The following is a 72,089-nucleotide window of genomic DNA, read 5'->3' as shown; positions in this document are numbered from 1 at the left end:
AATTGAGCAGCTGGGGTCCTAGATTGGCCAGTGTCTGGCCATTGACAGAAGCAGTGTCATGAAAATAAAAACACAAAAAGGTAAACAGATTAGCATTAGCTAACAATGTTAACAACGGTCAATATACATTAGTCTACTGTTTGCTTAAATGAGCTTGTTTAAATTAGTGAGTTGTATCTTAAAGTGTCCACTTAGGTCACAAGGTTACTAGATTTGTTGTTCACCACTTGTTTGGAAAAGTAGTCCGTGGAGGTATCCAGAAAGTTGCAAAATTGTGACAAATGTAAAAGTCTGTGACTGGTTGGACCCCAAAGCAGAAACAGAACATAGAAGGAGCAACTCCAGTCTTTATTGAGTTGGTACAGTATGTGGCAAAAAGTACAAAATAAGAAAGCTTATAAACATTAAGCTCTACCAATGAGTAGAGTAAGTTGTATTAAACACTCCAAAAAATAAAGATTAATAATGGAAAATACAAACTAAGAAATAATAATAAACAAAGCACCACTGACAAGAAGCGAGAATTGTAAAAAAACAAAGTATAGTGATCGACACAAATTGTCCTCACACCAATTTGTTCCTCCCATGACTTGGAAAATGAGCAAAGATCTGCTGTCCTCTTTTCTTGTAAGCAAAGTTTCAAAGTATGCTTCTGAAAGTAATGCTGTGTTGTCAATGAGCAAGGTGCACTCAACAATTTGCAGGTACAACACAGTTGCACAAAATACCCCACCAGTAATAAACTGCCCATTTTTGGCAGTGTAAATCAAAACTGATAATCAGAAGATTTTTTTCCACCTCAGATTTCCCACATTTTTGAAGTATACCAAATTCATTGTTCAATGATTAGATATTGTTATGTGACGTTCAGATCAAGTGTGAACTGATTTAGTGACTATAGAAAACAGATAGCAAAATGATATTATAACAGGCAAAATAAGCTTGTTTTTACTGAATAAAATAAAATAAAATCATCTGAGGTATCATATGACTGACGCAGCCCATCTTGGCCCACCCAAATGCGACAAGATGCATATTGGAAATGTGTAGGGACATGCAGAAGGAAAAGGGAAGCATGACTGAGGGGGAGAGACAAAGATACGGAGAGAAACGACCAGTGTCCAGGGAGTGGCCCTATTATTTTTAGGGTCACCTCGTTTGTCTTTTTTAGGAGCCACCCAATGTCTATGCTGTCCCCACAAGTTATACATCTTAAAAAATACACACACTGACACATCCACGCCACCTGAAATTCAAACAAACCACAGTTAAAATGATGTTTGATGTACTGTATGTGTGCAGTACATATTGCTCTAAAGATTGGACATAGCAAGAGTTAAATATGAACTATTTTCTATTCTGTTGTTGAATCATAAACTACATGGACAAATGTGATTACACACCTCTCAACTAGTCAGGGTTTTCAACTTGTTTGCTGTATGAACACATGCGTCGCCAAAGTGACCCGCATGCGCAGAAGAAGAGACGACGTCACACCTGACCTGTTTGCGGAAGTAAATGTGGTCCAGCATGTCAGGGCATTTATACAGTGAAGCGATTCGGTAGGAGGTAGAAATAAATACAGTATTTAGAGGAAATTATGAGGAGAGACTTTAATATCTCATTTTGTAGAGACATCACTAACGGTGACGTCACGTCACAACCGTGCGTAAAAAATTAATCGATCTGAACCGTGGCTGAATTACTGCGATCGCCATAAATGTCCACTTTATGCTTCATGTTTCAAGTCGGATTAAATTAAAGTAAAAACTAAAGTCAATACTGTTACTCAAAACAACTTTGCAGATTCGATCCCCCTGGTGCCAGCACTTTCGCTCTGCCTGTGCGGAGTGCATGTTGGGCTCCGGATGACATCAATGTCGGATATGCGACAGACCACGTCGCATTGTAAAAAATCGGATATGTATCTGATTTAGGACCACATATGAAAGAAACCCAGGTCGGATTTGAAAAAATCGGAATGGAGCCGTTCAGATTGTCATAAAAAAAAGTCTGATACAGGTCGCATATGGGCAAAAAAATCCGATCTGGGTCGCATTTGCCTGCGGTGTGAACCTAGCCTTAGATTCCCCTAAATGCCTCACCATTTCTGTTCCAGACCACAAACCAAGGTTGGATGACTTTGATGTGCGTGAGAGACCTGACCTTAACCCCATCAAACACCCTTGGGATGAACATAAAGCAGATTGCGAGCACAAATTTGGGTTGCTATGTGTTGTAGGAACAGAACTCGGCCGAGGATTCCCTGTAGTTGCAAGGTGTGGGGTAATAAAATTGGGGGCAGATCATCTAGCCATCCATTTTCTGCACTCTGCAACTTCTCTCATGGGAAGTTGGAGCTGATCCCAATTGTCTTTGGGTGAAAGGTGGTATGCATCCTGGTCTGGTCGCCAGTCAATCACAAGGAAGAGGGCAGAGCAATCATTTTTTCATCTATTTCCATTTACTGAAAGTGTGGTGATGAGATGTCCAAAAACCTGTTCATCATTCAATCTCTTCCTGATTTGGTGCAAAAGGATGATAGCACTAACTGCTGTGAACGCAGCACAAACGCCAGGTGGGAGGGAACACAAGGTGTGTTCCAAGTTACTCATTAACAGCGCTTCAGGCAAGTAGCAGTAAGGCACGCCTCCTTCAACCTTTGCACTACGTTTCTTTGTTTTACAAATAGACACATGCAGTGAATGTGAAACCTGAGAGCCAGCACACAGCAAGTAAACTATATAAAGGCAGTAGCGGAGTAACTGGTGATCAGGTATTGGAAGCCTCTGAATTGTGTCTGTTGCTTTGATTGATCATTGTTGTTTTCTGATATTCATTAGTTAGATATACCATCAATTGATATCAGCTTGGTTTCTGTGTTTTAATATCTTATGTGTTTCTTGTTACTTGCATATATTCATGCTCTGCTCTCTGCACTTTGACTAAAGTATAAAGCGCATTATCAGTCATGTATTTTGTGCAACTAAATCAAATACGCAGTTAACCGACAATAGCTGACTGACATGTTGACATTAGCCCTTTATTGTTTATACACCAAACAGTACTGAATCATACACTCCTTATTTACTATAACACACAATTAAAAGTAACTAGACAAGTACTAAAACTGAGATAAATCCTACAGCGGAAGTCAACCCAAACATATTTTTTTCAAGAATATGTTCCCAGAAGGCCCACTAGTTGAAACATTCTGATTGATTTTGTGTTTGTGGAATATAAGTTAAGCAGCATTTTGTCTTCTGTCGACTGAAAATGACATCACAACTGCTCACAACCAATCACGGCTGACTTGTTTTCTGAATCTGAGCCGTGATTGGTCGTTGTGAAGTGTTGTGATGTCATTTTCAGTCGACAGAAGACAAAATGGCCGCCCCCGGAGATGGCTAAAAACGAGTGGATTAACACCTATTCCACAAACGCAATATTTATCAGAATGCCCTGTTTCAACTAGTGGGCGTGCATAGAACATATTCTTGAAAAAAAAATGTTTGCGTTGACTTCCTCTTTTAACTATTTTTGTATTTGGTTATAATGTCGGGTATACGGGGTGGTGTTTTCAATGATCCCTCTGGCAGGTAAGAGTTAATGTGTCATTCGACTTCCGCCAACTTTCTTTAATGAAACTGTTAGTGTAAAAGATGTCAGTTAGCAAGGAGGATTTAAAAAATCACTATCGGCTCGATTTTAAATCCAACCACATGTGCGTTTTCAACTCGTATACTGTATTGTTCAGGGACATGTGTCAGCCTAATCCAGCTGCTTTGGTGGAGAAGGCGGCATAGAAATGGGCACCAGTCAATCAAAGGGAGTTTATTATTAATAAGAAAAATCATCACACCAGCAAACAAGAGTAGCTGTTGAGTTGGACTTGACTGTGTGGTATTGTCCTTGAAAAACAATGGCATTGTCAAACTCCTCTTCAGATTTCAAACAGGATGAAAATGCAACTTGGCAATGGGATAAGAGATAGTGGGAGTCTTGTATGTTGCGCTGTGAGGTTTTGGAGTGAAGGTCAACTGTGGCTGGATTAGCTGTGATTGTGCAGATGCAGAATATGAAGAGAAAGAAAGAGTTTGAGTCCATTTTGAGTTACAGTACATGACGCTTGAAGCATTGTGGGTGATAAGAAGTTATCAAATGCACTTATATATATATATATATATATATATATATATATATATATATATACACACACACACACACACACACACACACACACACACACACACACACACACACACACGGACATTTGGGCACTTCCTTGACAGTGTCTAAACTTTACACTCTAATCTCTGTATTGTTCTTGGATATCCTTAGGGGTACGTAATTGTGTAATATATTTGATGGTGTTTAGACAATAACAAGATACCTGTAACATTACAAATTGATTAATTCTTGTCATCCTGGTTTACCGTGAAGTTGGAAGCTGTAAACCCCCCCAAAAAATCTGTTCACGGCAGCACAGTGTTGATGTTTTGCAAGTATTTTGTGTCAGCAAGGCCTAAGGAGGAGGGTTCCACAGCATACGACGCTTCCTGTTTGCGACACACTTTTCCTGTTATGGTTCTTTTCCCCAGGAGCTCCTGACAGCAATCAATTAGGATTGTGAGATTCAAGAGATACATTAAATATCTCCATTTCATGATGACACAATTACAAGTGAGATATTTAGGGCACTTGTTTGCTGTCTTTGCATAGCAATAAAATATGCATTTACTTGCACAAATAATGCACTAGGATAAAAAAAAAAGTTATCTTTACAGAATGCAATTGTAAACAATGATGAGGATAATAATGGCTTATGTCCGTGCATGCGTATGTGTCTTTTCTCTCTCAGTCTTACTGAACATGAGGATCTTCTCAGATGTGGGGAATTTTTCACTACTACACTGAAGAGTCTTCTGTCATTCAACCTTGCCCTCTAGTGGGGTTATGTGGCTACAACACCCTTCCCAGTCAAAAGAGAACCCATACAATGTCATCAGATGCAGCATCCTAGTGAAGAGAGTTTGACCTGGTGAAAAACTGCAATCCCAGCAACAGATACAGAATTGGTAGTGTCAGCTGGACTACATTAATGTACCTGCAATTGGAACATGAAGATACATGGGGTACACTCATATGACCCATGATTAAAAGTTGGACGTCTTGCTCAAAAAGCTGAAAACAGAGTCACACAGGAAAGGAAACTTCCCAATAGAACCAAGAAACACAAACGAGCAATGGAAGCATTGGCAAATATAAGCACACTAGCCACAGATTCACCAGTTCAAAATGGTAAGGGAAATCAGCTAAATTTATAATGCTATTTTAATTTATGCTCATTCTAAAACCAAACTAGGCCAAAGCGTAGATGGTCAAACATCAAATGAGCAAGAAATATTTTTATACAGTTGATGTAGAAGATGTGATTCTGCTTTGTCAGGCACAAGGAAGACCACCTCTCACAGGTGGGAGTTCCTGGTAGCCGTTCTGGCCACTGCCATCTCCATGTCCATTCTAATGGCTCTCTTGGCTAAGTGTCAAGTGGTTCGGCGCTACCTGTCCAGCTATCGGCACACTCGGTTGAGAGAGACAGAGTCTCTTAGCCAGTGTGAGCAGTCAGGTTGGTCCTCTACACACTTCAGATTCAGTCTTGTTGGTGTTTTGGTGGTCAAGGAATGAAGCTACATTACAAGGAAACAAACAAAAGGCAGTTTGTCATAAAACCTGTTCATGTCATCTTTTCTTGTGACTATTGAGGTACTGTAATTGCTTTGTATATATTATATATAACATTATAGAATTATATAATATCGTCGCTGTCCTGTGAAAAACACTTATGGCCACAGTTTTTCGACCGACAACACGCCGTCCAATGGAACGTAACAGCCGAAATGGCACGTTCCAATGCGGTCACACTCGGCTGTGCAGTCAGCCTCGATCCTCGCTGGAACTTTTTGTTTGCTGAACATTGACACTTGTTCGATGAGGTCTTACCTCACTCTCACACCTCTTCACTCACGCCGAAGGTGGCGGCTGCAAGCGGTGTCGGACAACGCACGCGACTGCTTGGTAGGCAACCCCGCGACATGAAGACATAGACTCATGATCACCTAAACACGCTGCGTAGACAGTAAGGAGCTAATGTTGTTGTGCTAATGCCTTTTTTTTTAACGGCCTGAAGCTAGTTGTTGCTATTAGCTGTACTGTTATCCTACTGTTAGCTGGGGAGGGGAGGGAAGGGGGGGTGATAAAGATCCATCTTTGCCTGATTGCTTGCCCACTGCCAGACCCCATCTGCCTCACGAGAGTTGACACGAGTTTAGTGTCGCTAAATGTCCGAAATATAAACCAGTCAGGGTTAGTGTGCGCATTCATGCTCTTGTCCGCTTCAGCCTGTGTTAGTGTAGAAGCGATCACCACGGTGATCATGATGAGATCATGTTTTATGTCAATAAATCCAAACTATTGTGCAGAACACTTTTATACTTTCACATGTTGACGTGGACAAGAGTAGTAATGTGCATTTGCATTTTGGTGGCGATTGGTCGCCGTTTTAGACAGCAGAACTGATAAAGCGAGCAATATTACCACGCTTGGCTCCCTCCCGTGACGTAGACAGCTGAGACCGAAAATATAACATAAGCCACACCCCAAAAAGGGGCGGGGTAATTTGTCATAAACCTAATCACAAAAAAAGCCCTTAAATCACTACAGAGTCTTTTGAGGTGGGCATTTTAGTACTGATGTCATTTTTACATGCAAACCTATCATATAAGTGCCAATGTTAAGGTCATCCCTTTAAATATTTTTAATATCACCATAGGTGAAGTAATCTCTAATTATATTAGATAGGGTGCGCCTCCCCTACAGGAGTCTGCCATGTCTTGCTGCCATCTTTCTGTTACGGGTACCCGAAGGAGACAAACTTAGTGGACATAGATCCTCCACATAATGACTACAGAATTCGTAACAAATTCAATGCACTTACTTTGTCACTTGAGGGAATACTATAAGTCGTTTGTGATAAAAATGTTGGTTGTTTAACGTGCAATTTTTTAAAAAATCCAAAATTGGGCATACTGTACGTGTTTTTCACAGGACTGCGAAGATATAATATATCCATCCATTATCAATACCGCTTATCCTCACAAGGGTCGTGGGGCGCGCTGGAGCCTATCCCAGCTGTCTTCGGACAGTAGGCGGGGGATACCCTGAATTGGTTGCCAGCCAATCGCAGGTCACACAAACGTCCACACTCACAGTCACATCTAGGGGCAATTTAGAGAGTCCAATCAACTTACCATGCATGTTTTTGGAATGTGGGAGGAAACCGGAGTACCCAGAGAAAACCAGATATAATATAATGTCATATAATATAATATAATATAATATGATATAATATAATATAATATAATATAATATAATATAATATAATATAATATAATATAATATAATATAATATAAGGTCCACTGATAGTGTAGTGGTACACACGCCTGAGTTGTGTGCGGGCAGCGTGGGATCGATTCCCGCTCAGTGACAGTGTCTATGTGTGCCCTGCGACTGGCTGGCGACCAGTTCGGGGTGTAGTCTGCCTTCGCCCATTGACGGCTGGGATAGGCTCCAGCAATTCCCTGCGACCCTGTATAGGATAAGCGGTTTGGAAGATGACATGACATGACATAATATAATATAATATAATATAATATCATATAATATAATACAATCCATCCATTATCGATACCGCTTATCCTCACAAGGGTCGCGGGGAAATATAATATAATATGATACAATGTAATATAATATAATTCATATCATATTGCTATCCTGTGAAAAACACGTATGTCCAATTATTTTTCTTTTTTTAATTTTCACGTTAATGCGATATAGGTAACGCAGAAACTCCATTGGTTGTCCATCTCTATATGTGTCCTGCAACTGACCGGAGACCAGGCCAGGGCGTAGTTCGCCTGTCACCTGAAGTCAGCTGGATTAGGCCCAGGTCCCTGCAATCAGAATAAGTGTTATGATATGTGGTATAATGGTTAAAATATATGGATAATAAACATAGCACAAAACAGTAATGAAATATGGTTGGTATATTATTTATTTTTTGCAACAATGCTTCTTGGCAGTGCATCTTATATTGTTGAAAAGCCCATTTGTTTCCCTTTTAAATGGTGCCACATTTGCATATCGTCGCTGTCCTGTGAAAAACACTTATCTCCAATTTTGGAAACTTTTTTAATTTCCACTTTAATGCGATGTCTGTAACACGGAAACATGATTCATGTAAAAATAAGAAAATGAAAAAATTGGACATAAGTGTTTTTCACATGACAGCGACGATATGCATTTGTGGGATGAGCAGCAGGACATTGAATAAAATTTGCCAAATCTTTTTTTTTTTTTCTTTTTTTGTCAAGGTTCATTCAAGATCGTAAACGGTCCCAAAGACATTTGTCAACAGTTTTAATGGTCGCAAAGCATTGAAGAGAGACAGGAGGCAAAACACAACCACAGTCAGAACTCAGCTTTTGCAAAAGGAGAAACTGTCACTCTCAGTGCACCAAGGTCTTCCAGTGTTCTGCTTCTCATCTGTTCCTATTATTACAGTATGTTGATGTGTGGGGGGAGTCTGCTGTGCTACGGGCATGGCAGTACTTTTCCATTTTGCTCTTGTTTCTAAACACTAATAAGCAAGGGTGTCACAGTCTTTAAACACTTAAAGCAGTATGTTTTTATATGATAACATACTGTATATACAAATTATTCCATCAATATGAGCCTGTCTTCTTTGTCTGTAAGAACTAAAAACATGTTCATGGTGCTGTCCAGGTCTGGAGGTGGGGTTTGACGTGAATGGGGAATGTGAAATGAACCCTCACCATCCTGTGAGTGCTGAAGATGATGATGGCTTCATTGAAGACAACTACATCCCGACAAGTGAAAGAGTGAGAGCTGAAAGAGCAGCAGAGAACATGGATGATATGGAGGACACAGAAGAAGAGATGGATGAAATTGAATTCACCATTACTTAGAAGTAGAGTGGTGTTAGGCCTCATTTGCTGCATAAACACCTGAACCCTCAAGCGAACCCCCATATCCACTACTGCTTTTTTTATTTTTATTTTTACTGTGTGTTGCATATTTTAATGACCAACTGGGTAGTTAATAATTGAAGCGTTCAGAAATTATCCAGCACTTTATTGTGGTTTCATTTTAAGGACACAATGATAATAAGTCTCATTCAGGTGTGCAGACCTTTAAAATCGTTTTAGGGATATTAAATACAAACCAAGAAGAACATGCCCCATTTATTTGAGGTTTTCGGAGAAGGAAGATATTCAACCGCTTAAAATCAAAGTCATAAAATTTGAAGAAAATTGTAATAATGAGCTGGACGCAATCAATTTCTTTGCATCGTTTCACAGTTGCTTGATTGATTTTGGAGCACAGGTCATGTACAAGGGTAGATTTTTTGCTTAACTAAAAATGCAGTAAATAAAGTGTCAATTGTATTAATACTGTATGAGTATCAGTTTGAAGAAAGAAGTGAAGCATAAAAACAGTGCTCGCTCAAGCAAGTGATCATTATCGTCTTCAGCATTCAGACAGTCTCTTTTGTTTCCCCTAAGGAAAAATATTGCAAAAGCATTTAATTCTATTCTGTTACAATTGTGACTTTATGGTAACATTCTTGCATTGTCTTTTTTTCCTTTTCAAAAGAAGCATGCAACACATCTTTTTTTTTTTAACAAACAAAAGTCTTATTATTCTGTCATGATGACCATTAACCTTGGTTTTGAGACAAACAATAGTTACACAATCGGTTTTCTCATCAAGTGTTCCGGATCTTCTGTGACCATCCAGCTGATGGGGACTGACAAGCCAGTGCCTTGTGATGCTGGCACCCAAGCCTCAGGAAACACACAGAATGTCAAGTTAACGATCAGCAGATATTAGGAAGAGTGCATTTGAAATCAAAATAAAAGAATATTGATCACTGTACGTACATTAAAATGTATTAGTTATACAGTAGATACGTTGTTTTATTTTTAACCAGTCATGATATCTTGTTGGTTCATTGTTAAATGAGTGGCAGAGATCAGATGTCCACTATATTGTTAGAAAAATAATATTCCTTTTTTCCCCTCAATATTGCAATGTCTCGAAGGTGCCCCATGGCTTGAATTCTGAAGAAACTTCCACAAATTCAAATTGCTTGAGCTACTCGCTGGGCTGTAAGTAGCTTGGCATTCATACAATATATTGGTGATCTGTATGTTGTTGCATTTTTTTTTTGTCAGTTTCATGAGAGATGTTAAAACCTTTCAAGACTACATATTTTCATCAAAGTAATAATCAGCTGTTGCGGTCAAAACCTTAATTTGTTAAATGGGGCAATGCAGTTCTTGACACGCAATATTTCACCAAAATCACCATACAGTGAGTGTAAACTCAACCAATTAATCAAGATCTTATTGGTACTTACACAAAGAGGGACAGCGACAACATGGGGTAACGTGAACATTGATGGTAACGGCAACACATTCGGAGAAGCAAGCTATTCCCTATGCATGGCCATATTTAAGAGAATTATTTGATGTCATTGGCTCCTTAATTATTCCTGACCATTGTGCTTGTTCAAATACACATACAAGGTGTATTTCTTTACATGTTTATTATTTGTGTATTTATTTTCATTTGTTTATTAGCTTCATTATTACATATTTTTGGGTTGCTCAGGACAAGTTGTTTTGATAGCACAAACAAACAAACAAACAAACAAACAAACAAAGACCAGGCAAGCAAACAAACAAACAAACAACTAAACATACAAACAAACCAACAGTTATAAATCACTAGGGACTTCTACAGCGGTACCTCTACTTACGAACATTTCTTCATATGAAATTTTCAAGTTACGAAACGAAACAGGAAAATATTGCCTCTTGTTACGAAAGATATTTCAGGATACTAAAGGTAAAAATAAAATATGGGCTGCTAATCGCAGCTCCAGAGTTTCCTGAACGCAACGTACTCATAGCTGCTCTGCCATTGGCTATTACCTAGCATCTTCCTAGCATCCCATTGGCTAAGAAGGACCTCTACCGTATGTGTCTATGTGTGTAGATAGACAGGTAGATAGATATATATGTGATAGATATATCACAGCAGCGTCACATGCAGCATCCTCATCATTCGGCCCTCGGGCCATGAGGTGTTCCGATAGTTTTACGTGAATTAGAAACGAGGAAAAAAAAAAGGAGAAAATCGTTTTTTTGTCCATACAAACAAAGCAAGAGATAATAGAAAATTATGAAAAAGGGATGCGTTTGGTTGATCTCGCCAGAGAATATGAGAACGTAATGTTATCGAGAGTCGCCACGTTATTAAATCAGTTCTTTACAAAATGCCAGGCAAAAACCACTTCTGAGAGAGAACATGAACATGATCTATTTTATGCACACTCTCATTCATTGTGCAATAATCTAATTGTAACATGTATTTGTTACATAAAACATTTATGTCTGAATATTGGGGCGCTTGAAACGGATTAGGGCATTTACATGGAAAACGCGTCTCTACTTACAAAATTTTCTACTTAAGAAATTTCTTACAGAACCAATTAATTTCGTAAGTAGAGGTTTGTTTGGTTTCCTTCTTTCTTTCTTTCTTTCTTTCTTTCTTTCTTTCTTTCTTTCTTTCTTTCTTTCTTTCTTTCTATTTTTCTTTCTTTCTTTCTTTCTTTTTTGACTATTTCAAATTGATCAATCACTGAGGTAACATTCAAGTGAAAAATAACATAACATATGAACATTTTATATCAGCAGTACTGTCTGTGTCGTCAAAATTAGGTCACGACTGATTACTTTCTTCAAAACGAGAAGTCCGTGTTTGCAGCGCAGCTCCCTTGAATTTACATACCGGAAACAGTATTTATTTTCTTTTAACAAAGGTTAGCTTGACGTTCCGGTCAGGAAGCGCAGCAAGTTAAAGCGAAAGGAAACGCGACCAAGAGAGGCATAGGCTGGAGGAGAGAGAGGAGGAAGAAAGATGATGGGAGCTAAAATTGTTGCACATAAGTGACCCACTTCTGGCTGTAGACACGCTTATAAGAAGCACGGTTCCAGTATCCGAGGATTTTACACCCAACGAAGATGTCGGCGTCGGCGTTATTTATCCTAGACCTGAAAGGAAAGGTAAGTTCTGAAGATTATCTAAACACCTGCTTCCAGCAGCGTTAACCACAAAAACTAGTTGTTAAGTTATGCAAATGTATCCATCCATCTATTATCTGAACCTCTTATCCTCACGAGGGTCGCGGGCGTGCTGGAGCCTCTGATTTGCAAAATTATGTCAACTTTCTGGTTCCATGTAAGACACACGTGTCAATAAGAAAATAACTTGTCGAACTGGTTCTACGAAACCTAGACGACCTGTTCCTGTGCAGTCATGTGCCTGGCTTGCATTATAATACCCTATGTCCCTTGTAAAAGTATACAAAACAAATATTGCGTGATCACTCTCAGTGACCAATTGTTTATGAACACACAATTAGGGTTGCCAACTCCCTGAATAATAATTAAAGGACACCTCATCGGCAGGCACCAAAAGTGTATTTTGGGACCACTAGACCAATTGAATCACCAAAAGTATAGGATAAATTGGTCCATTAGAGCACATGAACAAAACTTTGCGCTGCTGAGCCAATAGGGCTTGACTGGCTAAGCCTTTTTCTTTGTGAATGTGGTTATTGTGTACAAAAACAGAATATTGTGATGTGTTTTTTTTAATACAAGCTCTTTTTTTTTTTTTTTTTACAATATCGTGAGCTTTTATACAGCATTGTGAGCTTTGAATATATCGCCAACTTCCCCACAATATCGTGATAATTATCATATCGCGAGGTTCAAATTGTGATATTATTTTATCGTGACATTTGGATATCGTGACATCCCTACTATCTATCTATCTATCTATCTATCTATCTATCTATCTATTAGAGATGTCACAATATCGGCGATATTGCAATATTAAATTTGCCATGATATCATTGTTGTCATGTCAGAGTGCGCGCAGTAGACGCTGTGGGCACACGCACCGTGGTATCGATACCATGACATATTAGTATTGTATTCGGATACATCGTGTAAATATCGATACTTTAGAAAGTAGGGGTGTAACGGTAAACGTGGGTGTATTAAAACATTTCGGTATGGCGTGTTCGGTTCGGTCCACCTTGCGTACCGTTTCTGATCAGTTTTTATTATTAGCCCGAGCTTACGCACGGACTGTTGCACGCGGTAGAGGAGGGTGGCGGCACTAAAGGGGAGCAAACGCATACGCAAACAAGCCAGAGCTTGAAGGCCCCCCCGTACACTGCGGTCTCCATTCTGACTTTCCTGTAAAAAAAATCGCTGATGGGGAAAGGTACGTGGATAAGTCCCAAAGTTGTGTGCCGACATTGCTACATGAGATCGGCGGCTATGCTGCAGGTAAGCACATCTAACATATTAACACTTAAAACGACATCATCCGACTTTGAATGTTTCTTAGACGAGGAAGCAAGCAGTCTTTTTCGCCAAAAACAAAGTACAACAGCTCTCCTTCGTTCTCCGCTGCTCCTCTCATTAGCCGTACGATGCATTGAAGAACCTCGGAAACATCCCAACTCAGCAAAACACAACACAGATAACCCAATTCGTTACAATATGCTGTTGAAAACATTCAAAGATTTCAATGACTTTAAAGTTACTGTATTTCATTATACAAAGAGTTTTAACATAGTTAGCAATAATTGTAACTGTTATTGTATGTATTTTTTTCATCACAAAAAGTGTATATATGTACTGTAATGACAACTTGTCTTTAACTTGAATACTGTGTGATGTGTCATAGTCATAGGCTGTTGATGCTGAGTGTTTAAAGATTTCAGTGTCTTAATAGTTTACAAAATTAAGAGATCTTTATTGTTAGTGTATTTTTTATTCTGGTGTAACTTCTTAGAATATAACCCGAATGGTTCACTTTTATTTAGTTTTAAAAATGTTCCGTTTACTTGTCATCTTTTCAAAATAAACATCCATCCATCCATTACCTGTACTGCTTATCCTCACAAGGGTCGCGGGCGTGCTGGAGCCTATCCCAGCTGTCTTTGGGCAGTAGGCGGGGGACACCCCGAATTGGTTGCCAGCCAATCGCACGGCACACAGAGGCAAACAAACATCCGCACTCACAATCACACTTAGGGGCAATTTAGAGAGTCCAATCAACTTACCATGCATGTTTTTGGAATGTGGGAGGAAACCGGAGTACCCGGAGAAAATCCACGCAGGCACGGGGTGAACATGCAAACTCCACACAGAGAGGCCGGAGCCCGGATTGAACCCACAAACTTTGAACTGTGAGGCGGACGTGCTAACCAGTCGATCACCGTGCCGCCAAAATAAACATATTAAAAAAAAAAATAAAATCTTGTCCATATTGTACCGAAAATATACCGAACCAAAGTTGAAGCTGAAGTTCTTCACTCATACCAATGAGGGATGTTCCGACCAGGTTTTATGTCACCCATACCGATCATGCATGAGTGAGAACGGCCGATACCGATTCCGATCACATGGAATATCTGCATGTTTTTCCATTTATTTATGGTGATTGCTATTATGCAATATTATCTGAAAAAAAAAAAAACCCAGCCATATTATTGCGGAAATTTTGACAAAAATCTATATATATTTTCAAAAGCATGAAGAAATACAAAACCGTTGCTGGCACAATACATCAATTACTCAGTCACAAAGATAACTGAAAAACTTTAATTTACCAGCTTTTAGTAACACAGTTTTTAACAGAATAAATATCAGCAGTCTCAAAAGACTTAATTATGCAAAAAGTCAAATAAATAACATGCCACCTAACATTGCATGGTTCAGAATATAACAAAGTAGAAAAAATAGTCACATGCAGGCTTCACTTGAATAAAGATTCAATGAGTTCCTAAATTGAAACGACTCAGGAACTTTATTGTCTTGAGCATAGACAAACTATCTTGTGCATTTGTCAACGAGAAAAAAGTCACTGTTAGTCTTTTTGTGAATTATAAAATGATTATAGTGGGTCTGTTGCCCACAAGTGACTAACAATGCAATAATGGCACTTATACTGCGCTGTGTCTGCCTTGATTTTATTCAATCCAGTGAGCCTCGTAAACTCACCATAGTCTCCCAATCGCTTCTTCTTTAAAAATTGGATTAAGTTGGTTGTGTTAAAACTTTTGGCCATGCTCCCCGCGCAAGGTACCTTTTCATGGCATAAACAGTATTACAAGACGCAAACTCCACACACACAGCAGACAATGCTATGTTCACACCAACTGCGGTGGTCGGAATATTCGATCGAAGCCTTTTATTGCCGATCAAAACATCCGATCACCCGAAGCTCGTGCTTGGCTGCTGCTAGACGAAAAGTTGATTTGCGCGACGACGTCCCTCCGTCCAAAAGCATCACTCGCGCCGCCCTGCACACAACCGCGCCCGCCATCACGTAATTTTTCACCAAAATCGGTCAATCATGATCGGTGACCGATCGATCGGAGCATCCCTTATACCAATGTATGTTTAATCAAATTAAGTAACAAAGTTATATATTGTACATAACTTATAAATACATATTATTCCAACATAACAGTATGAGTTATTGCCACTGATCATGTTCTTTTCTGCAAACCTCAAATGGGTGTTACTTCTTCATATTAATGCCAGTGTGTATGTTTTTAAACACATCCGACTAAGCTGAAATGCTTTTTAAATCAGTGCTGGGCATCGTCTAACAGTCACAGAGTTCCCATCTGCATAGTTAAACGACCCACATGGTCCCAGTCCGTCCCCCGTTGGCTACAGCCAACCGGCGTCGAGAACGTAATCTTCACGTCACACGCAGGCGTCGCATGAGCAAACACGCTGCCAAACAAAGAAAAAGATCAAACAAAAACAACTAACACACACACACACACACACACGCACACACGCACACACAGCATGGTGAAACAATATGGGGCACATGTCGTTGCATCTGAGGGACTGAAAGGGAGACAGCACTGTTTTATTTTTTATTTTTTCCTTACCCGGCTGCGTGTCAGATGTGCATCACCTGCTTGAGACGTGGTACAGGTTAAGTCTGTTCTCGACTCCGTTTGGCTGACTCGGACCGACTGGGACAACGTGGGTCATTTAATTATGCAGACGGGAACTCTTTGACGCTTAGGCGATGCCCAGCTCTGTTTTAACTAGCAGCCTTTTGTTCGGAGAACATAGCATGTTGGTCTCCGATTACATAGTAAATTATGTTGGATACTTTTTTTAACTAATGCCCTTCAGTTAAATGAAATGACAGAGGTGTGTCACTAGGACACAGTTTTTCTATATGCACTCCTTACAGCTATATGTTAGGAGACCATAACAAAATTAAACATAACTATTGAAGTTAAAACAAAGCGTACTTGTAATTCCAGTTGACAATTCCTCTGCATGTAAAAACAGGATAGATGCAATTTCACAATAGATCACATTTTTATTGAAAACAAAACTTGTTTCTAATACAATTTTTTCAAGTTCAAGAAACATCTGGAAAAAAAAAAATCTATATATCTATATATATATATATATATATATATATATATATATAAATACTGGCTAAAATACAAAAATATAACGCAAAATGTTAGCTGCGAATACACACAGCAGAAAATAAATACATATAAATACAAAAAAAACCCCAAAATATTATATAACAGAAACAATATTATAAACATTGTAATATAATACAGTAATAACATTATTAAATTCAATCAACAATGTAATCACTGTCTCAACATCAGATCATCAAGCTTTTCTCAGAAATATACCGGTATTCATAAACCCTTACACTTCTACTGCATCTTCCGGCTAAACTGCAGCTTTAAAATAAACTGTCAGTATAAAGAGAACTTAAGGAAAACACTCACTTTGTCATCATCAGTTTAGCCCAGTGGCTTTTCTCAGAAATACAGGGTGACCCCCCCCAAAAAAACGGGCCACAAATTTCAAAAGACATCATTTTTCTTTTTCTTTTTCCTTTTTTTTTTTTTTTTTTATGGAATCAAATGCGATTTGAGGTATAACTGGTTTATAGTGTTTAGAACATCACATTAAAGCATTATACTCATTGGACTTTTCCTTTTTTTTTTTTTACTGGTCATCCAAGTAGACCAAATTTCTGCAGTTTGAGCATCACCACCATTTTGTGAGCACCAAAATGTTGGTGGACAATGGTCCTAAGTACTCCACGACACACAACATTAGTGTCGTGAAATTTTGACTTTGATACTATACTTGCAAAAATACCGGTACTGAAACAATACCAAGGCAAAAACCATAAACATCAGTAAAAAGCAGTGAAATAACAATATTCTAACCAATTAACCAAAATAACCAATTCTTATTGTTTGCATTCCTTCAAAAATCTGCCATGAAAATAAAATATGTTTTGTGTCGTATTTAAACACTTTATAAAAACTGAACACGAGTCATTTAAAAAAATCTACGCACAGACACAACTGATATTTTTATATATACAGTATCCAGTACCGTACCAAAGTTAAAGTATTAGGCCGCCAAAGGATTTATTGTTTATTATTTGAGCCTTCAGGCAGTACAAACTCTCATTGAATATTTCACATTTGACATCCCAACCACTAATACTGTCACAATTGCAGAATGGAAGATGAAGCCCAGTGATTTAATGTTTTTTTTTTTACACGAGTGACTACTTAAAGTCAATTCAACTTTATTTATAAAGCGCATTCGCAACAGCTGCAGCTGTAACAAAGCATTTTACAGAACACATGATATAAAAGATTAACCTAGATGGACCACTCATCATATTTTTTATTTTCTCACCCGCATCGTTTTTCTTGTTTGTCAGCTTTTACAGATCGTTAGAAAGCCCACATTGTTTAAATATTTGTAGTAATTAACATTGAATGGATTAATGGAGTTTAATTTTCTGTCCGAGGTGGACATGTCCTACTGTGTAAAAGGTATTTGAATGCACCCGTCACACACACGGTGGGATAAAATAATGAGCGGCGCTGTCCCTTTTACCTACTACCAAAAACAGGCATTTGTTTGCGTGCAATTCACTGTAACATGACAGAAATACTCAGTTTTATATCGAAATATAGCTTCTCTTGTTAGCTAGCCAGAGTCTAACAGCTAATATCGCCCAACCCTAGTGTGAGGGCTCGCTTGAACGCAGTGATGGAACGGATTACATTTGTCAATCGAGGTACCGAGTGCCTGCATACCACGTGCATGCACTTTGATGCAAATGACTGAAAAAAGTTGAGTCGCGTTGGCCTACCAAGTACGTAATGGCAAGCCATTCTGCCTGGGCATCATTTGAACCTTTCAAGGCTTCAAATCTACAGCGGTGCTTGAGTTCCCTCCATTTTAACATCAACCAGGAATGCACTTCTCAAACACAGGTTGCACGCTTAAAGGTTCAGGCAGAAAAGTACACATTTTTGTTTCCAAAATTTATGAAGCACTCGTGTCAAATTGCTCAGAACATTTCACGGGCTACAAAGGTAAACAATGAATGGGAGTTTATCAAAACATACAAACGAGTGTTAGCGAGTGAGGGAACACGAGGGAGCAGTTTATGTATGCTGTGGCTCTTTGCAGTAACACAGTGAAAATTGTGGCTCTTTGCCTTTGAGTGGTTGGCCACCCATGCAATAGAAGCTTAAGAGTTTTGTACAGTCCTACATTTATCCATTTCTATATTCCTTATTGTGGTTCAGGGTCACAGGGACGCTGGAGTCCATTCCAGATGACTTTGAACAAAAGGCAAGTTTCCACAATGGGACAATTGGCAGTAAATGGCGGGGGTGCATAGTCCCTCATTTTAGCTGTATATGCTGTCACGTATAAATGAAAGAAGACACAATTCATTGTGTCGAGTCGACGCAAGACTAGGTTCATTTATTTGAGGGCAGTAAAATGTATTGAAAACAAGTCAGTATTCACTTGAATAAACTAGCAGTAAAAACTAAGGGCCAAGCCTCATCGTCGAGATATTTTAAACATCAAAGGTTTTTGCTTTCTGTCTTTGCCCGAGGGCAAGTTGTTAAAGTCACTATCATCACCTTCTGTTCTCCTGACACACGTCTTTTCATGACCACATCTCTTTCCCCTTCCTGCCCCTCACTGCCGGAGTGCCTGGTCTGCAGGCCTCATGGTGCTGTTACCTGCTGTGAAAACTGAAATGTCAGGCTATTGGAATCAGCACAGCCTCATTTGTTCCCACTGTCTTCTGATTGCATTTTTAATGAGTGAGTCTGTTCAAAAAACAGCTTGGGGTTGTAATGAGCAGTCGGATCGTCTCTTTACCATGAGCAGCACTTCGGGACTTCTTAAGTCAAACTTTCTAGTCGTGGCAAGTACATACGTTGTGCGAATGTAAAAATGGTTCACATTTGTGGTTTGGTCCAGGCCAAAGTTAGAAAAATAAATAGTGGTACTCATATTTCATCATCATAACGGGACAAAAAGGTTCTTAATGTAAAGCCACAAATTGATTGGACCATGATTGAACACTTGAATTATTATAAAAATGATGTCAAGGGAGTTACGTAAAAAGTGAATGTCATTTTTGTTTCATAGTTGGAGATGCAACAATACATTTCTAAATTGTATTTTCATAACTGTCTGCCAACAATAGTTGTTTGCCATGTGTGCCCTGTTATTGGCTGGCGACCAGTACAAGATGAACTCTTACCCAAAATCATCTGGGATAGGCTCCAGCTCACCTACCACCCTAGTAAGGATAAGTGGTACAGAAAATGGATGCATGACTGAATAGATGTCTGCCAACAAACCCAAATGTAAAAACAGAGATGGCGGCTCTGGCATATGCTGTTGTATAAATGTGTGTGTAAAAGCATTTTAATGCTGGTCTCTGATTTTGGTCTCTTTAATTTACTAGACTCATTATTTATTGTGTTACTTAATCAGAATTAGAATGAACTGATACATGCTTAATAGTACTTTTACATGTGAATTTTTTAATTTTTAAAATTTGTTTGTGTTATTAGGATAAATTCAGTTTGGGTGAAAGTTGTACACCTGAGTATGCTTGACATTGCGGAAACAGAAATGGACTCGCTGGGCACAGTGCATGACATTGTCAAGCCGGTCAAGGCAAATTTATTTATATAGCCCTTAATCACAGAAAAGTCTCAAAGGGCTTCACATGCCCACGGTTGATTAATGACATTGGCAGGTAAACTGCAAACGCTCCCCTTGTGGATGATGTGGTCAACTGTGAATGTGACATAGGCAATTGGAAACCTCCTTGCCCCGATCGTACATCTCCAGTCTTCTCGGCCACGCCCCTGTGAACTCCTGCAGGAAATCTTATGGTATCCTCCCAAGCTCAGTCGTCACTCGTCAGGGCCATTTTGATGTCCCCAAATGGGAGGTTGGACGTTCTTGCACACTGAACGAAGCTGCAGGATACTTTTATAGACATGTTGGTTGATCGTCTGAGCCACCTTGAAGGGGAAAACCCGTACTTTGTAGTTTGGTTTTGAAATGTATCTTTTTTGACACCATTCCCGGAGCTTTGCTAATACAACTCTGTTGGTGTGTACACATGCTATATTCTCTAAAAGTAAATTCCTAGGCAACGTCAACATTACAGTTTCTTTTAGTCTGAGGAATTGTCTTTTCCTCATTCTTTCTTGCCAGTGATCCCTGCACTTGTACTACTGTGTTGTAGAATTCTGTCACAGAAGCTGAGCAGTGACCTATTCATTCGTTCCTTTTTTCCTGGCTCAGATGGCAATACTTCCCTGGTATTTCCTTTGAATTTATTTCCTTTTGTCTCTGTTGCATCATGCAACACAGCCTCCTGCATTACAAATATGGGAAAGTGTGTGATCCCTCAAGCGCTGGAGCTTTGATCGCTCCGTGGTTGTTGCTTTGTATGTCCACAGTATTGAGGTATTGAATCATTGTATTTGTATCCATTTGTAGTGATTATGGTCTAAAATCAAACCTAACCAAATTCTCACAGCTCATTAATATTTAAGGTTGGTTGAATACAATTAATGTCACTCAAACGTAACTTAACAAATAGTTAAGTTTGTGTTTATTGTAAAGTTAGTTAAATGTTCTGCTCCTGTACCTCTGCATTTTCATTTGGTTCATGTTACATATAATACACACAGGGGCCCTGTGTACCAGCACAGAGCATTCTCGATGGGCCCTTATGACAGTCACTTTACCACAGTGTCGGGCTGCGGGCCGAGGCAATGCCCCAGTGACGCTGTCGCGTAACACAAATATTAAATGGTCCCTGAAGTGCACACGAATGTGACTGGCTCATATTACGGGCCAGTGATATGTTCTGTTGTTCTATGTGAGATACAGTAGTTGATATAGAGAAGTTTAATAAAGCAGTACAGTCACTACACTCGCAGTCACTTTAAAGTGAGAATTCTGACTTTATTCTCAGAATTCCAACTTTATTCTCAGAATTCTGACTTTAAAGTGATAATTCTGACTTTATTCTCAGAATTCTGACTTTAAAGTGGGAATTCTGAAAAGTGAGAATTCTGACTTTATTCTCACTTTATTCTGAGAGTAAAGTCAGAATTCTCACTTCAAAGTCAGAATTCTGAGAATAAAGTCAGAATTATCACTTTAAAGTCAGAATTCTGAGATAAAAACGAGAATCTTGTCAACCTATTTGTTTCCCCCACTGGCCATAATCCTCTTCCGTAACAATCCTTATGGGTGTACACGGTTTTAGTGAAGCACCTTGAATTTGGAGTGCGTGGTTACCTCAACCGGAAGCTGTCAATATTTCATGACACCATTGTGCTTCTCTGACATTTTCCTCTGCCTCTATATTCCTCTCTGTTATGCATTCAGGTCTTGATCTGCCGAAACTACATGGGAAACATGGATATGAATGAGATTGACCACTTCATGCCATTCCTAATTAAGCGGGAAGAAGAGGCTGAGATGACTCCACTAATCACCCATGGCTCGTCACACTTTCTTTGGATCAAACATAACAACCTTTACTGTATCCAAGTAGAATTTAGATTTCATTTGTGTGCTCTGTTAAAAGATGTTTGTGCATGTGTCAAAATGTTAAAAGAATGGGGAGATACTGTTAGGAAATGCTCACAGCCAACATCTAGGCCTCATTTTAGTTTCACCACATATTGCAGCGGCGGCAAAAAATTTGCATCACAACACCATTATGTGTTATGCACTGTTATACTCATTTTTTTTTAACAGTCAAACCATTCAGTTACATATTAATATATGATGGAATTTTGGTGATTCCCAAACAGGCAACTGAGCCATTAATACTGTACTTCCCTGTGGACATGTTCTCATTTGCTTCCAAAAGCAATCCTTTAAAGATTCACTTTAATTGCTTTCATCTCCAAATCCATTCATCCATCCATGTCATCGCATATTCCGCATTTATTGCTACAAGAACAACTATTTCTTAACAGTCCTTTTTTCAGTGGTGGCCATGACCAAAAAGAATGCCAATGCTGCTCTGCTCTATTCCTTCCTTTATAAAATTGTCCAGGTTCGTATCTTTGCTTTATACGCAATTTGTGATTGACCATTGCAGTCACACTGATTCGGTTGTTGTTGTTTTTTTTTTTTTAGTGCTACTGTATGTCATTGTGTTTGACCTCCTATTGGATAACAATACATAGCTAGGTGTTCTCATGAAAACAATCAATTATTAAAACAGAGTGGGCTTTCTTTGAATGCATTTAGATATGTATTCCATGACCACTTAGGAGAAAAATCTCGCAATACTTTTCATAAATGTTTAAAGAAATCTTCCCTGAGTACGTCAGCTAGATCAAAAATACTTTTTCAACTAAATGTATGGTATTTCAAATCTGTGTTCATTGATTTAGCACATATTGTATAGCTTTTTTTTTTTTCTAATTTCGTCCAAGTTTTTTTTATAGTTCTCTAAGAATACTATGTTTTCTACAAGTAAGAAGCTCTTAATGAAGTATAAATTACACCATTATTACTACTCACGATTAACAACCTTCCTATATTGTCCCTCTTCCTTATCTATCAGCCGTAAACTAGATGCATTCATTTATAGTCTGTAACTATTTGGTTATGATTTTATGTATATAAAAAGATCATGAGAATGTGAGGTTTTTAGCATCAAGGATAAATCATCAATTTGGAATGGAAATCATGAGATCATGATTATGACAGAGATGATTCTGCAAGTAACATTTTGCCATTATTTACTCTATTGTAATTACTATTTGCATTTTAAGTTTTATGAATGATATAACCTGGATGCTTAAAAAACAAGCAATTTTTAGCTATGAAGAACTAAAAGTAGCAAACAAATTTGAGGCAAGTTTAGTTTTTTAACCCTATTCAGATATCCGTCAGTGTAATGTATAGTATATGACTGGTTAGCAAAGACATGAGATACACATATCTCAGGTTTTTATCATTATATGTTTGATAGAATGTAATAATATGATACACTTGCTTTTACCATTCTTTGTATGGAAACTGTCTTATTACATCTCTCTCTGCAGGTGTTTCAGGAGTACTTTAAGGAGCTGGAGGAGGAGAGTATTCGTGACAACTTTGTAACCGTGTACGAGCTGATGGACGAAGTCATGGATTTTGGATTCCCACAAACAACTGACAGCAAGATTCTCCAAGAGTAAGAAATCACATTTTTATAATAGTACCCTTTTACAGAACAAAAGGAGTGAAAATATGCATTCTGAAGGTAAATGTGAGAAAATCTTATGTCTGCTCTATTGCTTTTTCTTGTTGAGACTTGATGGTTGTTTATTCATGTGTGATCGACTTCTTAGTTAAATGACCATCTTTGTTAAGGGTTTCACCTGTTCTTTGTTAACCACACTCTACTTTTTTGTGTAAGCCAGTAATATCAATTCATTGGGTTGCATTCTCCTGAGCTCTGTCTCATCTGTGTGATTCTATTGAGCTCCCCTAATTCTATTCAGTCTTTTGGTGCTCATTGTCTTGTGAATGCTGTTTTCCCAGGCGTGTCGTTTTTGCCTTTGTTGCGACGTCCTGTGCATGTTTTATTAGAAATCTCGGGGAGGGGAAAGGACTCATTTGGATCCTGCCTTTGTTTGAGCTGCTTGTCTACATTTGAGTACATCACACATGCGGTAGGCTAAATAGTTGGTTCCCTTCAGTTGCCTTCAAACCAACGTCGGAGGTCGTTAAGCGTCGTTGCGTCTTTAAGCGCTATCTGATTGGTGTAGTGGCCACCGTCGTAGTGACGTAACCCGCCTGTAAGCGTCTTGGGGGCGTTTACGTATGTTGAATCAGCGTCGCCAGTCGTGACATTTGGTCACTCTGATTGGCTGTTAGCTTGCAAATCAGCGCGCGGAGAACCAACGTGAAGTGACAAAGGCGGAAAAACAGTGAGCACGCCTCCGCTGCCTTAATCGTTTTACAAGTACAAGAGCGAGTTGACAATGTAAGTATTTCACAATACCGTGTCAAGAACATGATGGTTTACTTCATGTGGGAGTTCATCGTGAGTGAAGAATAGAGCCGAATGCATTGTTTACGTTGTTATAATCAGCCCCCGGCCAACATCTTTCAGGTTGGAGTTTTCTAACCATGAGAAATGGTGACTACCGCCGCCGATGGTATGGAAGTGTATTCGATCTTGTGCATGCGCAGAAGGTATTTTAATGGTCATCGTCGCTGTCTGTCGTTGCGGTGTGTTTTGCCAGCGTGACGCGCCGACAGCCGGCCGGACGCCACAGGGGCTAAGCGTCTGTCACTGTTGGTGAACGTCGTTTTGGTGTATCAGGGCCGAAAGAAAGAAAATCCCACAATGACCACTTAATTAACTTGACACTGATAAAGGTAATAGTAAATGCATACAAAGCTTCTGTGTTGATTTATTACGAAAAGATCAAATAAAACTGTAATTCTTGGGCAAGTGATATCAGCTCTATGATTGGCCAGGCAGGAAGGCACAAATGGCATTCAATTAAAAGATCAGGGATCACTTTACTTACATCCAGCACACGAATGTCAGTGACTGCTTTGCTCAGGAGCTGAACTATTTCTACACCCTATTGGAAACAACAGATACATGGACTGAAGTGGCCCGCTGGCCCCTGCAGACAACAGGCTCATTATTTCACCTTATGAATTGAGACACCATCTCCCAGTCCGCTAACGCCACTCTGTCTCAGAAAAGAAGGACTGAAATTGTACCTTTTAACGGTCCAATGGCTTGTTACAGTGGCAGTACCATCAAGAGTAGACCTATTGTACCCTTTAAACAGGCTACATATTGGGCCGTTACAATTTGTAACGTTTGTTGGCTCATATTTGTACCTTAGGGTACATAGGTGTACCCTTTACAGGCAACTCTGTACCTGCAAGGGTACTGTCTATAGACCAGAAATGGGCAACATTAAAAAAATGATTCCCTTACCACACCTGATCAGTTTTAAGTTGTAATTCCATCATACATATCAATTAGTGGCACTTGCACCCGTTTGTCTCCGTGAGAGAAGAAAATCAAGCTGATGATGCCAACATGCAGACAAAGGACTGCCATGTATATACACCAAAATGTGCACAATCACACGTACTACTACTAACTAGATCGTGAGCACTATATCTTAGCATTAATGCGACTATCAGTGATTTTCCTGCTTCACACACAATTCACAGTCACAGTTTCCTTTCTAAGAATGTACAAGTTCAATTTAATGTAACAGTTAATTAAGACACACATTCAACAAAGTATGCGTAGCATAAAAACACTTAAAAATGATTAATGGCCTTATGACAGAAGAAGTTCAGTAGTGCGTGTCACAATGCATCCTGGGAACCAAAGAGTTGCTGAAAAATACAAAGGTACACAAACAGATTTTTGTTTGTTCTTCCCAAGAACCATTGTCAGTTGCAAAAAGCTTCCCAGTCTAGATTACTACTCTTCAGAGCTGGGCACTTGACCATTTTTTGCCGTTCCGGCCGCGACCCTCCACCCTTGACCTCGGTACCCTTCCGGCCGCGACCCTCCAGCCATATTCATAAACATTGTCGGTCCCCGCCCCATTCCGCCCCCAGACCCCAAAAAAAAAGCGTCCGTGATTGACGTCGCTGCAAGAGAAACACTAACGGCAGAGGCTTTTTAAGGATCATTAGCTGGCTAATTTACTATTCGAACCCGCTGTGGACACTCTTCAAATGCGCCAGTAGTATTTACCCAACTTCGTGCTTCCTTGCATTGTGATCCCCGTGGTTGGATTTGTCGTATAGTATAATTATTTTGTTCCAATAATTATAGAGAAGAGTCGTAGAAGAAGTCCCAGAAGTCGTAGTCAAGTTACTTATTTATTTTGCACACTTCCCCTCCTTCCCGGCCTTCAAAATAAAAGCATACCAGCAAACCACTATACACTGCAGGTTTGCTATGGCGTATTTCCGGAAGTAGTGAACGCAAGAAAAAGTGCATTAACCCCACCTTGATGTGCTAGTGTCTGAATATACTCGTGGACACAAATTGTTTTGAAAAGAGTCGAGGGGCGTCGCTTCAAAACGACAGCGACAACAATGCATATCGTGCCTGCTACAACCATAAAGGGATGACTAGACGATGCATTTAATTTTATTGCGAAAACGATCTGGAAGGTGGCGGCTAAGGGGGAACGTGGGTGAGTAGCTTGTTTACTTTGAGTGATGGGACTTTGCAGCAGCAGCAACGAGCTGCAACATGTGAGACAGCAACGTGTGCTCAAGCGTGTTTGTATTTCCTTATCGTCACATCACGTAACCCGCGCCCCCCACCTGCAACTGGGGCATACCATTACAAGATTGGGCAGGGGGGCAATACCATAATCCCTATAACAGCAGTTGTCGCTCGCGCAGACGCGGGAGTAGAAAGAAGCCTAAAAAGAAGCCTTTCACCGAGTAGGCTGAGATGATTTTTGGCCGCCTCGCGAGCACGTCACACGCATGAGGGCCGATTAGTGGGCCGGACTAAAATCAACTTAGTCCAGCCATTTTTTTTCATTTGTCACCCCCCACCCCTCCGCCGCAAAAATGGGCATCCGGCCGGGCCAGAAGGTCCGACCGGTCCGGCCCAGGGACGGGCTGCCCAGCTCTGCTACTCTTACTGTTAATCTTTTAAACTGTATTTCATACAATAGTGGGCTTTTTCAAAAGGCATTAACATAGGTCTCGCATGTGTTTGTACGGTGCGGTTTATTTATGAATTTCTACTGACAAGCTTGCATGCCGACAATAGATTTACTCATAGTCTTGTCGCATCTGACCAATGAAATTACCGAACACGTTACAGTGGACCAATGAAACTGTCCGAGTCTGTCCTCAAACTGAATATTCAACAGCCATTTGCGGTTGGAGTCTGCACACATGAAGGAAAAGCAGGCTGCGGAATGTGGAATCGTGTGCATGGCTGTGCAGGACCAAATATAGAGAGTACATAGTATATACAGTAGAACGAAGATAAGCATCTTGAGTTGAGTTTAATGAGCATAGGGAACAAGTGCCATAAATACAGCCATCTCATTTGGCAATGAACTTCCACCATCAGTGGCAACGGACGATAGGACAACAAGTCCAGCCGTTGAGCGATATACGCTCACGGACTTATACAGAAGTCCCTAGTGTCTTAGCAGACATTTTTAGCATAGAAACTTGCTTTAAAACTGCCACCATGATGCCTAAGCAAGGTCAAATCAAAACCCCCAGTTTTGCCTTGATGGGCAAGAATTGCTTTCGTCATGGTTCTATAAAAAGTGGCGCCATCCAAATGTGTAACTTAGCTATGATATTTGGAGGAAAATTAACAGTAAATAATGTGTTAGAGCTTCAGAGGATCTGTTGATTGTTTTCATTGTGTGACACACTGTGTAACTAATGACTTATATGCTACAACAAATGGCGCTTTATCCAGGGACTGAAATGAACTGAGCCACAGGCAGTGACTGTGCCATTCAAGCATGCTGTGCTTTCACTGTTAACAGGGTTGTTTCTGTTTTCCCTTCCTCAGAGAGGCAATGTAGCGCCACTAAAGAATTTGTGTTTTCGCCACAGCTAACCCACGGTACCAGCAACGTGTTTCACTGTCAATTCACAATGGACTTTTCACCCTCAATCATCGCTCAGGCAATTTCTAGCAGTCTCTTCAGGCTTGGAGTTGTGGAGTATTCTACAATATTGTTGCATCACAAGATACTTGAATAATATTTTCAACGTCCTGTAGGCCGAATGACAAATTCAGCCTTGACCTATGGAGTACTCCAATTTTAATCTGAACTGAGTTGATTCACTCAGAGATGGAAAATCTTTGATTATCTCGCTTCAGAACAGCTGATAGCATCAGTTCAATCAACTGAATAATTTCACCTTGCGTAAAGTGCATGCATAGACACAGAAAAAAAATACTTTAAAACGTTTTCCCCCTTGGATGTGCAGGTGTATCATGAAAATACAGTATATACTGTGGAAAAAGTGACGCCGCTGCTGCAGGAATAGACAGCAAAGTTGCTACAAACTATGCAACTATGCAAACTATTGCATTGATTTAACATTTACCCACACTTTTATTCTAACATTTAGAGTGGATTAAGGTGAAAAGGCAGTCTATCTATTGGATAACTTCTTCTCAATTAGGTCCAATCCGACATCGAGAAGCTTACTTCCATGTGTATCTCTAGCTAGGCACAGGGCACACCCAGGCAGCCTGTACGGAAGCCAGGACATCGTTTATAATTGGTTTATAATGATTCAACCAATTATTTAATAAAAATGTTTTAATAATATTTATTTATTAATTACCGTAATGAGATAAATGAATAAGAATAAATACAAATTCATGTAAAGTACAGTACCAAAGAATCTTTTATTTCAATTCTTTCCCGTTGTTAAATTGTATTTATAATGAAATAATAAATAATCAACCAATGATTTAAGTTTAATAATTTAATAAATGCTAAACGTACTATATATACGGCCTACACCTCGTAACCATAAGTGAGAGTGGGACCGTAGATCGACCGGTAAATCGAAAGCTCTTCTGACGTGATTGAGTTGTCACACTTCCTTGCTCTGACGATGGCTATAGTGGCAGCCAAAACTGCCAGCAAGGTAAGAGAAATAATTCTTTTTACTGGCAAAAAAACTTTTGTTCAGAAAAAAGAAACTTTAAAACCAATCCAGCCAGACTCAGAATTTTGACAGAATATCATTTTGGGGAAATCTTGCACGTTGCTAGTATAATGGGTTTTACAGTATAGTAGGTAACCTAAATTTTTACAAGGCTCCTCCTCCTCCAAAGCTTCAACTTGAAGTACTTTAGTGTACTATTTTTCATGGGGGACGGGGTGACAGATGTTCCTACAGGTGGGCTAGAATGACTGCATTCAGGCATGTATAATACTATAAAACATGATTTTTTATTTAATAATTGCTATGCAATGTGTTGTTCTTTTGATCTAAAATTAGTCATTCACTAACTATATGCATCCTCCCTGAATCAATTGTATTTTTTTTAATTCTCAAATAAAAAAGAAAAACGGACAATTCGCAAGAGACACTTTCACTTGTAAACTAAAACTCAATAGTTCAAATTATATTCCTTATCACATAGCAAATAGTATGTTTGCATTGCCAATCATTTAATGCTACAAATTTCGCTACACTTTCGCAATTTCGCAAAATAGAAAGCCCAATTCATGCCAAATTTTCTTGATGCTGTATGTTCTTAATTTCTTTTGAAGGTAATCCAAAATTACCCAATAATACATACAGAAGTGAGGTTAAAAATGACAATCATTTTTGATGTATTACACACACTCACCTGATTGCTGAACAATAAAAGGAAAAATACATTCAACCATGTTGTCTTTTCTCAGTTTTGCACCTCCTTGCAAGCCTGAAAGAAAAAAAAAAAGTGAAACATATTTAAAATATATATTTTTCTGTTTTGTACCACCAGGGTTGGATGATTGAGATTAGGGTAAAAAAGAGCAAAATTTGATTTTTTTTTTTTGCTTACTTACTGATCATATTCAAACAAAAAAAAAAACAAGGGAAAAAGTGGGTGGAATAAAATTTATTTTTTTTGTTTGGCGTCTCCATCTTTACCAACTAAACAATGTGAATTGGGGGGGGCTTGGTGCCTGGCGAACGATAGGATAAATATTGCTGTTTGAAACAGTATTGCACCTCCGTGTCCACCTACTGAACAACAGTATGCACAGTAGGGTAATAAATGTAACAATTTGCATTTTTCCGTCAGTTTTGCACCTCTATATTTGCCTGTGAAAACTAGCATTTAAAAGATGGCTAAAAGTAAATATGACCTGAGAATCTTCATGGACACCTCAAACTCATGCACATTCCGGTGCTCTGCATAGATAATAACTATATTTTGCAAATGAAAGGCAGCTAATTGTCAGTTAGTGAGTTGTTATTGAGTTGTTAGTGTCAAACAAGCAGCCAGTTGCCTTAGCATAGGTAGGGTTGAGGGGTATATAGATATTCCAAACATATTCAGCAAATCCCCTCATGCTCAAGCTAACTAATGAGCGCGAGATGGCGAGGATGTGCCGGTGACTTTAGTGTTCTGGAGAGTGCACGGCAAATGATTGACACCTTGTTGGTCACGCCTTGATGTTCTTTCTCCCGGCATACTGTATGTGGGGCCTCAAAATGGTGTTTTTCACATTAAAGGGGAAGTCAACCCAAACATATTTTTTTCAATAATATGTTCTATGCAGGCCCACATTCTGCCCACAGTCTGATAAATATTGTGTTTGTGGGGTAAGAGTTAATCCACCCGTTTTTAGCTATCTCTGGGGGCGGATATTTTGTCACTTATGTCGACTGAAAATGGCATCCAAATTGCACAGGGCTAAGGTAACGACCAATCATTGCTCACCTGTTTTCTGAAGCTGAGCTATGATTTGTCATCATCTGAGCCCTGAGCATCTGTGATGTCATATTCCGTCGACAGAAGTGATAAAATGGCCACCCCCGGAGATGGCTAAAAACAGGTAGTTTGCTGCTTAACTCATATTCCACAAACGCAATATTAATCAGGATGCTGTGTTTGAACTGGTTACCCTGCATAGAACATATTCTTGAAAAAAATATGTTTGTTTTTGATTTCACCTTAAAGAACACCAGGAGTCACTGTTTTTCCATAGTTGGTAAGTGTCCGAGCGTCAATAGCTGGGTGTGTGAGTATGAGTTTCCGACTGTAATTCCTAATTTGTTTGCGATTGTCCAGTTTAGTTGTATTTGGCTGCATCGCTCCGTGTACGGCGGGTCTTTCTAGAACATGAGTTTCCATCAGCTCAGGTTTAACTTACTCAGAGTTAACCTCAGGTCTCAGTTGTGCAAACATACCAGCACAAACAACCAGTGTCTGCAGTGTACTCTATACCTGTAGTTCCTGACCTTTTCAGAAAAAAACCCACATAATTTCTCTTACATCATAACGTCATCATATCTGGTGACAGTAAATACATGAAGCTATGTGTAGGATGTGCATACAAACGTTGATCTGTATGTGTATGTTTGTGCGTGTTTATGACATCAATTGTTATGTTAATCTGTCAGTATACTGCTAAATCCCATTGCAGATCTCTTCATTAGCATTTCAAAGCAACGTTTGGGAACAAAAGCAAGAAAACCTCAACCCCAAACTGGCTTGTTCACTGTATGCCTTTGATCTCTCAGAATTTCTTGACTTTGGTTGGTGGCAATACACAAGAAAAACGCCTATGTAGGCAAAGCTTACAGTAACACGTTTTTTGAACAACTACTTCCGGTCGATGATGCTGTTACAGATGGTGAGGGAGAGCTAGAGGTGGTAGTAGAGGAGACGGAATTGGAAAGGGACACATCAATGTGTGAGTTGGTGTTGTTAAATCTTAATAGAATAGCAGATTTAGAGGCATTTCATCTGAATTATGCAGTGATGGGCTATCACGGCCAGCAAGGCATTCTGTGCCATCACTATCAAAAGTGTTGACCTGATTTACATCCTAAATTCTAATAATAATTTCATATGGTAAATTGTATTCATTTATTCCGAACACTCTATAGCAGAGGTGTCCAAACTTTTTGCAAAGAGGGCCAGATTTGCTGAGGTGAAAATGTGTGAGGGGCAGACCATTCAGCTTCAAGTCGCTTTAATTTTTCAAAGCGTTTATTACCAGTCACCCTGTCGTAGTTTGCATGTTTGGTCTGGTAGTGACGCTGGATATTGAATTCATTGAAAAAGCAACAGTCTGTCAGCGAACTAGACAGTTGTTTTGTATTTCTGTGAAAAAATATGACAATTTCCACACGTCCTGGAAGCAACGGCCTTCTCGGTCAACTTTCTTTTTCTTCACTATCCATCCATCCGTTGTCTATGCCGCTTTATCCTGGCAAGGGTCGCGGGGGTTCTGGAGCCTATCCCAGCTGTTTTCTCGCAGTAGGCGGGGTACACCCTGAACTGGTTGCCAGCCAGTCGCAGTGCACACAGAGACAAACAAACATTCGCACTCACAATCACACCTAGGGGCAATTTAGAGTGTTCAATAAACCTACCATGCATGTTTTTTGAAATGTGGGAGGAAACTGGAGTACCTGGAGAAAACCCACGCAGGCACGGGGAGAGCATGCAAACTTCCACACAGGGAGACCGGAGCCAGGATCGAGCCCACGACATCTGAACTGTGAGGCGGACGTGCTAACCAGTCGACCACCATCAATATTTAATTATTTGGCGCTGCCCCTTTTTCTTCACTACACTCTATATTTAAAAATTTGGCTGGAAAGGGCCACACAAAAGGTCATGCAGCATGGTGTTCACCGAACACGACTTCGAGATGGGGTGTTCGGAGAGGCAGAGTGCTCTCTGAGTCTATTTCCGAAAGCACCCAAGAGGGCAACCACAGGTCTGCTGCCATCTGGTGATCAAAAATAAAATAGCTTTTTTTACATGTGTATTTTGTACTGTGGTCGACACTACTTATTATTAATTTTATGCCATTTGAACGCTGGCCGCATTTGGCCCCCGGGCTGGACTTTGGACTTTGGCCTGCCTGCTCTATAGTCATTATTTTGTACCATTCTTTTGCACTGCTTCCAGTACATGGATGTCAATGTTGGATTTTTAGTTATTTATTTATTTTTTTCATCAGATTTCAGCCTTTCTGTGCCCATGTCAATCTAATCTGCTTTGGGCTTTAGGAATAAATTGCATCCTACTCGAACACATTGTTAAATTATACAATTAAATTAACTTAATTTAAAAATGCATCAGGGTTCCTGGTTGCCCCAAATAATGTTTTTGAAACAAGTTCTTTATTTTTTGGTCTCTTTTGGACATTTTTTAATCTCACTTGATTTTTATTTAAAGAGGAAGTCACCCGTGTCATTTTCAGTTGACAGCAAATGACAAAATGGCCGCCCCCTGAGGTCACTAAAACGTGTGGACTTTGCTGCTAAACTCATGGTACACAAATGCAATATTAATCAGCCGTGTCAGAGACGAAATCAACCCAAACATATTTTTTTCAAGAATATGTTCCCAGCAGGCCCACTAGTTGAAACACAGCATTCTGATTAATATTGCATTTGTGGAATATATGAGTTAAGCCGCAAAATTCACCCATTTTTAGCCATCCCACTTTAATTTAATTACCTTAATTACACCCATTAGTAATTTGCATACAATGCAAATTAGTTTGAGTCAAAATAATACTAACATAAAATTATAGCTGGCTTCTTGATAGACTAGTGCATGTAATGAAAATAGATGTTAGTAGAATAAATATATAATAGAATTGCTGTTTTATTCACTTCATATTAACTTGTTAACATATTCACTTGTTTGTTATGTGGAAAGAAATGGCATTGGTCTTCAAGAAGAGATTACAGTGTTGTGACACTTCAGATTGCTGTGCTAGTTCACTGACTGATTATAAACCAGAATCATAGTCTTTTTTTGTTTCTTTTAGGTACATTACCCAGCAGGGTCACAAACTCGAGATTGGGGCTGTTCGACCTCCTGCCACTGTCACAAATGCTGTGTCTTGGAGGTCCGAGGGCATCAAGTACAGGAAGAATGAGGTTTTTATGGATGTCATTGAGTCAGTAAATCTTTTGGTAAGGACACTTTTTTTTTCATTAAATGTTATGAAAAGGTCCTTTTGGATGAAAAAAAACCTGTCAAATTACTGTCTAGCTTGCTTTTTTTAATGGAAGAATTGAAATGTGAGAATTGTCAGGAAACCATCAGCAGTAGCACAACAGCAATTTTACCACAAAATGAAATTGGTTATACTTCAGAAATTAGAAAACTAACAGTTTAACTTTCTTAATTGTCAAACAATAAGCAGAAATTAAACAGGCAAAAAGAATTAGTAGTAACTAGGGATGTAAGGATTCATCTAAAATTGATTTAACCTCGATTTAAACCATACTTGAAATATGCATAGATGTAAAAAAAAATAAAAGAATCGATTCGCAACACCATGATTAACCATAGCCGTCATATCATAGTCATATTCATATCACTAATGTAAACAAACTACCTACGCACATTGCGTAAATTAGTTGACAGTAGAGCTGCTAAAATTAGATTACTAACACAACGACCTTGATGATTAAGATCACCTGCAGTTAATTTTAATAGCTGACACTGTTATTTTGTCAGCTAAAACCAATAAAAGTGTTAGCACAGTGCATTTCCCTAACTTTACTCATGATTAATTTTCCTTCTACATGAAAAAAAAAGATTAATGCCAAGAAAAATTAAATATGTTTACAAGTGTTTCTTTTCGTATTTATAGGTAGTTGCATAGTATTGGTGCATAGTGTGTAGCTTTTGGTTCCATTTTAAAATGCACAAAACATTTCCAGCGAAAAAAATGAAGACCACACTTTCACCTTCAATTTCAATTATTCTATTATTTATAAACATGTCAGGAATGCTGGAACAAGCAGCAAAGTTTAATGCAAGTTAAATGAACTTTTATCTTAATTGCCTTTATAATTTTTTTGTACATACGTACCTTAAAGTTTTTCTAGCTGTAAGCGACGAATGGTCATACAAGAGCTGCTTGCATTTGTGGATGGTTACAGCACCATACTAGCACACAGAAACAAGTATGGTAGCGATAAAAAAATCTAATCGTAAATTGAATCAGGGCTTGAGTGAATCGTTACATCCCTAGTAGTAACCCATTAAAACACTCTTTAAAAAACACATTTTGATGATGAAAGAAGTTTCTTTTTTAACATTAACAGTCACACAAGTATAAAATTACATTGACCACAAAACATTTTACCAATTGACAGCTATACCGCAGCTAACTAGTCTAGGCATGGTAATGAGCTGCTGAACATCATCACTCACTGCTTCTTGTCAAATGGCGCAAAGAGACCTGGGCCTGGAATGCGCAAAACCAGTCACTGTCGAGCCAAATGCAAGTCCAATGTAAAACCTGCAAACTAAGGATTATACAATGGGCTGAGAGCCCTATACAGTCATGGTCAATAACATTGGCACCCCTGTGCTTCTGTCAAATAATGCAGCACTTATTCCACAAAATTGGAGCAATAACAAATGTTTATTTATTTTGTTTACATTGGAAGGACACAAAAAAAGCTGAGTCAAAAAGCCAAATATGATCATTCCACACAAAACTCCAAATATGGAGTGGACACACTTATTGTACCTCATCCAAATTCATCAAAGAAATTATTTTATTGTAAGGATGCCGTGTTCCTTTAATTTGTAATTAAATTCACCTGTGGTAAGTAACAACTGGATATTTAGAAATGACACTTGCAGCCAATTTAAACGTGACTCAACCTTTGTGTTGTGTGTCTGTGTCTACCACACTGTGCGCGTAGAAAAGAAAGAAGAGCAATTTTTGTTGAAATTGAAAACTAACCTTGTGGATAGCATGGCCAGTCTCAAAACTACAATTCCATCTGTAGTCTGAATGTTCCTTAGTGTACTGTGCGCAACACCACAAAGAGGTCAGCAGCCCAATGCACTACAAACAAACTCCCTGGATGTGGACGAAGGGAAACATTTGATGAAGAATTGCAATGAAGGATTTTGTTCAAATGGTGTGGATGAAAAACCTCAATCCACCTCCAAACAAATTCAAGATCACCTGCAGACACATGGTACAACTGTGTAATCTTGCACTCTCTGTCACAATTTGAATGAAAGGTGGTGTGCGACCCTGTAGGACCCCACAGCTGACACAGACATAAAAAAGTCAGGCTGAAGTTTTCCAGCACTTACCTGGAGAAGCCAAAATCCCTCTGGGAGAATGTCCTGCAACCCGAAGGGACCAGAGCCGAGCTTTTTGATAAAGCACATCACTGTACTGTTTACCAAAAATAAAATGAGGCCTTCAAAGAAAACCCCACCGTCAAACATTGTGGAGATACGCTGATGATTTGGGGTTGCTTTGCTACTTCTGCTACTGGTTGCCTTGACTGTGTACCTGGCATTGTGAAATCTGAAGTCTACCAAAGAATTTTGTTACGCAATGAAGGGCAGGGCCCAGTGTCAGAAGGCTGGGTCTCTGTCAAAGGTGAGCAATGAGTTCAGATCTTAATCAAAAGAAAAAAAAGAATAATAAAAAAAACAGCAGTTGGTAGGAGACACCCTTCAAACTGAGAGATCTGGAGCAGTTGGTAAAAGACGTCTGGGCCAAAATTCCAGCAGAGAGATATAAAAAACGTCTTGATGGAAGCAATTGATTGCTGTTATTTTTCCCAAGGATTTGCTAACAAATATTAAGTTGAGGTGCCAATAATTTTGTCCAGTCCATTATGGCAGTTCCGTTTGGCATGATCGGATTTGTCTTTTTTTCCTCTGCTTTGTTTGTATTGTTCCAGTGTGAATAAAAAAATAAACATGAATACTGAAGCATTTGTAACTGCTATAATTTCCTGTGAGAGGTGGTGCATTATCGAACAGACGTACTGTACTGTCAATGTTTTTGGCCATAACTTGTATATCAAACAGCAATGGATCAAAAACGTGCGTAAAAACCTGACCAGCTAAAACCATGATAGCGCTAAGTACAGTGCTTAAGTGCAGAAGCAACACTTATGCTCATTTGAACACATGGCCAATGACCATTTCGAACTGTTAGGGCACTGAAACATTCGGTTAATGCTAAAAAAAAAAAGTACTTGGATGGTCTGCTTACTTCACGGTTACATAACAATGTTACAAAAAGCCCTGGAAAGGAAAAAAGAAACAGAAAAACACACATTGCTTCAGACTTTTTTACACAATCCAGGTTAGCCAAGATGCACTGGCAGCTCACTCGTGCGATATCCTGACATGATGTGTAAATTCCAAAATAAATGTTTGAACTTTTAGCCATATGTTTCATCAAAATGGCAAATAGTTTGTCCCGGCATTGCCCACACAACCTTTACTGCGATCCCCAGCAATTAATCAACCAAGCTGAATTAAATAGCCTTTAGTCATTTAACATTTTCAGAGAACTATTATAATCTTTTGTGAAATGTCAAATGAATTATGGTGTGATAATGATTTGACATTATCAGACTAGATGATGGGATCTGAATATATCATCTATTCCCTTAATTTGAATTTGTCACTTCAGCAACAAAAGAAATCGACTCTCCTCAGATATATTGTTTTTGAATGTACTGGTCAGTTTTCTCCAGTTCATCAGTCAGAGTAAAATGGATGAGGTGCCATATGTAAACGTCATTAAAATGCTTATTCTATTTGGTAGTTTTAACAAACATATCTTGTCTTTCTCCCTTTTTATGTGTGATAAAAAGTTGGCATATTCTGTTGTCACTGTGTGAATGAATTTTTAAACAATTTTTACTATTGTGGAATTCCTTATCTGTCTTTACAGGTGAATGCCACTGGCGGTGTCCTGCGAAGTGAAATAGTGGGCAGCATTAAGCTTAAAGTGATCCTTTCAGGGATGCCTGAACTCAGACTGGGGCTCAATGACAAAGTGCTGTTTGAAATCACAGGCAGTAAGTAACAGCCCATAAGTGTCAGTATCGTCAGGCACATGTATATGTAGAGCGATGTATTAGGTCAGTAGTTCTCACGGAATCCAGAATCCTCAGTAGTTTGTCTTCGCTTTTTGTTATTGCTTGAGCTACATCTGATAAGCCCAGGAGAGGTTGTGTAAATGCCGCTGGACTTTGTCATTACTTAAAGTACTCTGGCGTACTTCTGCAATCCTCCCCATTCTTACCCTAGGTGTTTTACCCACCCTGGAAACAGCCCTAATTAATTAATGTCTGCGTGTATGTGTGTATAGATAGATAGATAGATAGATGGATAGAGATATTGGAAAAATGATCAGAAACAGAAACACTGACGATAAAACGAGCAGCATTTTAATGCAAATTTGTGTTTTCCATGTGAGGGGTTTTACAGAGCCTATTCACAATTTACATAATTTAACACTGCCCCCTTCTGGATAAGGTTTACAATGACAGCAAGCTGAGTCATTTCATTCTACTATCCTTCAATACAGTACTTGCACTTAGAGTACACATGAGTCAAATTAGTGCTTTGGTAATTGGAACATTACTCACACAAGGCACTTTTTTTAGCTACCATTCAGGCAGATCTTAACGTTACAACATTTTACATAAAATGTATAACTTGTAAACCTTGTAAATGCTGGAGGGGGCCACCATTTATTTCAGTGGTACTAGGCGACCACACACTTCCTAATCAAATGTATCACAGAAACACCATTTTAAATATGGATGAAAATGTGTGCATATGTGCAAAACATGCTCTTAACATATTTAATTTTTCATAATGCATTTCTAAATGCATGTATACAAGTCCCAGCATCCTAATCTAACAACAAAGGCTTTGAAGCACACAACAAAATAACCATACCCTGTGAATTTTTCATTCCAGTGCAAAGGGCTCTCAATTACCATGGAAAGACAACACAAAACAACTGAAGATACAACCACCTCATTTTGGGCCTTTTTTTTTGTACAGCTCAGTCAAACTTTTAATATCATGGAGGTTCTATGTTTGTCCTGCATATCATTCCAAATCCACAAAACACGTGATTAGGCTCACTGGGGTTGGGTATAGGGCTGTATAAGACCAGGTGTAAGCGCAACAAAGCCATGTCTGCTAACTAGTGGTGACTGGGAATATTACAACATTAAACGACTGGTGTATGCACTCTCTCTCTCTCTCTCTCTCTCTCTCTCTCTCTCTCTCTCTCTCTCTCTCTCTCTCTCTCTCTCTCTCTCTCTCTCTCTCTATTTATTATTTTACTTTATTATATTTTGGTTTGGGGCGCCACGGTGGCTGACTGGTCAGCAAATCCGCCTTAACCCCAAACTATAACATTCAAATATCCTTAGAAGGCACTGTAATTTGTTTTGGGTGTTCTTTTTTTCCTGGTTATTTGGATGTGTTTGATGCGTGTGCGTGTGTGTGTGTGGGTGTGTGTGTGTGTGTGTATTAAAATCATGCGACCAGGTGAGAGGAGTTACCAAGCAGAACCACAAGGGACACTGTCACATCTTCTGCTCTCCCCTAGCTTGTGCACACATGCACAGACCTGCCTCTTGTTATTGCCCCTCAGGTCCTAGCAGTGACAGAACATGTCTCAAATGACCTTTACTTCTTACCTTTGCCAGAATGCTCAATGCCTTTGTGATTTACTGACGGACGGATTGAATAGAACCCAGAAAGAGAGAATCGATTCAAAAGGGTTCCCCTGATTTGCATTAAAGCGAAAAATCAACCCAAACACATTTTTTTCAAGAATATGTTCCCAGCAGGCCCACTAGTTGAAACAATGCATTCTGATTAATATTGCGTTTGTGGAATATGAGTTAAGCAGCAAAATCAACCCCTTTTTAGCCATCTCAGGGGGCGGCCATTTTGTCACTAATGTTGACTGAAAATGACATCACAACTGCTCAGGGCTCAGGTAACGAACATGTTTGGGTTGATTTTGAGATGACTCGATGGGGAAAAAAATGAGTGAGCATAAATACACACGTATTCATACACTAATGAAACCAATGCCTTTGGCTGGCTGGCGGCTTACATTGACATGGCAGAGATGGACTTATTGTTATGGCACTCAGAGCACGGTGATAGAAATTGGTCACACTAGCAGCTGCTATCTCATACATACATGTATATTCACATACTTTTGGAATACTGTATTAATGAAAATCACCATTTGCATATTGTTAAGTATATATTGTGTATGGCAGTCCAAGTTTCAGATATATGCACTTTATCGGTTTTTGAAGGCACATTCCCGCTGTGCTTGACAGCTAAACACAGTAATGATGCAGTTGATGAAAAACAAAGGCAGATGGTAGCACAATGTATCATGATGGTGTGTGCATACCACTTCGTCTTAGTAGCTTCATTAAATAAATGAAATCATCGTCATTAAATGCTTGCCTGAATACATGTAAGGTGATGTTAGTTAAGGCAGAGGCAAACGTTTAGTGTGTGTGGGTGCGTGTGTGTGTGTATGTACGTTTGGTGTGGGTGTGTGTGCGTGCGTGTGTGCGTGCATGCATGCAAGGGAGAGTGAGATAAGAGTGCTAAATAATGTCTTGATTGCCTTGACCTTGTTTCGAATGAGTTCAAGTCTCTCACTGTTTCTCTGTTGTGTGTGTCATTTGCTTTTTGTGTATCTCAGGAGACAAGAGTAAAACCGTGGAGCTAGAGGATGTAAAGTTCCATCAGTGTGTCCGTCTGTCACGTTTCCAGAATGACCGCACCATTTCATTCATTCCCCCTGATGGCGAGAGCGAGCTCATGTCCTACCGGCTCAACACAATGGTGAGCAGGACTCGTGCAAATAAACATACACACAACAACTGCGGACCGTTTGAAAAATGTATTACATAGACCTTTTTGCTCTACTCGGATGCAATGAGCATAAAATGATTTATGCCATCTATGCATGACAGTTTTATATGCATATGTGTACAGGGTGACCCAAAATGATTGAAACCAGAATAAGTCTCAGCCAAATGATGATGGAATTGCTTTATTTTCACATAAATATATTCACAAATTAATTTAATATGATAAAAATTCAGTTCTGAAAATGTGATGTCTAGATTTTGAAAAGTGGCTTAGGGTTATTTTTACGTTAAGAGTTTCCACATTACAGACATCCCAATAAATTTGTAAAAAATGGCAAAATTGGAAGAAGATATGTACCGTATTTTCCGGACTATAAGCCGCACCCACTCTATTTTTGAAAAATATAATGAAAAAAAAATATTTGTAAGCCGCACCTATCCATGTTGAAAAATTAGATATTTACTGCATTTACAGAATGATTATGAACTGTAAACGTACATGTATGTACCTGAACAGATTCTTTCCTAACAGTGCCTTTTAACACAGCAGCAACAAAACGAAACAGATCCATGAGAAAATAAAGTACCGGTACTTATTTTGATTTCACTGTCCGCTGCCACTCCAGTTTGTTAACCTCCGCATACCACCTTATTCATAACCTAGTTCATAGTACCCTCGGCTGTTGAACTCCTCCACTTGCAGTCACATAATGGCAACTGTATTGTATTGTATTGTAATTCTGGTTAGAGCGCCCCTAGCGGTGGAAGAAATATCCACAGAATAGCCGCACCTTTATATATGCCGCATGATTAAAAACTTAGGAAAAAAGTTGTTTTCATTTTTCTTCTTTTTACGTGAATAGTGTTTCCGGGTTCCAGATGTCAAATTAATGTAATGTGATTTATATATATATATATATATATATATATATATATATATATATATATATATATACAAAGTTGGGCATGTGTTTTTCACAGGACAGCGATGATATGCTGCATAATGTGTGTTTTTTTTCCTGTCCCTCTTTCTTTCCCTCCCTTCCTTTTTTTTCCGTTTTAACATTATTTCCCATTGACAATGTGTGTTGTTGCGATGCTGTTGATTGAGGTCTGCGCTCTTACCTTGTCTACTCTTTTTATTCCTCTGGCAGGTGAAGCCACTCATATGGATCGAGAGCGTGATAGAAAAGTTCTCCCATAGCAGGGTTGAGATCAAGGTTAAGGTAATGACCAATGATGCATTAGGTTTCTGTCCACTTACCTAGAGTCCTTCCTTTTGGAACCTTGTGGGTATTCATGACACAGGGCTTGTTTAAAAAAATACCAATGTGATAGTATGTGATTAGGGGTTTTGATCTTTTTTTTTTTGTGTATGCTTTGCTGAAAAGGCCTTTAATGGTATTTGGGCTGACCGGCTGTTTATCATTGCAGGCTCGTAGTCAGTTTAAGAGCCGGTCAACTGCCAACAATGTGTCCATTTTGGTGCCAGTGCCCAGCGATGCCGACTCACCAAAGTTCAAGACCAGCACAGGCAGCGCCAAGTGGGTGCCCGAGAAGAATGTCGTGCAATGGAACATCAAATCTTTCCCTGTTAGTGCGGACCATCCTAATCTTTCCTTCTTGAAAATGCATTGTATGCATGTAGATGCTGGGTTTGGATTGTAAAGGGTAAAAAAAGTGTGTTACCTTTAGATACACACACACACACAATCACAATTTGTATGCTTTGTTCCATTTTCTATTTACTTGTTTTGATGAAGCCAACACATTGAACTCACTCGTCCCTACTGTACAAGACTGTGCGGTTGTGTTTGGCTTGCACCATTTGATCCAGTTTATTTGGTGCCCAGAAAATGAGGTCAGATACCTGAATATACTGAATGAGCAGGTTTCTTTTTCTTCCCTGATGGCACGGTTTCAAGATGACACTGCCAGGATTCATGATGCACGATTCCTGAAGCATGTGCATCAATTTCCACACGTGGATAAGCTGCCATGAAGTTCAAAACTTAACACCCTTTAAAATGTTAGGGATATTCTAGGGAAGTCTTTATGCTGTACAGTGATCATTTTATGCTTAGTGAACATCTACACAAATTTCACTTAAAGTAATGCAACTTTAAAAAAAACAACTTTTTTTTCCATTTTCAGTAGCATTAACCAGTGTTATGATTATTCAGTTTTGACATGTTTAAGGTGATTCAGACATATTGTTTGCCAAAGGTGATTGAATCTTTCCTGATCTTAAGATGTCCAATGATGTTGCACCTGCACTAATTGACATCATCATCACTGATGGTACAGAATGCACAGTTCTGCGGACACAGTGTTGTGTAATAATCGGTAACCAGATGTATTAAGAACTTCCTTTCTTTTCTGTCCATGTGCATGAAGGGTGGCAAGGAGTACCTGATGCGGGCACACTTTGGGCTACCCAGTGTGGAAAGTGATGAGTTGGACGCCAAAAGACCAATCATTGTTAATTTTGAGATACCCTACTTTACTGTGTCTGGCATTCAGGTGTGAGTCTACGCTAGTGAAGAATGTCTTGTACCTTTATTTCACTGCAGTTCACATTTAGGTGTGTTTTTTTTTTTTTTGTGCTATTCAGGTGCGTTACCTAAAGATTATAGAAAAGAGTGGTTACCAGGCCTTGCCTTGGGTGCGCTACATCACACAAAGTGGAGGTAAGAACACACAGTCAAGTTGAGTGACGTCAGTTTGGCACACATCATTCCTCAATCGTCGCTTTGCTGCATGCATCATTCCGTCTGTGTGAGTGCAGCCACAATGAACTCCCAGTGCTGGAAAATAGGCCTAAAAATTACAAAATTCCTTCAACTTTAATGATAGCAGTGTAACGAGGCGATTTACATCAAATGTGAGATACTTCAAGCAACATCTGACAACATGATTGTATTTTTCCTTTCATCTCTTCGCATTCCTGTGCTTATAACATTGCGTTTTGAAGCTGGTCCTTTTGCATTTTGTTGTTGAAAAAAAAAGCCATAAAATTCCAAAGAAAAAGGCGAATTTAGTTAATTCTTTAGAGCAGGGGTGCCCAACTCCGGTCCTCGATAGCCCCTATCCAGCCTGTTTTAGATGTCTCCCTCCCCAACACACCTGATTCAAATTAGGTCCAATTTTGTCATTTTTTAAAAATGGAATGGAATGTACGTAATGCGGCAACCCCATTAAAATCAAAATAAGCCTAACCTCACCTTTTTAAAATCGAGACCACATGGAGTAAAAACATAATTTTTTTCTAATTTAGATGTCTGCCTCCTCCAACACTCCTGATTCAAATTATCTTGATCAGGCATAGGGCAGGGCGATATGGCTGAAAAGTATATCACTATATAAATTGTTCATATCAATCAATATCGATGATTATTGATTTTTTTTTTTTTTGGTATATATTTTTTGCTACTCAAAATAGTGACCCATAGAAGAAAAGGCAGATTTTTTTTTTTTTTTTGAATATAGTATTTAACCTTTAATAAGAGGTCAAACATACCGGTAACTATGAAAAAGTCATCTTAACTGGTCTGATTTAAGATTAATAAATATAGTGTGGCTGGGCGAATCACGACATACGTTTTTCATATCAGATCTTCATATCTTGGAGTACATTCATTACAGTTGAGCAATCGTCTTAGGACTATTTTATCTTTTTAGAAGGCTCATTCATTATTCTCATAGGACAATTATTGTTTTATTTGCTGTGAAGTGCGATGCTGAGGGTCACAGCTGGCTACCACCGGAGCTAGCATGTCCTTTGCTTCTACACCACGTAGCCATCTGAAGATGCTTGATCATGTTAGTAGGCAGTAGGCACGATATAATATTGCACTGAGACGACTGGTCATTTATTTGATTGAAATGAACACACTTTTATTCACAAGTTTGTGCACACACTTCTTTGCTGGTTCGGCGGAAAAGGTTCCCAAAAACCTTTTTTTTTTTTTTTCAGAACACATTTTTGTGTTTCAAATTGCCTCTTATGTGCTTGTAATTGTGGCACAAAACTAACGTCGTAGAATGCAGCGGTCTGCGTTTGCCTCCTGATTTTTTTCCCTATCAATTATTTTATTGATTGCATATTTTATTGTTATCGATCACGTGACTATTGTGATACATATTAATATTGAATTATCGCCCAGCCCGAATCTGTCATTTGCAAGAAACGATTTTAAACTTGACATTGAAAAATGGCCAGAATGGTGCTTAGTGATTTTAATATTATTATTTGTACTATTTAAAACCTAAGATATATTGTGGGAGATGGTATCCATGAAAGTCCACTGAACACAATATTTGATTAAAAAAAAACAACAACTTTATTTGAATGTAAGTTTTTTGGAGTTCAAGTTGGCAAAATTAGAGGCACCGTTGGATTTAATCTCTGAAAACCATAATCAGACTCGAGTTGAATGCACATAACATAGATACAATTTCACAACACATACACTGTACATTTAGGCACATATGATTTACATTACATTATTCATTTTTTCGAATTGCCATTGTCACCAATGACTTTTCACCTTTGCCTAAGGAGAGTAATTACTGAGTATTAGATTTAGTGAGCCAACACTACAGCGAGTATGAGTGTAAATCTTGTTTAAGGATGTGATGTTGCCAATGATGGCATGTGCAGGAGTGATGACGGGGACAAAAGCGATGTGTTAATGCTTTGCTGTTACATCTCTTGGCAGATTACCAGCTCCGGACAAACTAAAGGGCGAAGATGTTGCTGGATGAATGGCTCTCTGTGTCTTCCCCGCCTGTCCTTATGTATCTCAGCTTCTTACTGTGTGTGGGGGACATAAATCCTGCCTCATTTGGTGCAAAAACGCATTTATCTTTAACACCACACGTCCACTTCCAATGTAGTCACATATTTAAGGATTTTCCATTTTTGTGAATTCATTTGAAGGTTAGTTCTCAACAACACCATGGTATACAAAAAAAAAAACATGAATTTCCATTATATTGTACCCTTTTCCTCTTTTCAGCTCAGCAATTTTGATGAGTAACAGCAATAGATCAATGCCAGCCAGTGGATAAACACATTGGTAAATATTTGCATTATTTATTTCATCATCATGGAAACTTTGAGCATGTTTTAGTTATTAAAATACTTTTTTTTTTTTTTTTTATTACATACAGTAAATCTATATTATTCTCGAAGGCAGTATATTTTGTCAGTACCCCTGTAATCTATGTTGATTGCCTTAAATAAATTGTTGATGTATCATCATCCCTAGCACTGTGAACACAATCCTCAGTCAAGTGAACCTAATCCCAGCCGGCAAGTCAATGATTAATAAGTGACACTATTGCCTGAGACTGTGGCAGGGTAATATTACACCACTGACGGCCCCGCAGAGCCTGTAAGCTTGTTCTTGTGCTCAAAATCCACTTGCAGCTTTGAACAATCTGAAAGAGTGAATTGGATGCAAAAATGCTATTATCGTTACACGTGTTGTTTATGATAACACACTAGTTCCTTGTGCAATATTTGAAGGGAAGTTAACAGACTAAAGGGATTACTTGAGTATCTTTATGCGTTTGTCTTGGCTTTACTTTTTCCCCCTCAGAGTTTGGAGTACAGTGTTGGTCACATTGTCACATTGAACCTCTCACAGTTTGCTTAGCTACTGAATGATTTTATTATTGAATCTGAACCTGTTTAATGCAAAACTCTAAACCAGTCAGTCGAAGCATGTTTGAGGGTTTGCTTCCAAACTTATACTGTATTTGTTATTGGTTGTTAATCATTTATCATCCGCTGACTGGCATATCAAGCAATGACATTTGAAAATAAAAGTTTTTGTACAATCAAAAATATTGAGGAGAATGTTTGAAAATATTTCCCAGGTTTCATCCAACTACATAAATCATCAAAAATAAAGGTCAGTAGCAATCGCTGAACTATCTGGTCAACAAGTTCACAAAAAAATTATTTAATAGACTTGTTTTAATAGTCAGTAGTCCCTCAGCACTCTGTAGTTTTTGGTACAGTAAGTGCTGACAGTTTTTTCAATATCACCAGCAAATTCCAAGGTGGCCGCACTAAACTATTAGCTGTGAAAAATCAAACCTGCCTGATTTGATTGTTACCAGAGAAAATATGAAGCAACACCTTTCTGCTTTGCTTTATATCTGAGTACTATCCACCTTGCATGGCAAACACTACTTGTAAAGTGTGCCACTAATACCAAAAAAAAAAAAAAAAATTCAGACACGGCCCCCAAATAGTGACTTTTTGTTGTGAAGTACAGTATACACATCAGAGACACACCAAATAAATGTATAGAAATGTTTGACTGTATTCTTTCATTATATATTTTTATCTCAACTTAAGGCGGAAGTCAATCCAAACATATTTTTTTCAAGAATATGTTCCCAGCAGGCCGACTAGTTGAAACACGGCATTGTAGATAAGTTTGCGTTTGTGGAATATAAGTTTCGCAGCAAAATGCATTCGTTTTTAGCCATCCCCGGGGGCGGCCATTTTGTCTTCTGTCAACTGAAAATGACATCACAACTGCTCACAACGACCAATCACGGCTGACCTGTTTTCTGAATCTGAGCAGTGATTGGTCGCTTTGGGCGAAAAGACAGACTACACCGGCTTGGACTGGTCGCTAGTCAGTCACAGGGAACATACAGAGACAAACAGCCGTCCATTCACCTCACTTCGAGGGAGCTGACCCAATGCTGCCTGTGTAGGTCAGGCAAAGGTGGATTGTGTTGGTTTTGTCCGTTCACATCTTTGTTTGCCTTGGGCCAATAAAAAAAGATTGAGCCCCACTTCTAACCTATGTGAGCGCGCGCGTGCGTGTGTGTGTATGTGTGCAACAAAGAGCTTGGTGCTAACCTGTGCCAGCCCTTGCAGGCCACCGCCTTGTGCACTGTACCTCCATTTTTATTTTTTTTTTGTCCTCACCATAACAATAGCGCACTGTATGCCTCCTTTTGTGTCGCAGCAGCATATGCACGAACTGATAAAGGCTTCACTCACAAAAACTAAAACTGCATTGTGCTGAATTGTGAGGGATGCCTTCAAAGGCTTTTGGCGAGCACTCAACCAACCACACCCAGAACACCTGCACAATCTAATGAGATCCAATACCAGAGCTGTAGCAAATTAATTGATTATAATAATTTATATGATGTTAATGTCTTTATGAGAACCATTCCCACTCGGATGAGGGCGGCATCAACGTATAGCACAGCACCCCGTTTGTGGATTTACAGGCATGAGGAAGGGGCATCAACTTGGGCAAACACCCATCTGCCCCAACCGCAGATAGGGTTAGGGTTTTAAATTAAGGTTGGGGTTTCACAGTAGTATTTTAAACTAGGGTTATGGTTTCAAAATATTTGTTTAAACTAGGCTTAGCACGGTGGTCGACTGGTTAGCACGTCCGCCTCACACTTCAGAGGTCGTGGGTTCGATCCCGGCCCCGGCGTCCCTGTGTGGAGTTTGCATGTTCTCCCTGTGCCTGCGTGGGTTTTCTCCAGGTACTCCAGTTTCCTCCCACATTTAAAAAAAACATGCATGGTAGGTTCACAAATTCTATTCATTCGTGTAACCATGTCATGTCGGCTTGAAAAATATCAAACAACTATAGGGACGCTCTGGCATGGCATGCAATGAGGGCCTTCAAAACCTTCTCTGCTGACCTAAAAACTAGCAAAACCACAGACCTGTATTTAAAGATTTGTATACATTTGTAAAAAATTTATTTCCAAATGCACAAGATTGCAAGTTTGTTTTCGTACTGTAGAAGTGCTATGTGTAAATTAACATGATTTTAGTTTTTATTGTAGTTGTTTTCTTTTGTATTGTGTGCTAAATGCAGTTTTTTATTTTTCATTTACATATGTATTATACCATACATATTAAAATTTGGGCGGCACGGTGTACGACTGGTTAGCATGTCCGCCTCACAGTTCAGAGGTCGTGGGTTCAATCCCAACCCCGGCCTCCCTGTGTGGAGCTTGCATGTTCTCCCCGTGCCTGCGTGGGTTTTCTCCGGGTACTCCGGTTTCCTCCCACATTCCAAAAACATGCATGGTAAGTTGATTGGACTCTCTAAATTGCCCCTAGGTGTGATTGTGAGTGCGGATGTTTGTCTCTGTGTGCCCTGCGATTGGCTGGCAACCAATTCATGGTGTCCCCCGCCTACTGCCCGAAGACTGCTGGGATAGGCTCCAGCACGCCCCGCGACCCTTGTGAGGATAAGCGGTATCGATAATGGATGGATGGATAGACTTAGCATTTCCAGCTAGGGTTGAGGTTGAGTACTTTAAAATGTGCTTTAAAATAGGTTAGGGTTTCAAATGTGGCTTTTACGATTAGGGTTTCATATTGGGGTCTTAACCCATTAATGCTGGGAGCATGTAACCGTGTTTCTACCACTAGAGCCAGGAGCGCTGTTGCGTCTTTCTACCTTTAAAGCCGGAAGATTGGATACGTCTTTTTCTTTTTTTAATCCAATACTTGGTCTCCTAGCCAATGCATAAGAATATACACCTGACGGTGTCGTGAGACGGCGGAGGATGTCCCGGAATTTTTACGGACATTAATGCCAAAACAGACGATCGCAGGAGCTCTGAAATGAGTGATGCCAGTGAAAAAGACGAGGCGCTTGCGGACTTGTGGACCCAGTCGAACATGATGTATGCTTAAGACATATGTTTGTAGACAATGACGATAGCAACATCTTTGCAACAGAATAGAGGATGATAATTACCACTCGATTTTTTACATTAAAAAAAAGTGCTTCTCTTGCACTGACGCTTTATTTTAACTTCTTCAATTGAAATAGTAAATAATAGTAATAGTAGTAATAATAATAAGCACAGGCGTGTGTGAAAGCACCATCTAAGCTCTCAAATTCTTTTGGAATTGTGTTTTTATCTGCTACAGCGGCGGAGATATCAATTATTTTGTAGGCGTCAGATGTCAATGGTGACTTTCATTCGTGAATGACACCAGCGCAGCACAACCTCTCTGAATCATCCATCCATCCATTATCGATACCGCTTATCCTCACAAGGGTCGCGGGGCGCGCTGGAGCCTATCCCAGCTGTTTTCTCGCAGTAGGCGGGGGACACCCTGAATTGGTTGCCAGCCAATCGCAGGGCGCACAGAGACAAACAAACATCCGCACTCACAATCACACCTAGGGGCAATTTAGACAGTCCAATCAGCTTAGCATGCATGTTTTTGGAATGTGGGAGGAAACCGGAGTACCCGGAGAAAACCCACACAGGCACGGGGAGAACATGCAAACTCCACACAGGGAGGCCGGAGCCGGGATCGAACCTACGACCTCTGGACTGTGAGGCGGACATGCTAACCAGTCGACCACTCTCTGAATCATTGTAGAAATAAATTTATTGAATGAATTATAATAATTATCATCTTACAAGAATTTTAATATCATCCACATCTCCATTGGAGGGGGTCACCCACAGACGCACGATCGGGGTTGTAATGTAGTCCCACACTGCCCACATTATATGCGCAGCCAAATCCATCATCCGCAGATCTTGCACTTTACCTGCCAACGTCATGCACAGACGCCAGCAAGTCTATTTCTGTTGCCGCAATTTCCAGCACGGCGTCCTTGGGCATACAACCCCTTTGACCACATTGATTTTGATTCAAATGAGGCATGCCATGAGGATTGGCCGGGAAAACACTTAAATTCCATCCCACAATGGCGCATAAAGGCCCAAACGCCCCATTACGGCCACTTCTACCTGTATAAAGTCTAACAGTATACAAAGTACCAAAAGAAAGAAAATTCCACCCATGCGCACAGTTAGACTGCGCTTTGCACTTGCCTTGCACTCGGCTGGCTGGGACCGAGGACACAGACCTATGCACACACAGATACATTTTCCACAATGCAATACACAACCTTGTATCACTGACTTCTGCCGGCTATCCATTCATATTCCTTCTCCCTGGGAGGTGGCAGGTGCCTCTATGGCTGCGGAAACCTGCTCAGTGCATCTGTGTTTTTTCCGATACATCCCCACCCCACTGCGCTAGTATTTGAATTGCGTGTTATGTATTCATGTGTGCCTGTTTGTTGAGTTTTTTTTTCCAAATCCATACTGTGCTCCCCTTACAGGAGCTCAGTCTGGGGCTGATTTTTTTTTTTCACTACACCCTCCTTATGTTCTCTTTTCATCTGAGAAAATGGAGCGCTGTAAAAAGCGACTCGGTGTCTGTATCCCCATGTTGGTCATTGTCAGCTCACAAAACGCATTTGGTCGTGTAATTTCACAGTTGGTGGGTGAGCAGGCACTCCAGCATCTCAGTCACATTTTCTGTATTATGTCCCCTTGAATGGACGACATACAGTATATCACATATTTGTAGTTTTCATTTTGTTGTTATTTCAATTTGTGCTTTTGTTTATTTATTTATGTATCTATTTACTGACATTAATATTTGAATCATAGCATCATCATTTTTTTCTTGCCAGTCATGAAGGCCTTGGGGATCATTACCACTACCATTATGATAAACAATATTGCAACGATTGCAACAATCACATCCATTCACACTAAAAAAAAAACAATTAATATAAAAATACATTCATTAAAAGTGCAGAAGAAGTCAGATTTCTTTAACAATCATGAAGACAGCTGACAGATGTTACTGACAGGTTTGAAACTGAGTAAAAAAAAACGGCATGATTATTTGTTAGAATCAAACTCACTCATGTTATTTTTCAGTTTTCTTCCATTTAAATGGCCATCGTGACGGTGAAAAGATTTTGGATGTATTTTTATTGATCCAATGATTTGACTTTCTGTAACTGTAATTTAACCATTCTAAGCCATCTTTAGAAACTCGCTGGTCTCTCGATACACAAAAAAACAAGGAGGTGGTCAGTGCAGCCCAAACGTCCCTTTAACACATGAGTAGGCCGCACCTCCTTTTTCTTTCTACATGAGTTGCACTGCGAAGTCTTAACAGCCATTCAATCATCATTTTGCACCTAGGGGCAACTAAGAGTCTTCAGCTAACCTACTATGCATATATTTTTGGAATGCAGGACAAAACCGGCGTACCTGGAGAAAACACACATATGAATAATCAAATACTACACAGGAAAGCCAGAGCTGAGATTCAAACCTCGAACCTCAGAACTTGGAGACAGCCTACCTTAACAACTAGATCACCATGCTGCTGACTTGACATCCATCACTTGCACTTCTAAAGATGTGATTGGAATTGCAAATGAATCATCATCAGCAGTTATGTTTGTTAAACAATCAATTATAATATGTGCCTTTTTTACTCATCAATCTCCTTAAAGAGGATAAGTCAAAAATGTTCTTTACAATAATATGTTCTATACGCCCCCTCTGGTCCAAACACAACATTCAGATTAATATTGCGTTTGTGGAATATGAATGAAGTAGCAAAATCCACCCATTTTTATCCATCGCAGTGGGCTGCCATTTTGCCTTGTAGTGTCATTTGCCATTGACTGAAATGACATCACAGTGCCTTAGGGCTCAGGTAACGACTTTCACCACTCATCTTTTTCTGGGTTTGGTCACATGATGTTCCAAGGCGTTAGGACGTCATTTTTAATCAACATTAACTGGGGTAATAATGGGTGGATTTTTCTGCCTAATTCATATTCCACAAACTCAATATTTATCTGATTACCATGTTTAGACTAGTGGTGCGCATAAAACATATTGTAAAGAAAATGTTTGACTTGACTTTAAATACTGACTTATATGCACAATAACACTCTCAGTGTCAAACAGCTACATGGCAGAGTTTGGCGGGGGGTTTTCCCCCCCAATATGAATGTTGGAAAGTTTTACCACAATGTGATGATTTGAGCTTTTAAAGAGGAAATCAACCCGAACATATTTTTTTCAAGAATATGTTCTATACAAGCCCCACTAGTTGAAACAAGGCATTCTGATAAATATTGCGTTTGTGGAATAAGAGTTAATCCACTCGTTTTTAGCCATCTGCGGGGGCGGCCATTTTGTCATTTCTGTCGACTGAAAATGACATCACAACTACCCAGGGCTCAGGGAACGACCAATCACGGCTCAGCTTTAGAAAACAGTCAAGCTGTGATTGATCGTTTCCTGAGCCCTGGGTAGTTGTGATGTCATTTTCAGTCGAAAGAAAGGACAAAAAGGCCGCCCTCTGAGATGGCTAAAAATGGCAGAATTTTGCCGCTTAACTCATATTGCACAAACGCACTATTAATCAGAATGCCGTGTTTCAACTAGTGGGCCTGCTGGGAATATTTTCTTGAAAAAAATATGTTTGCGTTGATTTCCTCATTAAGGCAGCATTACACTGCTTTGTAGTTGTTACATATGCTGAAACTACAGTGTGATACTCAGCGTCTTAGTCTTTTAGCTTTTCATTCACTTTTGTTCTATGTATATGTCATTGTTTTTGCTAAAGTTTGGCTATGCAGCTGACAGAAATTGAGCAACATGTCACTTTGTAAAAGATGTGTCATCTTCACGCCATTATTTTGTCACCAGGAAAAGTCAGTTTAATGTACAGAAATAGGGCAGAGCAGCAGCCCAAAAGAGGCGGCGAGCATGCTTTTTAATTTCATATGAGATTAGCCAGACTGGAGGTAGTCTCTCTACGAGCCCGGTGGTCCATGTGTCCAGAGATGGTGAAGATGTTCAAAATCCTGTCCACAAACCTTCGTCCATGCCGTGTCCTCTCAAGCAGGATGACCACTAGAGAGTAAATTCCAACACCCAGAACTGCAGCCCCTCCAACAGTCAGCAACACCACACCAGATATGTACATATCATTAAGTGCTTGGCCAGGTTTGGGCATATGGTTCACCAGCGCCAGATGCAGTAGAACCCCTCCACAAATGAGCAGGGACATCCCAGCGATCAAAACCACAAGAAAATCCGATAATCCTCCACTTTTTAGCATGTCAATCTGCTGTCGGCTTCGAATGCAATTCATGTCCTGCACGGCCGAGCTGAGCAGCTGTTTGAGCAAAACTCCCAAGGCGAGCAGGCAGAGGGCCGTACCAGCACCCAGCCGCCATTCGCTTGAAACGCTGGTGGTGGTGGAGAGGAGGCCAACGCCGCCGAGCCCGCAGCCCACGATTAGAAACACAGCGATGGAATAGCACAGCAGAGACTTCCCGGGTTCTCTGAACCACCACAGCTCCACTTGTTCCTCCAGGATGCCGTGCTGAATCTGAATTGGGTCGGCGGGACCATGGAGGCCCATTTCAGGGCCTCTAGGTCCCCTCAGGGGGGGAATATCGTCCAGTTCAGGCATTCTGCTGCCACTCCCAGCCTGATGAATAAGGCCGCCACCACCGCAGAGGAAAAAGAATCCACTTGAGAATCCTTTCAAGCCGAGTCACCTTCACTGACAGCTAGCGCTGTTGGGAGCTGCAAGTGCAGGGGTTTGAACCCTTAGGGTGTTAACCTGGAGGTCTCCCAGGTCACTTGAGAGGCTTTACCATGGCAATCGGATGCTATGTTGCGGATGTATAAAAGAACTTGCCTGTGTTTGATTGTTTTATCCACAGCAGACCTTTTCAGTCATTTCAGGTCCCTTCGTCCAAACTGGCGCAAAGATTGGATCCACATTACCCTTCGTGCTTGAAGGAATAGAAATTAGCAACTGGCAGCAGACGTCACCTGGAAGAAAAGACAGACTCATTTTATACATTTTAACCTAACCGTTTGTTCGAAGCATTGAAGGTCTTCTGAACAAAGCCCTGAGAAATGAGCTCATCTGTGTAAACTGTATTGAAGAGTCACTCACAAACAATCAAATGTATTTGCATTGACTTCTAGAGGCTGACATTTTCACTTTGCTTCAGTCATGTCGAGTTTTGGTTGCAGGCGCACTAGAAAGTCAGTACCATATACAGTACAGTAATTTGGCACTACACTTTTCTGACATTAAAAATGCACCAAATTACTTGGAATGCACACACAGTTACTTTGTATTTACATCCAAACATTCTGTTTTGGCTGTTTAAAAACACAATTTTTGTTCTCATTATCTTTATGCTAATGGATGTTTGTTACAGAGACAGCTGCAAAATCATCTGACAGCATGAACAATGTACATACACACACACAAGATTCCATCATGCCGATTTAGATTCATTTCCTGTAGATTTGACCAAACAAAAAAGTGCATGCATATTAAACCACATCTTCAATTCAGATGTTTATAAATTACCGTATGTAGAATGAGTCCCACAGTTTACCCATGTAAATTTTAGTCAATTCAATTCTGTTGTTTGTAATGTTTTCATGTAAATGTGCCTAAGGTGCAGTTGTCAAAGCATTCAGAAACAATGTCTAAGAAATGGGGGAAAGGCAGTTTTGTTCATTCTTAACATCCAAACACTGGATAAGTGTCTCTTATACTTTTTAACCCAAGTCCCACCTAAAAAAAAGTACTTCGTTCTCCAAGTACCACCATCATGAACAACATATCACAGAACAATACAGTAGTGCAGAAAAACCAAGTGTTCATGAAAACAAGAGACAGAGGATTTATTCCTAAGCAGTAGGGCTGGGTAAAAAATATCATATAGCGATGTATTGTGATACTTTTTATGCCAATACCAAGTATCCATACGTTGGTGAAGTATCGATACTTTCGATACCTTATGTTATATTATGTTTTGCACATTCTAAAACATACTTTTGGAACATTTGAGGTCCTTATATTTGAGCTTTGTGAATGGAGTTTTGTTTATTGCACTCCTGTGTATCAGGAACAAGTTTATGCCCTTTTCAATTGTGACACTTGAATAAATGTCAAATGATAATGGATGGATGGCACTTAAGTTAAAACTTTGGGAACATATGCCTAATTTTTAAAATACATATTACAATATTTAAGTGTCGCAAATACGTATCAGATCGCAACCCAAGTATCGGGATCGTATGGGATTGGGACAAAAGTGTATCGTCCCAGCCCAACTAAGCAGTACATTGTACATTTATTATTAAAAAAAAAAAAAGTTAAATACAGCTGAACCGTACTTGGGTAGTGATCCCTTTTGCATAACACTAGAGGGAGACCTTGTACCACTATTGGTGCCTGTACCACACTTTGAAGAATCGCAGCATAGATCATGGTGCAATGCAATGATATCACGCAATCACCGCAAAGCTCTTATCAAAACAGGCACAATATATATTTTGTTATTGATTATGTTGAAAACAATAAATAATACCTAATTTTCTTAGGTAGATTAGTTCACTTTGTTGCGTTTGACCAAAATTGACCAAAAGCTGATAAAGGTGCACACCTTTTTACATGCAGAACAAATTGTAATAAATGCAGATTGTTGTGCATCTACCAACCGGACCAATAAATATAGATAATTGTACATCATATATATCGGCCCTAGCCTTCCTGTGTGGAGTTTGCATGTTCTCTCCGTACCTGCGTGGGTTTTCTATGGGTACTTCGGTTTCCTCCCACATACCAAAATCATGCATGGTAGGTTAATTGAACACTCTAAATTGTCCTTAGGTATGACTGTGAGTGTGACTGGTTGGCAACCAGGTCAGGGCGTCTACTGCCCCAGCTGGGATAGGCTCCAGCACGCCAGTGACCCTTGTGAGGATAAGCGGTTTGGATAATGGATGGATGGATATATTGACATTTTACAGCTGGAGTATGTTCCACCATGGTGGTGTCATATTGGATTTCTGTTGGTTGGCGAGTGAAATTTTCCTGGTCATAAATTGGTCTAACCAGACAACCAACTGCTAGGGCATCTTAGTAGGTATAAAGGTTGAATGCTATTAAAAATAAATGCATAAAAAAGGGTTAGGGTTGGTTAAAATACTGTGCTGTATTAATTAATTAATTGAGAATTCACACATAATTGCAGAACAATGGTTCAAGAAAAAAGATAATGCTTAATGGTTGATTAGCATGTAAAAACATTTTCTCGAAGGTGAGGCTAAGCGGTTCTAACATAGTGAACATCCCTCCGCAACTCGCAACCACCAGGTGGTATAATTGCATCGACCTGTGTTTGAGGATTGCTAAAATTCTAAAAAAAAACCTCTGATGGCTTGACCCACATTACGGCATTTTGTTTCGTGACAGCATTTTTCCAACAGTTTCTGGTTTTCGTGACAGCATTTTTCCAACAGTTTCTGGTTCTCTGTGATGCTCTTTCCCACAGTTTCAAACCTCATCAGAGAGCCCATCACGCAACCATATGTAAATCGATACAGCATGCACACATACTAACAATAATCCTCAAGGTTATGGCAAGGTCACCAGCTCGTCTTTGAAAACCTGGCAGCGGCTTCAATTCTATCAAAGTCAGCTGTGCGTGGCACAAGCTCACACGTCCCAGCAAAAGCTAACAAGAGTTACACTTGTCCTCTCATTCTGTGAAGGAAAACACAATTCAGCAAAACCAAAACTCAACACCCTTATCTATACAAACATAACTACACATTGAGAACGGAGATTATGTTTAGCGGTAACAGTTGATTAAAAAAAAAAAAAAAAAGATTCTCTGATTTGGATATAGATTTACGTTCACATTGTTTATGAATGTCTGCACTGTTCCCATTGTACCACAATAGCAGTGACATAGGGAGTTGCGCATACAAATTGTGTGAAGTGACAAGTAAGGTAATTACAGCAGTGAGGTGGGCTCTTTATTAGCGACATGCGGTTCGTTGAAGCATTTAAATGTAATATACATATATATATATATATATATATATATATATATATATATATATATATATATATGTATATATATATATATATATATATGTGCAATTGTATTGTAGCATGTACATCGGTTCGGATTGGGAATCAACATTTATCTAATAACATGGCAGAAAAGTAAAGTGAATCATAGTGATTAGCGATGCTGATTATTAAATGTAATAACGTGTGAAAAGCACTCTAGATGTGTTTTGTGAATCACAACTTTTGGTGAGTGCGGAACATTTAAATGGAATGGCGGATAGAGTCAGCTGTGTTCACGGCCACAACATCACAAACTGCCCTTTTTTATATGCGCCGGCTTGCGTGTCATCAAAATTACCAACACCCGGTCTAACCGGCGTCCACACAGATTTAGGCCACTAAAATAGATCTCAAAGAGACTGAAATCTGAATGTTCAAAACAATCTAATATCTGTGAGCTTTGAAGGCAAGAAAAGTGCTATAAAATGAAGACAATACACTGATGAGAATAAATTAATACTATTTCATGGGACAAATTTTAGAATTTGGATTAAATGTAGTCACTGCTTCTGAAAGTGTTTAAGCCAGCAGAGAAGGGCTTGCTGGCCTTGATGCCCAACCACTGCTTTTAAGATCGCTTCAATATTTTCTTGATTCCTTTGGTATTACAGTATTAATTACCTAAGAAAAAAGTTGGTGCTCTGAATTACCAGGAGAATGCAAAGACTAATTGACACAAAATATTGTAAACGGTTGGGTCATGGGCCAAAGAAGAACCAGTTCAATTCTGGGGAAGATGTTTGATTTATTATTGTATTTATTTATTTATTTTTATTGGTATTTTTGTGTATTCTTGTGTATATTGCTTAATGATCAAATTCAGGGGTATGCAGGAGGCAGTTATCTACTGTCGGCACATGTAAAAGATGATACTAATCCAAATTGGGATTATTAGAGGTCTCAAACCTGTGGCCGTTGTAATTGGGAGTGGGAACAAAAAACAAATAACAATCGATGACATGCTAGGAGGGTCCTCGTGATAGATTAATGAAAAAGTGGGAACAATAAGAACTAAAGCATGTTGTCATTGAATTACCGTAATTCTATGACTTCAAAACTCACAGCTTTTCATACTGTCTTAAAAAATGAACAAGTAACCTAGTAACTATTTTCTTTTTATATTGAAGATTCCGCTATAAAAGAGAAAGCAGCAACATGAAACAAGCAGCATTAAGGTTAGGTCAATAAAAAGTTAATGGAGGGAAACTACCAGGGAAAGAAAAAGTTACTCATTGAAAAGCGAGAATTGAACATGGATAAATTCATTTAAAACTGATGCTATTCATGACTGTGAAGGAGCGCCGTTAAACCCCGTTACTCCCTCACTGGTGCGCTGTCGTTAGCTGGGTGGTGCAGCTGACAGGAACGTGCATCAGCCGATTTGTTCCACAGAGCCACGCTCCATTGAGACTGCTCCCCGCGACCCGTGCAAGAATCTCGCGGTCATTCTTATGAGAAAGACTTTCACCGTTGCCTGAACTTTTGTTTACCGTCACCGCTGGTGTCGGGGGTACTCTCTCTACACTCGCTCGACACACGCACGCGCACGCACATGCACACGCACACACGCACACGCACACGCACACGCGGACACACACACACGGACACACGCTCATACACGTCAGACACTCACCTGCATGCTGCCGCCTCGGTTGGACACTGGACCAAACCAAGACAGTTTCTTACTGTGGATTAAATAGTGATTGTTGGCGAAGGAGGACGTCACCTGACTATGGGCTGAACCATTTTTAGCATGTTGTTATAATGTTTTGTATTCTGATTAAATAATGTAACCGATATGACTTTCATATATATTGCAGATATCTTTTTTTTTTACTAGTTAGTTAACTGACATTGAAGCTGGACTGTAGAAATCCAGTATGCTCTTAAATGGTTTGCTCGGAGGGAGGCGCTAAGCATATTTAAGGGGGTTCACATCCATTTGTGGGGCAGTTGAGTTTAGTGAGATTGGGGGAGTGTAAGCAAAACAGGTTAACGTTGAATTTGTCAAACCTATGAAATTGTTTTCTTTGGAATTTAATTGTAAATATTTTTTTCTTTGTTTTGGTTTGCTTTATTTTTGTTGTTTTGTCACTTTGGCCATCACTGTAAATATCTTTTTCACGTGTTGGGAACTTTTGGGGTAATTAAAAACCACTCAACTTCCTTTTTTCGACTGTGCCATCATTTCCATTAAGTTTTACAAACGAACCCATGACATTTGGTGTCAGGAGTGGGATGGCCAGTCGACGAGGACGAGGACGGGGTCGTCGTGCAGTGAACAGTATGGGGACACGCTCACAAAAGCGGGAAGAAGGTGAAGGTGGTGCTTCTGATTCGGCTCTGGGGGGGTTCAAGTGTAGAAGAGGAGCTGAGAGCTGTCATGCGAACTTTTCTGGCAGGACAGCAGAAAAGAGAGGAAGGGTTTTTAGCAGAACTCAGAGGGCTTCGGGCTTCCTTGACAGTCCCACAATTAGGTCAGCCGAGGGAAGAACAGAGGCCAGTAGCAGCTGGCACAGTACCGTCCTATTTTACATCTCCAGCTGAGGGGTCGACTAGGAGCCTTAGATTGGATCTGCCTACTCCTGCTCCGCGACCACACCACATTTCACCCACTGAGCCAGAGTGCAGAATCGTTCGGGATCCAAAGATCCCACAGTATCTGGCTGGGGAGGACATTGAAAATTGCCTTCTTCGCATTGAGCGTATTGCTAGAACATGGGGTTGGCCAGGGAGCACATGGGCGTGTCGCATGGTGCCACTTCTCACCGGAAAGGCATTATAGGCATACACAGCAATGGATGAGGAGAGGGCTCACTCTTACTCAGACCTGAAGGCTGCACTTCTGACCAAGTTTGACATCTCACCAAAGACATACCGGTAGCAATTCCGGTCCATGACAGTTCCACCCGGAGAAAACCCCACAGAGACCTACCACCGGTTAAAGGGTATCTACAGACGATGGATTTGTCCGGAGCAGCACATCAAGGAGCAGGTCGGTGACCAATTCGTCTTGGAGCAGCTTTTACGGGTCTTCCCAGGGGACATCCGCACCTGGGTGAAGGAGCATGAGCCGACAGATGGGCTAGCTGCAGCAAAGCTGGCACTGCAATACTCAAATGCGCAGAGAGGAAGCTCAACTGGACCACATTGCGCCAAAGTCGTTCCAGTCGCCAGGCTTGGCCCAGACCGGCTGCTAGGATCACTACTCAGCGGCCTGAAGAACTCCGCCCTGTGGCTCGCCAGCATAGTCCGGGTAAGGAGCTTATCTGTTTGTATTATCAGCAAGGCGGGACCCAAAGCCATTGACTGTGACAAAGGGTTCTTGGATCCTGTGATCACTCGCAGCTAGGCCAGAGCCGGGGTTCAGAGTAAAGACAATGAGACTGATTTTGATTTTTTCCAGACTTTGGACAGTAGTTTGTTTGAAGGGGGCACAAAGGGCCCAAGGAAGTCGCGCCGCCAGCGCCGTTTTGAAAAAGGTCTCAAATCCTGTGAGCCAGAATGCAAGGAGGGACATACAAAAGACATATGGGAGGTGCAAGGGGATATTGGGACCCTGCAACGGGAGGATTTGACTCTGAAACCATTATTTGCAGAGGTGTTGGGCGGGCTGGAAATGGCACAAGGGAAGGACTGTTTCATCATTGATGATAATGTGTTGTATACAGTAGCTGATGGGGTCAAGCGCCTGGTAGTTCCTGTTTCCTGTCGACAAATGGTCATGCACCTGGCACATACCTTGCCTTGGGCAGGTCATCTTGGTCGCAACAAAACCTATTTGTGCATATCTTCTAGGTTCTTTTGGCCTTCCATGTATCCTGATGTTCAGACTTTCTGTACAACCTGTTCAATTTGCCAGAAAACCTGCCATGTTCGTCAGTCAGACCGTGCCTATGTCCAATCTCTGCTTGTTATCTCCACACCATTTAGGCGTATAGCCATGGACATTGTTGGACCGCCAGTGCGTAGTAGCGGAGGGCACCAATACATTTTAGTGGTCTGTGATTATGCCACCCGGTACCCTGAGGCATTTCCCTTGCGCACTGTCACTGCACCTGCTGTGCTGCGTTGTCTTGTTCAGCTGTTTTCCAGAGTTGGCATTCCTGATGAGATCATCACATACCACAGGACCAACTTCACAACCAGACTTCTACAGCTCTTCCATCAACAGCTGGGAATTTCAGCGATCAAGACCACACCATACCACCCTTAGACAGACGGCTTGGTGTAGCGCTTCAATCAAACTCTGAAAAAGATGCTGCAGATGGTTGTTGCTGACAGCGGACGTGACTGGGACCAATGGCTGCCCTTCCTGTTGTTCGCTTACTGAGAGGTTCCCCAATCGTCCACGGGATTCTCCCCATTTGAGCTGCTGTATGGCTGGGGGGTCCAAGGCCCATTAGACCTCCTGCTCAAGACATGGGAGGCTCCCACGGCAAGCACCAGTGAGTGCAATGTGGTCCAGTTTGTGTTGGAGATGAAGGACTGACTGGCAAAGTACCGTGATGAGGAGGAGATCAACTTACGCGAGGCCCAGAGGGCCCAGAAGTCGTGGTAGGACCAGTAGGCCAGACAACGTGAATTCCAACCCGGCCAGAAAGTACTGCCACTCCTGCCATCTTCCAACAGCAAGCTGCTTGCTAAGTGGCAGGGCCCGTACACCATCTTGAGAAAGATGGGCCCTGTGACATATGAGATCACCCAGATAAGAAGACAAAGCAGACCTACCACGTCAACCTGCTGAAGGAGAGGAAGGAGGCTCCAGTGCAAGTTCCTGTGGCATCGCTGCTGATGACGGAGGTGCACAGCGATGGGGAAGAGCAGTCTGCTCTGGCTGTCGCGCCCGCTCTTCACCATCTCTCTGCAGTCCAGTCCACCCAGCTGAGCCAGGTGTTCCAGCGGGTCCACAAACTTTTCGCAGCCAACCCGAGGAAGCCTGTTGTTGTTGAGCATGTCATCCGCCTGAAGGACAGGGGTTCGATTCGCCAGAGGGCCTACCGGGTGCCACAACATCTGGTGGAAAAGCTCCTGAAGGAGATGGAAGAGATGCAACACCTGGGGGTGATTGAACCATCGGAGTCAGAATGGTGCAGCCCGGTGGTCATCGTGGTAAAGAAGGACAGCTCACTCTGCATCTGTATCGACTTCCGAAAGCTCAACGCAATGTCTGAGTTTGATGCCTACCCGATGCCCCGCATTGATGATCTCCTGGAGAAGATCGGCCGGGCCAGGTTCATCACCACCCTGGACCTCTGTAAGGGCTACTGGCAGGTACCTCTGGATACATCCAGTCCGCCCTACACTGCACTCCGGACACTGCTGGCCTCTTCCAATTCAAAGTGATGCCTTTCGGTCTCCATGGAGCACCCGCCACTTTCCAGAGGCTGATGGACCACGTCCTGCACGGGTGTGAGGACTGCAGTGGGCAAGAGAGGAGGCGGGATATCTGGGCTACCAGATTGGGCGAGGTGAGGTTCGCCCACAGGTGGACAAAGTTGAGGCCATCCAGCTGCTCATGCCCTCGTACAAAGAAGGAGGTGAGGTCCTTCTTGGGCTTGGCCGGATAGTACAGGAGATTTGTCCCACAGTTCGCTACCATCGCCGCCCCTCTGACAGCCCTGACAGCGAAGGCCCAGAAGAATCCTGTGGCCTGGACTCAGGTATGTGAGACTGCGTTTCAAACCCTCAAGGCGAGCCTGTGCTAAGGAGTCCTGACTTCAGCCAGTGGTTTTTGGTGCAGACTGATGCCTCGGCGGTAGGACTGGGCGCTGTCCTGGCCCAAGGGGAAGAACAGCCTGTGCTGTACCTGAACCGCAAGTTGCTGCCGCGTGAGACAAGGTATTCCACTGTGGAGAAGGAGGGCCTTGCCATCAAATGGGCTCTGGAGAGCCTGAAGTACTATCTGCTGGGGAGAGAGTTTTACTCGGAGACGGATCATCGCGCTCTGATGTGGATTGGCTCTATGAAAGACCACAACAGTCGTCTCACCCGTTGGTACCTCTCCCTTCAGCCGTTACGGTTCCAGAACCGACATCGTGCTGGCAGGTCCAATGTTGTGGCAGATTACCTGTCAAGGTTGCCGCATATCGCCAACCTCGTGGAGGAGGGGGATAATGTGAAGGAGCGCCGTTAATCCCCGTTACTCCCTCACTGGTGCGCTGTTGTTAGCTGGGGGTTGCAGCTGACATGAACATGCATCAGCAGTTTTGTTCCACGGAGCCACGCTCCATTGAGAATGCTCCCCGCGACCTGTGCAGGAGTCTTGCGGTCATTCTCATTAGAAAGACTTTCACCGCTGCCTGGACTTTTGTTTACCCTCACGGCTGGTGTCGGGGGTGCACACGCGACACTCGCTCGACACACACACACACGGACACACGCTCATACACGTCAGACACTCACCTGCATGCTGCCGCCTCGGTTGGACACTGGACCAAACCAAGACAGTTCCTTATTGTGCCTTAAATAGCGATTGGTGGGGGAGGAGGACGTCACCTGACTATGGGCTGAACCATTTTTAGCATGTTGTTATAATGTTTTGTATTCTAATTAAATAATGTAACCGATATGACATGAAGACTTTCATATATGTTGCAGATATCATTTATGTGAGTTTTTTTTAAATTAGTTAGTTAACTGACATTGAAGCTGGACTATTGATCCCCAGTATGCTCTTAAATGGTTTGCCCGGAAGGAGGGGCTAAGCATATTTAAGGGGTTTCACATCCATTTGTGGGGCAGTTGAGCTTAGTGACGTTGGGGCAGAGCGTAAGCAAAACAAGTTAACGTTGAATTTGTCAAACCTTTGAAATTGTTTTCTTTGGAATTTAATTGTAAATATTTTTTTTTGTGTTTTGGCGTGCTTTATTTTTGTTGTTTTGACACTTTGGTCATCACTGTAAATATCTTTTTCACGTGTTGGTAACTTTTGGGGTAATTAAAAACCACTCAACTTTCTTTTTTCGACTGTGCCATCATTTCCATTAAGTTTTACAAACGAACCCGTAACAATGACAGATATTCAAAATGGGTCCCTTTGAAGTGATGGGAATGGTAAGCCTATGTCGGACACTCAGGCTTGCAGCAGAGAATGAAATGACAGAGGACGGCTGACAGTTTAAACGTCCTTTGTTATGCAAATGCCCTAAGAGTTAGGATGAAAAACTAAAAGGATAATCATCAACCTCAAACATAAATCTCAATCTGTATTTCTTATTGTCTGCCTCTTGGAAATGCTTAGCCTTATAAGGTCACCACATGAGCGATAAAAATAAATAAATAAATACGCCCAAACAAAAAAAAAAAACACCACACTGCACTCCAATTACCTGGGAAGCTTTGGGACTCGGGTATTCCCCCCTCTGTTATGTTGGCCCTGAATTCATTCCACTGGCCATTAGGTCTCATTTTATTGTAGATATTTTGCCCCTTCAAATTTGGTTGTTTGGCAATATGCTAATCAGATAATGGGTCAGCAAAATAGGTTATGGTAGCAACAACATACAGATGGACGAAAGAAAAGTACAGTAGACACATTTTATTTAATTTGCTGATTCTCGGGCGGGTGGTTCAAGCAAAAACAATATAATGAAATAAGAAGAATGTTTAATATATTCGCAGAAAAAAATGAAATTGTATTTCCCCTCTTCTTCCAGGAAAAAACATATTGTGCTTTACTTGGACATGTAAAGCAGCTGAACACAGTTATTTGGTCACCTTGGGAACAGACATCTTTTTGGCATGTGAGCCAATCTTGTGATACTTCACTCAAATGGTCTCTCTAAATTTAGAATTGCTGTCAATGCTCACATACTCTACTCACATCCAAGACATGGCCAAATAACGAAAAAGGGAAACGATATCGAGCAAATATATAGAGGACAGTCTCCTGCTGTGTATGTTTTATCGTAGGGCCAAGGGTTGGGCTGAAGGGTTGTCCACGGGAGACCAGGTAATGTTTTGCCGTGGTGACAAAGCAATACACTCCTCCGTTCCTTTCTCCCTTTCCTCCCTCCCATTTTTTACTCACTCACACAGTCCCCTCTTCGCTGGCGTCCCTGCAGGCGAGGCGAGGGGTCAGGGTTGGCTCCATCTGTCTATGTGATGGGCATTGGTGCCAAGTGCCACAGGGAGTGGAGAGAAAGCTTGTGTGGCATAGAAGGGGAATGGATGTTTGAAGCTCCAGACTCAGGACAATGCTGAAACTTCAGTGTCCTTGTTGGGGTTTTCAATGTAATTGGCAAAGACTAGATACAGATTTTTTTTAACAACAATGTCAATGCACAGCTGAGGCAGCCACAAGGTGCAATACTGCAACAGTGGTCAAGCCAACTCAGGAAGAATTTAATGTCCCATCTCCTCAGGTACCCACTCACCTCCCCACCCCTCTACTAGCTATTGACACATTGCCATTGCTATGTACATAGCCAGATACCATGACTTACTAAGCCTATTGTCAAGGGTATGCGTGGTTGAGAACCCAAAAGCAACAACCAATCACGTCTCAGCTTTAGAAAACAGGCAAGCTGTGATTTGTCGTTATCTGAGCCCTGAGCAACTGTGATGTCATTTTCAGTCAATAGAGGTGACAAAATGGCCGCTCCCAGAGATGGCTAAAAACGGGTGGATTAACTCTTATTCCACAAACTCAATATTTAAGAGAATGCCTTGTTTCAACTAGTGGGCCTGCATAGAACATATTCTTGAAAAAAATATGTTTGGGTTGACTTCCATTTTAATGATACATTTTGGACAAGTCTATGTTTTTAATTTTGTGGGAACAGTTTGTACAAGAGCAGTTCATAAATACATGCTTGGATGAGTTAGGCGTCGAAGAACTAGACTCACCAGCAGAGAGCCCACACTAATACACTTCAAACACCTTTTGGATGAAATAGAACAGAGAGGGTGTCAGACCCCTCTCATCCATGTTCATGATATTTTCAGTGTAGTTCAGCATAGAAAGGCAGAAATTCTCACAGACACACTCCATAAATGTGTAGAAAGTCTTCCCAGAAAAATGGAGACTGGTCAAACCACATGTGCTTTTTATGTTAACGCGTACAGTAGCCGCGTGGCATGGTTGGCAAGGTTAGTGAGGCTAATTAGCAAAGATGATATTTTCCTCCATGCTGACAGGGGTGTGCAATCAGCATGCATCAGGACCATGTCACGTTTAACAGCTGTGAGTTTAGATCCAGACGTGAAGTCCGTTCTGAATACCAGTGGAGGCTTTTCAGATCCATCCTATTTCATGCCCCTGCATACTGGCCCTTATAAAACGGCTTAATTCCACTTTTTCTGCATGAGCTCGTTTTTCAGTTTATGGCCCAGCATCACCTCAATCAGCCCAAGACATCCATACACACACACACACAGACCCACCCACACACACCCATCTCCATTTGTTTCCTGAGCTTATCTTTCCTGCCTTCCACACCTTTCATTCTTCCTTCGGCCTCACTCCTGCCGCCTTCTGTTACACCAGCAGTGCTCTTTATCTCCCGAACTTCTTATCTCTCCTGTCTGCTTAGAAGTGGTGGTGTTGCAAGGAGAGACCTGTGTGCCTGTGCTTCAAGATAATTCAGCATGACGCAAAACCCTTGGTGTATTAGACACGCACATACAACACTTATACTGTGCGCTACAGCCATTTCAGTGTTGCGGTGTTTACATTGTTTTTTTTTGTGGCATTTTGACATCAAAGTAATCAAATGGGATCCGCCACCTAAAAAAAATTGGCATGTCCTTATTTCTTCTATAACTTCTGCTTCTTCGCTCATAGCAGTAGCGTAGCCTTGTCTAAGTCCAGTGTTTCTCAAAGAGAACGTCAACCCATACATATTTTTTTCAAAAATATGTCCTATGCTTCCCCTTTAAAGGGGAAGTCTACCCAAAAAATGCTTTGCAATATGTTCTATGTGCCTTCATTAGTCTAAACATGGCATTCAAATTAATATTGCGTTTGTGGAATGTGAGTTGAAGGGGAAGTCAACCCAAACATATTTTTTCAAGAATATGTTCTATGCGGGCCCACTAGTTGAAACAAGCATTCTGATAAATATTGCGTTTGTGGAATAAGAGTTAATCCATCCTTTTTTAGCCATCTCAAGGGGCGGCCATTTTGTCACTTCTCTCGAATGAAAATGACATCACAGTGGCTCAGGGCTCAGATAATGATCAATGATGGCTCAGCCTCAGAAAACTGAAAACGCAATATTAATCAGAATGCCATGTTTTGACTAGTGGGCCTACGTAGGACATGTTCTTGTAAAGAACATTTTTGGATTGACTTCCTCTAGTGTAACTCAGCTCATCTTCACACCAACTTCCAAACATCTATCGCCTCGATTCCACAAAGGTTCAGAGCAGTAGACCTTATTGCAGTCTCTGTTGCAATATCCACATCAGCTATGTAAATAGTGTGACATCATAACAACGTGACACAGTGTAACCCACCCATGACAACAAAGAACAAAGAAGCAGAAACACAGTAAATCAAAGAGAACAATAGTGGGCCTCATGCATGTGTGTTCTTCTGTTTATTACAAGAAGACAAAAGGCATAAACAGTAATCCTTACATGAAATTACATACCTTCTCAATAGTTTATTAATTTAATATAAAAATGTATATAATATATACGATATTTAAGTTAACATTTTTTATTGTGAGCAGCGGTTAAGTACACCTGTCTCATAGTTGAGAGACCCTGGTTTTGAACAGTACAAATCAGTTATTGTGATAAACTACGCAAATTTTGGCAGTGGAAAAACAACAAAATAAATGTACTGAATCGCACCAAACTGGATTGGTTTAGTGGAAACAGGGCATTTTGCTACAGTTTGAGCAAAAGGAAACAGCTGAGCTCAAAAGCAATATCTAGTTCTGCTTCTGACTGATCAGCTACAATTCCCGTTTTAAATAGGGTGAGGACTCTTAACTCAATGATGCACAGAAGGCTACGAGTTTGAATCCCCTTGCTCCCCACATTGGCGGTGTGGTTGTGAAACCCTGCAGACAGCTGCTCGCTTTACTTGGTCATGCACAGCTGCAAAATTCAAACGCTAATCAAATCACATTTAAAAATGCCTGTACCCATCTGTTTTTCTCCTGGGGAAAATGCTATTTTTTAAATTGGCATTTTTTCCCCCCTCAGCTTTCTCTCGTGGGTTCAGCGGTGGTATTGTGTGTACACTTTAATCAAGTCTTTGTAAAGTGAAAATAGCATGTCAAGGATTTGACAAGCCCAGAGACAAGTACTGTTAACAAGCCTGACATAATATAAATTAATAGTAAATCGCCAAGTATGTAAAATAAGCAGAGCTGGGCATTTTACTAAAAATTGAGCGTCCGTTGTAATCTGCAGAGCTGGACATTTGCCCCTTTTTTGCCGGTCCGTCCTCCGTCCACAACCTGGGTATCCTTCCGGCCTCGTCCCTCCGTCCCTTACTTCCATTGGAAGCCTCGGTGGGAACGAACGCTGTGCACTGCACATGTTCGGTCTGCACGGAGGGGAGTGTCGGCCACTTGATCCCGATGTCAAAACCTTTTTTTTAGGCTTTGTAAGTCTCGTCTTCTACCAAGAAAAAGCTCTCCCACTCCGATGTCGCAAACGAAATGGCTGCGGCATTCAGGTTCCAAATTTCCCGCGGTCAAACGCCAGCGCTCCTTCTTCTTCGTCTCATTCTTCTTCTCCTTCCTTTCCTTCTCCCCTCCTTGCAGACCGAACTTGCGCAGTGCACAGCGTTCGTTCCGGCTCCCAATGAAAGTGAAACATATGATTTAGTTGCCAATTGATATTTTCATTTTTCTATATTAATTTGGGGATTGCATATATTATTTTGTATTTATCATTTTTCTAACATGCTGCAATTTGGGAGTATATATTGATTTTTATCCTGCTTAAGTATTTGTTCCTGTCCTGCCGCATCGGTTGTTTTAGAAGTGAAGACGCCAGAAGCGCATGAACTCGACCTTTACAAACAAGTAAGTACGCGCAGTTGGGTAACTAGTAGCGCGTTTGAAATGTTCAGAGGCAATTTTTTTCGTTTGCCCATTTCAGCCTTCTTTATCTTTCCGCGGGCGGCATCTGCGAGCACATTACTGCAGCAGTGCTGTGCGCAGTTTGCCTTTATACTCGCGCACAACCCAACGCGTTGTTTTGAAAATGTTAGTGTTAGTTTCATTCCAAGTCGGCCACTGACTAGGAGACCGCATGGTGGAATTTTCTCTGCCTTTTATGGCCAATTCTGGTCAGCGTTTTTACTGTCGAGCAACGATCAAAAAGACAGCGACAACAATGGATCTCGTGCCTGCGACAACAAAGGGACCTAGATGACTAGGCGATGCATTTAATTGTATTGCAAAAAAACGATCTGGAAGGTGACGGCGAAGGTGGTACATGCATGTGTAGATTCTTCACGCACACATACGTCACATAACACCCACGCCGCTGACAAGCTAGTGTGCTTCGCAGCAGCAACAAGCCACATGATAGATCCTTTCCTCCGTGGCAACAAATAAATTGGCCGAGCTGGGTGAAACTATACGTCATCACAACGTGTAACATAACGGACCGATCATGAGAGAGAATCTCTCTGTTGTTTGTTTGGCGACCGGCTCCCATCGCTGGCATCGGACAAGAGGACAGCAAGTCCTGCTATAAAGCGTCTCGCCAACAAATAAAGGCCTAGATACACCAATCCGACGTCGGAGGTCTTAATTGTCTTGTCGTCTGATTGGTGTAGCGTCGGACCCCGTCAGGAAGCGTCTGGTGGGCGTTTCAGCTTGTTGAATCGCCGTTGTGAGTCGTGACATTTGGTCACTCTGATTGGCTGTTAGCTAGCAAATCAGCGCACGAACGGGAAGTGACAAATGCGGATAAAGAGTGAGCACTTTGCTGCCTTAATCTTTTTACAAGTACAAGAGTGAGGTTTGACAATGTAAGTATTTCACGATACCGTGTCAAGAACGTAAGGGTTTACTTTGCATGGGAGTTCATCGTGAGCGAAAAATATAGCTGAATGCATTGTTTACGTTTTTATAATCCGCTACCGGCCAATAGCTTGAGGAATAGTGACTACTGCCGCCGATGGAAGGGTATTACATCTTATGCATGCGCAGAAGGTATTTTAATGGTCAGTGTCATTGTGTGTCGTTGCGCTGTATTTTTCCAGCGTGATGTGCAGACAGCCGGCCCAACGCCACAGGGGGTAAGCGTCGGTCACAGTTGGCCAACGTTAGATTGGTGTATCTAGGCCTTAAACTTCTGTCCAAATGCTGCACTGCTTCATGGTGAAGCTTGTCGGTGAATTTGCCTCATGACAATGAGAGACTGAGGTTCTGGGACGCTATTGTGTAATTAGCTCTGTTTGGCATTGTTTGGGGAAAAAGAACCATTCATTCAGTCATTTAAATTTATTTCCACAACGTTAAATCAGAAACACAATATTGTTTTACATTGTGAAAAATGGACTCCCTCTGAAGCTTAAAGCTTCTAAACAGGGGTCCAACACACCACCACCTATCAATCTATTACAGCTCTGCCATATTCAAGTTCATTTACATATGGTTAACAAAAGTTTGCAGTGCAAGGTAAGCGCTTCACAGTTTATATGGAAAAGGACATACAAATCATAATTTCTGGTGTGGTCCTAAGACAACTGGAGCACACCATGTTCATGTACACTTTACATTGTGATAACCTTTGTAACCTCAGTGCATCTACATGAGAAGAGTTAACCCTCTAAGAATAAGGCTGCAAAACCAACAGATATATAGCTCTCCAGTAGCTTGTGCTTCAGATTTCTTTTAAATATGGGGAATGTGGGCGATTGTTTTATATCATTTTCTAGCTCATTCCATGTTTGCGGACCCTTATAACATATACTGAAACGAGTACCTTTCAATTTCCTATATTTACCTTTTAGGTGCAACCTATTCCTGGTATTTTGCGGGTGAGTGGAGGAGTCCAGTGGAATAAGTTCACACCAATGAGTACTTAGCCTATTAACCACATATTGTACATTGTGTCAACCAGAATGAGCGATAAAACAGAGTGCGAAATTCCGGGCACATTTCACAAAATTACTTAAAACGATTTAACTCTTGGGCGGCACGGTGGTCGACTGGTTAGCACGTCCGCCTCACAGTTCAGAGGTCATGGGTTCGATCCCAGCTCCGGCCTCCCTGTGTGGAGTTTGCATGTTCTCCCCGTGCCTGTGTGGGTTTTCTCC

The 72,089-nt window shown here is 40.6% G+C and overlaps 3 protein-coding genes across 5 annotated transcripts in view; 2 read left to right on the top strand and 1 right to left on the bottom strand.

Moving 5' to 3' along the window:
* Positions 1–2,624: 2,624 nt before the first annotated feature.
* Positions 2,625–10,048, top strand: c12h1orf210 (chromosome 12 C1orf210 homolog). Its single transcript, XM_086048515.1, has 4 exons — positions 2,625–2,776; positions 4,862–5,301; positions 5,450–5,629; positions 8,846–10,048. The coding sequence occupies exons 2-4, from the start codon at positions 5,247–5,249 to the stop codon at positions 9,046–9,048; spliced, it is 438 nt and encodes a 145-aa protein (XP_085904641.1). The 5' UTR covers positions 2,625–2,776; positions 4,862–5,246; the 3' UTR covers positions 9,049–10,048.
* Positions 10,049–11,970: 1,922 nt separating this feature from the next.
* Positions 11,971–46,879, top strand: ap1m3 (adaptor related protein complex 1 subunit mu 3). 2 transcript variants are annotated; one of them, XR_015089033.1, is made up of 13 exons: positions 11,971–12,213; positions 21,994–22,150; positions 22,605–22,672; positions 23,673–23,803; positions 34,134–34,281; positions 38,046–38,172; positions 40,854–40,996; positions 42,180–42,251; positions 42,460–42,618; positions 43,423–43,548; positions 43,640–43,715; positions 45,747–45,967; positions 46,047–46,879. XR_015089033.1 is itself a non-coding variant. In XM_086047726.1 (12 exons), exons 1-12 carry the CDS (start codon positions 12,172–12,174, stop codon positions 45,767–45,769), a joined length of 1,272 nt encoding a protein of 423 aa, XP_085903852.1. In that variant the 5' UTR covers positions 11,971–12,171; the 3' UTR covers positions 45,770–46,879. The 2 variants fall into 2 exon arrangements, 1 of the variants encoding a protein (XP_085903852.1); XM_086047726.1 differs by having other exon boundaries at positions 45,747–46,879.
* A 6,426-nt stretch (positions 46,880–53,305) lies between these two features.
* Positions 53,306–72,089, bottom strand: part of tmem125a (transmembrane protein 125a) — a 22,397-nt gene continuing 3,613 nt past the window's right edge. The window contains exons 2-3 of one of the 2 annotated variants that reach the window (XM_086047657.1): positions 54,599–54,735; positions 53,306–54,483 (exon numbers count right to left, since the gene is read on the bottom strand). In XM_086047657.1, the coding sequence (XP_085903783.1) occupies positions 53,669–54,367 (699 nt within the window). In that variant the 5' untranslated portion in view covers positions 54,368–54,483; positions 54,599–54,735 and the 3' untranslated portion in view covers positions 53,306–53,668. Of the gene's footprint in view, positions 54,736–59,483; positions 59,505–72,089 lie in introns of those variants that run through there. The other variant, XM_086047656.1, reaches the window with a different exon arrangement.

Source organism: Filicampus tigris, chromosome 12 (genome assembly GCF_054856515.1).
Source record: "Filicampus tigris isolate MCC_2025a chromosome 12, RoL_Ftig_1.0, whole genome shotgun sequence".
NCBI classification, from domain to species: Eukaryota; Metazoa; Chordata; class Actinopteri; order Syngnathiformes; family Syngnathidae; genus Filicampus; species Filicampus tigris.
This window is presented reverse-complemented; position numbering and strand designations above follow the sequence as displayed.

Excerpts from the sequence above, each read along its gene's own strand:
- c12h1orf210 (XM_086048515.1), top strand. The coding sequence starts at position 5,247 with ATGGAAGCATTGGCAAATATAAGCACACTAGCCACAGATTCACCAGTT. Across the intron at positions 5,302-5,449 it reads AGATTCACCAGTTCAAAATG|GCACAAGGAAGACCACCTCT; the intron begins GTAAGGGAAATC and ends CTGCTTTGTCAG. Across the intron at positions 5,630-8,845 it reads TAGCCAGTGTGAGCAGTCAG|GTCTGGAGGTGGGGTTTGAC; the intron begins GTTGGTCCTCTA and ends GGTGCTGTCCAG.
- ap1m3 (XM_086047726.1), top strand. The coding sequence starts at position 12,172 with ATGTCGGCGTCGGCGTTATTTATCCTAGACCTGAAAGGAAAG. Across the intron at positions 23,804-34,133 it reads GACAGCAAGATTCTCCAAGA|GTACATTACCCAGCAGGGTC; the intron begins GTAAGAAATCAC and ends TGTTTCTTTTAG. Across the intron at positions 38,173-40,853 it reads GCTGTTTGAAATCACAGGCA|GAGACAAGAGTAAAACCGTG; the intron begins GTAAGTAACAGC and ends TGTGTATCTCAG.